At 55.4% G+C, this 56,641-nt stretch overlaps 15 protein-coding genes across 15 annotated transcripts; 6 read left to right on the top strand and 9 right to left on the bottom strand.

Annotated features, from left to right (window-relative positions):
* Window positions 1-1,857: 1,857 nt before the first annotated feature.
* INS49_013818 (uncharacterized protein) lies at window positions 1,858-3,626 on the bottom strand (the record flags this gene model as incomplete). Its single annotated transcript, XM_043174511.1, has 4 exons — window positions 1,858-2,217; window positions 2,278-2,967; window positions 3,025-3,271; window positions 3,529-3,626. The coding sequence occupies 4 exons, from the start codon at window positions 3,624-3,626 to the stop codon at window positions 1,858-1,860; spliced, it is 1,395 nt and encodes a 464-aa protein (XP_043021456.1).
* An 8,199-nt stretch (window positions 3,627-11,825) lies between these two features.
* On the top strand, window positions 11,826-17,688 carry INS49_013817 (uncharacterized protein; the record flags this gene model as incomplete). The annotated part of the gene is made up of 3 exons (XM_043174510.1): window positions 11,826-11,950; window positions 14,743-14,889; window positions 15,399-17,688. 3 exons carry the CDS (start codon window positions 11,826-11,828, stop codon window positions 17,686-17,688), a joined length of 2,562 nt encoding a protein of 853 aa, XP_043021455.1.
* Window positions 17,689-22,277: 4,589 nt separating this feature from the next.
* Window positions 22,278-22,961, bottom strand: INS49_013816 (uncharacterized protein; the record flags this gene model as incomplete). Its single annotated transcript, XM_043174509.1, has 3 exons — window positions 22,278-22,667; window positions 22,731-22,861; window positions 22,922-22,961. The coding sequence occupies 3 exons, from the start codon at window positions 22,959-22,961 to the stop codon at window positions 22,278-22,280; spliced, it is 561 nt and encodes a 186-aa protein (XP_043021454.1).
* A 293-nt stretch (window positions 22,962-23,254) lies between these two features.
* INS49_013815 (uncharacterized protein) lies at window positions 23,255-24,399 on the top strand (the record flags this gene model as incomplete). Its single annotated transcript, XM_043174508.1, has 3 exons — window positions 23,255-23,366; window positions 23,459-23,758; window positions 23,825-24,399. 3 exons carry the CDS (start codon window positions 23,255-23,257, stop codon window positions 24,397-24,399), a joined length of 987 nt encoding a protein of 328 aa, XP_043021453.1.
* A 57-nt stretch (window positions 24,400-24,456) lies between these two features.
* INS49_013814 (uncharacterized protein) lies at window positions 24,457-25,383 on the bottom strand (the record flags this gene model as incomplete). The annotated part of the gene is made up of 4 exons (XM_043174507.1): window positions 24,457-24,999; window positions 25,056-25,106; window positions 25,224-25,234; window positions 25,296-25,383. The coding sequence occupies 4 exons, from the start codon at window positions 25,381-25,383 to the stop codon at window positions 24,457-24,459; spliced, it is 693 nt and encodes a 230-aa protein (XP_043021452.1).
* A 1,007-nt stretch (window positions 25,384-26,390) lies between these two features.
* Window positions 26,391-28,685, bottom strand: INS49_013813 (uncharacterized protein; the record flags this gene model as incomplete). The annotated part of the gene is made up of 10 exons (XM_043174506.1): window positions 26,391-26,444; window positions 26,498-26,516; window positions 26,577-26,644; window positions 26,700-26,768; window positions 26,877-26,924; window positions 26,975-27,094; window positions 27,430-27,511; window positions 27,577-27,624; window positions 27,674-28,490; window positions 28,550-28,685. The coding sequence occupies 10 exons, from the start codon at window positions 28,683-28,685 to the stop codon at window positions 26,391-26,393; spliced, it is 1,461 nt and encodes a 486-aa protein (XP_043021451.1).
* Window positions 28,686-30,786: 2,101 nt separating this feature from the next.
* Window positions 30,787-31,381, bottom strand: INS49_013812 (uncharacterized protein; the record flags this gene model as incomplete). The annotated part of the gene is made up of 4 exons (XM_043174505.1): window positions 30,787-30,904; window positions 31,019-31,058; window positions 31,132-31,212; window positions 31,291-31,381. 4 exons carry the CDS (start codon window positions 31,379-31,381, stop codon window positions 30,787-30,789), a joined length of 330 nt encoding a protein of 109 aa, XP_043021450.1.
* Window positions 31,382-32,005: 624 nt separating this feature from the next.
* INS49_013811 (uncharacterized protein) lies at window positions 32,006-33,153 on the top strand (the record flags this gene model as incomplete). The annotated part of the gene is made up of 3 exons (XM_043174504.1): window positions 32,006-32,091; window positions 32,207-32,400; window positions 32,477-33,153. 3 exons carry the CDS (start codon window positions 32,006-32,008, stop codon window positions 33,151-33,153), a joined length of 957 nt encoding a protein of 318 aa, XP_043021449.1.
* A 264-nt stretch (window positions 33,154-33,417) lies between these two features.
* Window positions 33,418-34,372, bottom strand: INS49_013810 (uncharacterized protein; the record flags this gene model as incomplete). The annotated part of the gene is made up of 2 exons (XM_043174503.1): window positions 33,418-33,792; window positions 33,866-34,372. 2 exons carry the CDS (start codon window positions 34,370-34,372, stop codon window positions 33,418-33,420), a joined length of 882 nt encoding a protein of 293 aa, XP_043021448.1.
* Window positions 34,373-34,979: 607 nt separating this feature from the next.
* Window positions 34,980-35,684, top strand: INS49_013809 (uncharacterized protein; the record flags this gene model as incomplete). The annotated part of the gene is made up of 1 exon (XM_043174502.1): window positions 34,980-35,684. One exon carries the CDS (start codon window positions 34,980-34,982, stop codon window positions 35,682-35,684), a length of 705 nt encoding a protein of 234 aa, XP_043021447.1.
* A 325-nt stretch (window positions 35,685-36,009) lies between these two features.
* INS49_013808 (uncharacterized protein) lies at window positions 36,010-40,403 on the bottom strand (the record flags this gene model as incomplete). Its single annotated transcript, XM_043174501.1, has 2 exons — window positions 36,010-40,159; window positions 40,285-40,403. 2 exons carry the CDS (start codon window positions 40,401-40,403, stop codon window positions 36,010-36,012), a joined length of 4,269 nt encoding a protein of 1,422 aa, XP_043021446.1.
* A 660-nt stretch (window positions 40,404-41,063) lies between these two features.
* INS49_013807 (uncharacterized protein) lies at window positions 41,064-44,403 on the top strand (the record flags this gene model as incomplete). Its single annotated transcript, XM_043174500.1, has 3 exons — window positions 41,064-41,315; window positions 41,376-42,841; window positions 42,882-44,403. 3 exons carry the CDS (start codon window positions 41,064-41,066, stop codon window positions 44,401-44,403), a joined length of 3,240 nt encoding a protein of 1,079 aa, XP_043021445.1.
* Window positions 44,404-44,810: 407 nt separating this feature from the next.
* INS49_013806 (uncharacterized protein) lies at window positions 44,811-46,152 on the bottom strand (the record flags this gene model as incomplete). Its single annotated transcript, XM_043174499.1, has 4 exons — window positions 44,811-44,905; window positions 44,961-45,453; window positions 45,645-45,677; window positions 45,796-46,152. The coding sequence occupies 4 exons, from the start codon at window positions 46,150-46,152 to the stop codon at window positions 44,811-44,813; spliced, it is 978 nt and encodes a 325-aa protein (XP_043021444.1).
* Window positions 46,153-47,174: 1,022 nt separating this feature from the next.
* On the bottom strand, window positions 47,175-49,254 carry INS49_013805 (uncharacterized protein; the record flags this gene model as incomplete). Its single annotated transcript, XM_043174498.1, has 6 exons — window positions 47,175-47,394; window positions 47,489-47,576; window positions 47,772-48,014; window positions 48,104-48,341; window positions 48,534-48,749; window positions 48,994-49,254. The coding sequence occupies 6 exons, from the start codon at window positions 49,252-49,254 to the stop codon at window positions 47,175-47,177; spliced, it is 1,266 nt and encodes a 421-aa protein (XP_043021443.1).
* A 654-nt stretch (window positions 49,255-49,908) lies between these two features.
* Window positions 49,909-54,379, top strand: INS49_013804 (uncharacterized protein; the record flags this gene model as incomplete). The annotated part of the gene is made up of 9 exons (XM_043174497.1): window positions 49,909-50,276; window positions 50,339-50,927; window positions 50,998-51,062; window positions 52,591-52,716; window positions 52,797-52,900; window positions 52,970-53,559; window positions 53,653-53,993; window positions 54,055-54,127; window positions 54,191-54,379. The coding sequence occupies 9 exons, from the start codon at window positions 49,909-49,911 to the stop codon at window positions 54,377-54,379; spliced, it is 2,445 nt and encodes an 814-aa protein (XP_043021442.1).
* Between the last annotated feature and the right edge of the window lie 2,262 nt (window positions 54,380-56,641).

Genomic DNA, 56,641 nt, shown 5'->3' with positions numbered 1-56,641 from the left:
CTTTCGAAATGAAGAAAATCTGCTGCTTGGGAAGCACCCCATGGCACAATGTCATTTTGTAAGAATATCCCTTGACAAGGCATGCTCACTATCGAAATCTCCGTCTTTTCTGGTTGGCTTTCCCTGCCACTATGCAAAGTTCCGCTGCAAACGGTGTTCTATTTGGCTCATCTGTGGAAGTTATCACTTTTGGAGCTCCTGAGCCATAATCTTAAGCTCCTACCTTCTAGTATAGCCCGGGCTTTCGAAGTCCCAAAGTTCATGTTGCTGGAAGCGCTCTTTCATTTTCGTGGCTTCGCCCCAACCAAGTCGGACTATGAATACTTTACCCGGAGAGCAAGATGCTGCTTCCACTACCTAGCTACATATGTAGAAGAATCCACTGTGTCTTCTATGACCAAATTCAACTCGGACGCTTCCGCCTCCAAGACTTTGCTTCGCCTTCGAAAGAAAAGTGTGCTTACGAAAATGACCAGGGTTTAACACTCTTCTGCGTCCCGACATGCCCACGCGACTTAAAATAGTCGACCTTGGTACTCCTGTGACGCTGTTTGTTCGATTGAACGCAGAAAAGTCCCGTCGACCAGCAAGTAGCATAGTTGTGGCCATGGTGACTAGTTACCTACAAGAGAGCTTGATAAACACGAGTGCCCTCGGCTGTCCATAAATGCTGGGTTCGAGTGCCAGCCAAAGGCCCCTTCTCAAAGATCAGCCAAGCTGTGCGGCTGACGAGTTTCTGGCAAAAAAAAAAACATCGCGTGCTTCGAAAGTGCTGTGTGATAACCAAATACAAACGAAAGGCCAGAACATCTACTTCCCACATCTAGGGCCAAGCACACCGTTTCTGATCATCACTCCAGCAAAGCCACTATGTCCTAGCTCATCCACACGTTTACAGCAAATACGAAACGCGCTGTGCTGATCACTCGGGATCCCGGGATCCCTTAGCAAGAAGGGAACGCTCGCCATTGCAATATTATAGTCGACCAACACGTCTCCTTAGCCTGAAGCGTATCGGCCAACTTCATTCTGAATACACTTTCGAGTATAGCACTGGTTTGATACATCTTCAAAGCTCAACATGTGGCATGGTGATCTGAATATCTCGCTGTTCCTCACTTTGCAGTACACAACGCCGGCCAGGTGCGATGGCGTCACATTCGATCCAACCAGGTACAACCTCGCCTTGGGACATAAGACGACACACAATTTGGCAATGTAGGGTTCTCAAGGCGCGTCCAAGGTACAACCTACCTAACGCACAGTCTTCCGCACGACAATATCCTGCAGAATAACTCCCGACTTTAGATAGAATCAGTTTGTCTCTGTATGGTTTTCCGAAGCACACAGCGACGGTGGAAGCCCTTGGGATACCCGCGGGCCAAAGCACGCAACTGATACAATTATGCACCTACAAAATAGTCATGTAATTATATCACTGCTAAGACGAGAGCCGAAAGCTTGTTTGACATTGGAGATGCAGCCTGGTTCTATCCTGAACGCCCAATTCCAGATACCGAGCGGCGAATGCGCGCGCGTGTATAAGCTGTAAGTATATGTGTATGTGTGTGTGTATGTGTGTGTATGTGTGTGTATGTGTGGTCGCGCGTGTGTGTCTGTGCCTGACCTTGTATCGCCAGTTCTTGTGCGAAACATGAACCCGAGAAATGACGGGTGTACAAGAGAGCAACGCCGCCCCCGATCCAGAGAGCCATGCAACCTCAGATGAAGTGAGGGTTAGAGCCCCCGCTCACCTCCAGAACAGCCCGCGCTCAAGCGGCCGAGACCTGCCTTAAACGATTATAAAGAAGGAAGGAATAACCAGATTAAAAAAAGTCGTGTCGCACAGCTGCTCACTCACGGCACAACGCCATCCAGATCCCATTCCGCCTTCTGCGCTCGCCTCAGTACCTCCCGGCCCTTCTCAGTCAACTCGGGTTGTCCGCCGTTGCCTGTGACCTGTTTGAAGAAGACCGGCTTGAACTCCTCGCCCGACTTCTCCCTTTCCCTGGCCTTCTCGCGTTGCGCTTCCTCCAGGTCCTGCTTGATTGTTGTGGCCTTGGAGAACTGTTTGCTCACAATGGCATCTGTCACCCCGCTCCAGAGTTTCAACGACTCGTGAGGAAGCTGCTGATCCATGGGCGGGAGAGACTTGGGGGCCACACTGAGGGGTTCGATATCTATAATAGTTGTTCTCGCCTCTGGAGGGTGGGAATCCTGCAAGAAGGCGGTCAGCACGCACAGTTGACAAGCAGAGCGGAGCACCCCAAAACGTACAAATGGCTTGGGTCCTGTGGTAAATTGGATCTTTTCCTTCCATGCGCCGTGCAATCTTATCACAATGTCCTCCTCAGGAACGTCCTTGATCTTCGTCTTGTCGTCGTTGTCGGGGTCGTACTTGAAGACAACTCCGTCCATTTTGTTGGTCGAACCCCGCAGCCATCCCTCGTCGTAGTAGTTGAGGATTGCCTTCAGCTTCGTCTGCGGACAAGTGATATAGGCCATGTCCCCCACGCTCACGCTGAGGGCCCCACGGAGGAGACCGCCCAGATGAGCTGCCGGGTGCTTCAACTGGTAGGTCTCATTGTTCCTCCTTTCCAACGTGATGAAAATGCCCAAATTGTGCTCTCCTGGGCTGACCTTGATGGATGTGCCGGTGAACTTGGCGCTGATCTGATCGAACCCGCAGGCATGAAGGCCCTTGTCAGGGCAGTCGACATAAAAGGCACTAACCGGAGGATGGTGGGAGGTCTGCTCAGTCAGGTATGAGATGCGCACGACTGGGGCTGTCGGGTCCTTGGCCGTCTGCGGGACTGATACGGTAGAGGCTGCTCGCGAGCCACCGGAGCCCAGTCCAGCTAGCTTGCCAGACTTGAGGCTGGATGCACCACTGCCAGGGACACTGCCGCCGGCGGTGACGTCCTTGGTCTTGATCCTCGGGGCATTATCCTCGGCCTCCCAATTGCACTACACAACGTCATACAATCAGCGGCACGCCACGAAAGGCAAGCGAGCGGGACATACCCTGAAAAACTCGCCTAGGCAAGAATTGTATGGCTTGCATGGCTTTCCCTTTGCATATTTCAGATCCTTTGTGAACCAGAAGCGCAGAGCCTCCAGCATGCGGTCGACAGGGTCGTCGGAGGTCCCGATGGCTATGAACGCATTGGGCGCATCGAGATAGTTCCAGTACTCAAGGTTAGGCGTGGGCTCCAGGAGTTGGGAGGGCAGAGAGAAGCGGACAGAGGCGAGGTCGGCAACACCAATGAACCTGCGCAGTTGCATGTCAGCGTCGTCAACACCACTCCACCGCGTCCGCGCAGCAACGCAGCATCGCAGCGGCACCACAGCCAAGCATCGGACAGCGAGGGCTCGTCAAGGCAGCCCCAAGTCTGGCTGGGGTCGTGGACCTGGTCTGGTGTTTCGAGTTGTCGCAACCCATGCCAAACACGATATAGGCCAGGGTGGAACGGCGGCACCGAGCGAGATTGAACGGGAGGCGGTGGGCGGTTCGAGACAGACACTCACTTCTTGAGGATACCGATGAAGATGCGTAGCTTGGAGCTGTCGCTGTGGTTTTCCTCTGGGGGAGGGGCTATCGTCGGAGGGGCACCCGATGCTGACATCTTGGAGGGCAGGGGGGCGGCGAGACAGCGGGACAAAGGGGCAGAGGCCCGGCTTGCGAGGACGAAGCGTCTCCTATGATCACCGCTGCGTGTTCCCGAGGCGACAGACACGATCAGGTGAAGAGTGCGAGGGAAAAGGGGGCAAGAAGCACCTTCTGGCTTCGTGAAAGGTGTCTAGACCTTGGTAGGGGTTAGGGAATGGCGGTGATGCAGACAGATCCGCGAGTCGTCAGTCGGACCAGGAAGAATATGTGATGGAAGGGGGACTGCGCACGGCGAGGCGAGGCGAGGCCAGACCGCAGCGTAGCAGAATGCGCAATCGGGGGACCCCGATAAGATAAGCAGCTTGGGCCTGAATAGCATCCCGTCTCACCCACGCAGTCGGTAGGCCAGTCTACCTCGTCTCCTGAACATCTGACTACCTAGGTAGACTATTACCTAGGCCGGTAGGTAGGTGGCCTACTGCAATAGCAGACTAGATGGTCCAGGTGGTCCAGGTGCCTTCGCTGCGACAGTCTGAGGACCCAGGCTGGGAAAGATGGAGGGGCAGCTGAGCCTGCTGCGGCTCGCTATCGCAGCCTCGCCCGTTGCACATGACGGGCGAGACACAAGGAAACGTACAGGTGCACCGCGACCAATCATTCAGCCACGAGCATACTCTCCCCCGTCCTACCCGTCGACAACCTCACCTCACAGAACACCACTCACATCCGCCTCCCCTCCTTGTGTGATTGGGCAATTTCAAGGGTTCAAGTATGGGTGACGAATTCAGCCATCGCAATCTTGGACGGGCATGGCTCAGGGAGACATCGCAGGATGCAGCAGGATGTCCGCGGGGTTGCCTGTTATGTCAGCATGCCAATGCCAGGCCGCCCAGCAGCATGCCTCGGCACGTTGCCGTCGTCTCAGACTGTGAATCTCTCCACGGCCGGGATGAGGCCAGCAAATGGGCGGACCACAGCTCTTTGGGGCCTCGAGTCCGTCCCAGGGTCAGTTGGCCGGATCTGGAAGGCTGTCCACATGGAGATAACTATGTCCGTTTGGAGATGAGGATTCATCTACGCATCTCCCGATGGGACATGGACGGAGACGCTTTGTTCTTTTTAACCAACCCAACTGACAGACCATTGCACGCTTTCTGCGCGGTTTCAAGCGCATCGTGTTTGTACCCAATGTTGTACCCAATGTTTTCCCACCCGGCGTCATCGCCCGGCCCTGCGCCCATGGGATTTGGGGACCCTGAGTTTGGGAACCGTGACAGGAGGTTCCTGCTCACAAATGCAACCAAGTTGTTCGGTACGAACTCAAAAACTGACTCGGCCCCTGACGTCAAATCGCATACTCTGCTCTTTCCACGCCGCTGGGCTCGAGGGTGTGTGTATCATTCAAGACGCCCGCAGCGCTTTGATGACCATTTACCGTCAGATACGCGCGCAGACATGGCTGATGCGATTCAAGCCTGTCACAGAGTCATTGTGGCGATATCTCGTGAACCAGGGATGCCTTTCTCCAAGCGATCACCGCCGCCCAAGATGAAGCAATAGGGCAAGGATTCGTCTTTGAGGGGCTCGTGATCGCACAGGTAGGAGTGTAGATCTTGTGCACACAGACGATGTCACGAGACAAGCAGAGGTATAGACTACCTGCCTACAATTGTACCGAGCATGCTGCGATATTGGATGGACTTCTTTAGCCGACGGGAAAGCAAGACAGACACGCACACACTCACTCACACACACACAGTATAATTTTATTTCTTATTCCCATCCCACTCTTGGGGACCCCGGCCCACGAACGCCGAAGCCCCGGGACGGGCACCCACTGCCGAAGCTCCCCCGTCCCGAGACGTCGTATCCGGACAACACATTGTTGAACACGAGGTCTCTTCATCTGGCTCACCCACGTCCGTGGCAACCGGGGGCGGGCTCTGGGGCCGGAGAGAAGGTTTGCGCCAGCGGCCGGTCCCATACCTACCGACCGTTGCTCGACGAACCCCTGAGCATGTCATCCATCCCACTTTACACAGTTCACTGTACAGGCTGGCGGTACCATCTCGGTTGGTTAGTGCGCCCGAGGAGGACCCAACACGACCCAGAGATGACCGCCGTGATATTCAGGGTCCAACAAGCCGCAGGCTGGCTGGGTAGCCCGGAGGGCAAAGCTTGGACACAATGGGTACGTACAGCCGTCACCGATCGAGTTGACAGGTCAACTTGAGCCCAGAGAGCCCGATCGTCGTGCCAAAAATAAGTGATGCACTCATGGAAACATATCTATGGTTATCTGGGTACGAGGATGGGACGCAGGGCCCATGCGCGAGCCGTTGCATTATTGACGCCGCGGCCAAGTTTGCGTGTGCCGCGTCGAGAAATGATCGTCGACCCATCTCCGGCCACCAGCTCAAAATTGACAGCCCGCCCGCCAGCCCGCTTACACAGCCAGGACACATCCGGGACGGGAGCCGTGGGAACCACGGTCAAGGGTACCTGTCATCCCTCCCGTCATCGCCAACACAGGTTGCGCGGCCGACCCCATCTTGTGCGATCGGTGGTCCTTGCCGGAGTGGGACGCGGAGGAGAGCACACGAGCTCGTATCTCGGCATCCAAACATGTTGGGTATATGTGTGGGAGGAAATCGTTTGATGATCGGCATCCCCAAGGTGCTTCTAGAAAAAAATCCTGGCTCTAGCTCTTCGGCATTGTTGCATGGTTTCTTGGACCCTGGATCAGCACGTTGGGGCTGACGGGCTGACGGGCCCAGTTGGGGCGGCCAGCACTCGGTAGGTGTGTGTGTGTGTGTGTGTGTGTGTGTGTGTGCACACATGCGGGTGCACACACATGCGGGTGCACACACACTTTGGGCACACAGAACGCTTTGGTGAAACCTGCTCTGAGATACTGACCGCATCGCGTCCATCGAGACAGTATTTTACCGGGCACTGGTTGAGCCAGGCCGGTCGGGATATGGTGAGCGCCTTAGTTGTTTGAGCACATGCAATCCCAAAGCGTTCATCCAGTGAAGCCCAGACGATGTGTCGTGCACAGCCCAATCAGGCAGGACATGTCGGGCCAAGGGATGAGTACTTGGTCTTGGATATTCTTATTATAACCCAATTCTGCCGCCGACGAGGTGGTAGTCTAATAGGGTGGCGTTTGCGCACACAGGGGGAGGCCGGCCAGCGGTGGGATTTGCCTCTCGTTGCCATCATTGGTACCGCGTACCGAGCACAATGATGCTGACGGTGTGGAATCCGCCTTGGTTCGCAAACCCCTTTTGTAATCAGTGACAAAGCATGGTGGCCACATGGTCAGGACGCAAGACGCACGCCGAAAGACGAAAGAACCAAAAGGGCCCCGTCCTTGCATGCAGTCAGTCCCTGTCGGGGCGCCGCTCGGGAGGTTTCGATGACATCTCGCGTCGCTGGACGAAAAGAGGCTAGGGCGGAAGAAGCGAGCTGTCACGTCCCCACAATGACGACATTCTTATGATCTTGGGAACTCCGTTGCTGGGGTCCTTGTTTGCACGGTGTACTGCGACAGCCGATGGGCCGGGCGGACGTGCACAGGGCCCGTCTAACCGGACAGAGAGGGGCACGCACTTATTTTCCCTCTCGAGAGGAAAAAAGGACGGGATGCAGGGAGCAACAAGAGTGGTGTGCGCTCACACCACCCACCCTCGGCAGGTCCTCCCACGACACCTAGGTACGGTACAAGTATTTCGGTACGTACAGTAGGTCCCGGGGGGCCCTGATACGTCCGTACATGGACACATAGAATAAGACAGCGGCGTGCGGAAGGTTGCGGGCGGGGCCTGTCTCCGAGAGCGAGTCAACTTCCCTGAGCCGACTGCTTCGCCAGGAGGGACTCGCGCCGCAGATGTGCGTCGGCCGTGTGAATTGTGACGCAAGGGGGACGCAACGGGGTCCCCATCCTGCTGGTGAAAAGGAGGGTATTCCGAGGCCCTTCCACTGGACGGTAATTGTCAATTGCCATGGCAGGGGATGCAAGTATGGTTCGGTCGGTCACTGCTGTGGTGCAGCCGAGGCAAGTCGCGCTGGTGTGAGAAGACATCTATCTACATACGGCCCGGCACGGGCGCATTACACACAACTCTGGAATCTTGCCATGGGGACTTGCTCTCAGTTTTTGTGCCGTGCTGCACAGTGGACCGCGTAGTGGGCGCGGGTGAGCGGTCGTCTGCTGGGGCGCTGCCAGTCGGAGGTTTTGGGTTTTAGGCCTTCACCCTCATTGCGCCAGGTCGCGGTGACGTCACAGCGAAAGCCAATTCGCAAGTCAGGCAAGTCAGGCTCTGCAGGGGAGCAGGGGAGCAGGGGAGCAGGGGAGCACAGCCAGTGGGGGTTAGACAGTTCAGATTGCCGGGCAGGGAAGCTGGAGCTCGACGTTCGCTGCACAGGTGGAGGTCGGTGTGGCAGTTGTGGTGGGTTCTGGCTGGATTGGATGCCCAGGCGGTGGGGACTGGAGACTGGAGACGGCTTGATGGAAGCCAGCCTTTGACCCCTGATTGGACGGCTGGTCGATGGGGAATGGCATTCTGCATTTCCGTGCCAGACGAGACATGCTCCTCCCACCTGTCTGTCCATCTGCCCATCTGCCTGTGTGTGCTCCAGTCAGTCAATCATTCAGTCAGTCAGTCAGCCAGCCAGTCAGTCAGGTGTCTGATCAGGCTCAGGCTCAGGCTCAGGCTCAGGATCAGACCGCGTGGGTCGCCCTGTGGGCCTCGAGCTCCCCTCACACTCACGCCGAGCCTCCCCCGGGGGCCCAGCGTTGAATTTTGTCGATGGGGCCTGGCATGTCAAGCATGTCTGCATGCCCACCGTAACCTTCTGCCGTCCCACGGACGCCGGCTTGTGTGTCGGCTTGACTCGAGACCGGGTCTGCTGTGACGTCAATACCTCCGCGATCATGGTGAAGATTCATCCATCATGGCATTTTTCGATCCTCAGCACAGCCCAGGGTCCAGGGACTCCCGTTGCTGTTTGTTACCTGCATTCTGTATCATGCGCGACTTCTCTCTTTTACACTCAAGAGACTTTCCTCCACCTGCGACCATCGCAAACAGAATGTACCCAGTACCGGTATCCAGCACAGCAACCCCCCTCGCTCAGTGAGTGGTGTGCACCCAGTAAACGAAACCAATCCCAGACCCACGACCGTTGCTGTCCCTGCCGGCCTATAGCATACGCTGTGAGGAGATATTTCTCCCGGCGGCAAGTCGAGGTGGGCCCGACGAGACATCCCAGCCGTACGTGGAGGGCGGGCCGACCTGGGAGCCTTGACACCGGAGGCACAGCAGCCAGCATTCAACCTCGACGTCGGCTCCCTAGGTCCAACGGCGCACGATGTTGGGGTTGTGCTATTCTGGGTAATCAGCCCTACAGTACGCTGTGGCTATATCAGGTGCAGCCGATAATTGGGGTAACGGAAAGGCGTCTGTTGCACTAGAAGCGTGTTTCCACATCGTCAACAAAGAAAGCATCGGACCAGACTTTGGGACCCTGCCGTGCATTGTCTAACCCCTTCCGCTAGTCTCAACGTCTTCGCAGGGCCGTAATACGCCCGACCAGGCTCCCAGGGATGGCGATGCCTATAGCAGTCGACCCTGGCATCTGGGCGTTTGTTGTAGACCAGATGGGAATGCCCGACACGCGCTCTGCTGTGGAAGTCTGGTTCGCCGAGATTGGCAAGCATCAATGTCAATGCATCCGAGACAGGAGCATTATGTTTGTGGGTGTGGTCGTGTACGCTTGCCAATGCCCAGGATGATATTTCTAGAAGGTCCGTGGAAGCCATCCTCGCGTGCTTGCTCCACACACGGGCTTGGGATGGAAAACGGGCTTTCGCGAGCGTCTTGGTAAACCAATCCGCCTGTGCCGTGTCCAAACAGGCACGGGGACTGGGGCCGACAGACACACAAGGGCAGTTAGTGATGCCGTCTGCTTTGCTTAGGGCCTAGTGTGCCTATTTGGAAACCTTACAGAAGTACCTACCTAGGTACCTGTGCATGGTGCAACGCGCCAAGGGGGGTCACCTGAGTCCCAAAGCAAGGTACGTTCTTTAGGAAATACGCCGGCGGCCATTGCCAGTCAAATCTCGGGCCGCAGTGGTGGTACAGCCTTTGGAGGGCCTGGGAGTGAGAAAGTCACCTGCTCTGGCATTATCGGTTCTGCGCTGTAGGGGCGAGGGGGCCTCGGCTAAGCTTATCTGCCTGTGCATGCGGGCGGCGGGCGGGCGTTCATACTCTGTGAAGGGTAGGCACATCTACGTCTGGCATGTGTGCCCCCCATGGGATCCTACACGGCACGCCGCGTAGGCGAGGCAGCAAGTGCAATCCGAGCCCAAGATGACAATAGGCCCTGAGCATACCACTGTGGCGACGTCTACGCAGCACCAGCCACGCAAGCCACAGGCCTCCAACCTTTTAATTCGATGAGGACATTCAAAGTCGGGTTAGCGATCTGTTTAAGTTTATCTGCACGGCGATCTGCTAACTTGGCAGGGTAAGGTGCTGTCGATCAAGCCTTGTGGGCTCTGTCATTCCGCATGTGTCCTCTGCCCTTGCCGAAACCTAATAGTGTAAACCGCGCGCAGGTAGCTAAAGGTTGGTTTCTCAGCAAAAGTATATGCAGACTATGACTATGTGCGAAGCAGTCTAGTCCACAGCGACCCGCCAGCTCGGGGGAAGGGGGCGCACTCACCCACGGGCCGTACGCACCACTGGGACATCCAAACCTCATGAACACAGCAGATGCTCTGCCACGTGCTCCCTTGTCACACCCACCCACAGCGCACAGCCCAGACAGCCCTGATGCTGTGGTGTAGCGCAAATGCTCGGCTTTTGCCCCCAGCCTGCGACCGACGGAGGATGGACACCAGCGAATGGCCTACTGCCACCCAGACCGCTCTGAGACAAAGTTCAGCAGCAGCCGCCTACAGCCAAACGGAGGGTGGAGGGGGGGGGTGCCCAATCGCGCATAGTAGCACACTACGTAAGCTGTCAGTCGGCACGCACTACTGCATTTGGCAGTCCGCAGTCCTGATTCGTCCTTTTATCGCTCGCTCACTGCCGGGGACATGGCAGCAATTCTGGCGCCCGTCGCCTGGCTAATTAGCGAAGAGCAGATTCAGGGGAGCGGCGTACCGCGGTGACACAAGGGCCTGTGGCGAAAGCGGCAGCTGCACCGCCTCACGGCGCCCCTATTAGGCAAGGGTCCTCTGGCTTGGGCGAAGATGCAATCGGGATTCTCCAAAGATTTAGACGACGCGATGTAACGGCGCAGGTCGTGCCCAGGGGTCAGACTGTCGTCTCTCTTCTCTGCAATGTTACGGCCTCGTCTTCGCCGAGATGAACCCGGACGAACAGAGCCAAGGCATTGCGTGGCAGGGGCTGGCAGGGAACGGGATTTTGGGCTGGGAGATGGGGGATGGGGAAAAGGGAGAGGGGAAACGTTGATGGGCAGCAAGAGCTGAGGCGCCTGTCTTATCTTCAGTGGCGTGCATGTCGATATCAGACCCGGTGATATTGTACGATGCTGTGTGGTAGTAATGCGGCCTGGGATAGCGCAGGCTGGGAGACCCTGCATGAGGGAAGGAAAAGCACAATATGGGACGGGCTCGGCCAGGAGAGGCAAGGAGGTCCTGCACCCAGCCAGTCCCCGAGAATTGGCCTGGGGCCTGGATAGGCAGTGTTCCCGGCGTGAGCGTGGTATAACGCTCCGAATGAAGGTTTTAGCCTCTGCATAGTTGGGACTCTAAACCATATATTGACACTTCGTGGGGTTCACGTGCGTCCTTCCTTGGCAGCAGACCTTGTCGACATGGCCAAGAGAGCGACCGAGTATGCTTGCAATGTAAACAACAAAATCCGGTGCAGGCCCACCACAGCACAGCATCAAGTCAACCAGCCCAACCAGCCTCCGCGCAGCAACACCTTGAGAGGATGGGGGCGGGTCTGGATAGTCTGGTGCAAAGTCCCACATTGCCAAGGGCCGGCACGGTGGGCTCCCACAGGCACACAGGACCCCACCATGTCTCGAAGCGAGGGCAGCGATCTTGATGCACAATATCTGCTCAGCCACATGAAAAGCCGGAAGTGCTCAAGCCTCGGGGTGTCCTTTCGCACCCCAAGCTGCACCTTGTGGCCAGGCCCTCTCTTCAGACAGGAAGGATGATGTGGAGTGGATGTTTCTGTTGCCGTTGCTGCCGTCGCCGCCGCCGACTCCTCAGCGGATTGAGGATATCGCTGCCGCTGCCGCCGCCGCTGGTGCTGGTGCTGGTGCTGGTGCTGGTGCTGGCGCCTCCGCCTGGTCGCCACCAGGAAATGACTGATCGAAGAGGGAGTGAGTGATGAGTGATGATGAGTCGGGAAGCCTGCCGCGCCCCGAAGCTGTGGTACAGGACGCCGGTGGGGCCCTGGTCCATGTGTCGACATGGACCGTGGACCGTTGGCTGTGCACAGTACCATCCGCCGGATCAGATACTTGGTACTTGGCCGCGGTAGACTGGCATCAGACGGGTGTGGGTGGCAGGGCGAGTGGGTTGGATGGATGGATGCATGGATGGGTCAGGCTGGAGGAGCCCTGCAAAGCAGATTATGATTGCGGTGACATGGTGGGTTTGTACCCCCCGTCCACCCCCTTCTGGTGTCTGTCTCCGAGTGTCTGTCTGGCCACTATTGACGCTCGCTTGGTCAACACACCGCGCCTGTCTCCTGGCTGCTGTCCTCGACGTTCCGTCATCCAGCCGTGCGGGAGAGTGCAGTGCGAGCGTGGTGTGGTGCATGTGGGCCCGGCGTACCTGTGACCGGCCCGATAGCCCCACCCCCTCACCTCGCCGGGCGACAGATGCTGCACACAATACCCGCACACCCCCTCCCCGCTGACCTCTGCCTCCGTACCGAGTACCTGCCTGGTAGTCGGTACCCACGCAGCCAGCAGGTGGACCCAGGACAGCCGTTGCCCTTTTACTGTTACTGCGTGCTGGCTCCTCCTACTGCTGCTCCCTCCCTCCTCCTTGGTTCCCCTGCCTCTGGGTAACTGGTACTCTGCGACCGCTTGCCGCTCCCGCGCTCAAGGGTCAAGGAAGGACCAGAGGTCAGGTTCAAGTCCCAAGGCCTATGTCGATGTCGATCGCTGCGCACACTGTTCTTTTTATGTCTGTTCTGCTGTCACCTCTTCAGGATTGAATACAACAAACAGACCGCTCCCGGACAACGTCAGTCTGGATAAGTTCGTGCCTCCTTCTCTCGAACATCGCCCGCAGTCACTCGTGCAGCACCAGTCGAGGCAGTAGCCGGTCGTCAAAGCCGTCAACACCGCACACCTGTGCTGCTTACACCTGCCTCGCCTTCTCTTCTCTACTTCTACCTCTCTTCGCCCGCCCTGCCTGGGCCCCGACTCGTCCTGTCTATCTGTGTCTGGCACTCTGTCTACCTGGCCACCTATATCCGAGGAAGCACGGCTCCACCTCCCGCCTGTCGGCATTGGCCAGCCATTCTATCCTATATTTCGCGCCACGCCTCGTCCACCTTGCGATTCCACTTGGACCCGACTTGGCTCGACCTGCCTGGCTGGGCCTATATACCTACCACTCACCTACACGCGCACACACACACACACACACACACACACACACACACAAGCGCGCGTGCAGTACATATGGTGCCTTGCTTCCCGCCGCCCGCCCTCACCGTTCTGGCTCCCACTCTGACTTATACTTATTCGTCTTGACCTTCTCGGGCCTTTTTGTTTAAGAGCCTGCTCGACTTCTTCTCCTGATCTGCCTACCCTTGCCCGGCCTGCGCGCAACCCGAAGCCCTACCCTGCTCTGCCCCGGCCCTGACCTTGATCGTCTGGCGCATATTTTCTCTCCGCGCCTCTCTGCCTCCTCTACCTCTTCTACCTCTGCACCTCCACCTGCACCTATCTGCCTTTGCATTTGCCTCTGCGTCCGCATTTACGGCTACATCTACGCGCATCCGTGTGCTGTCGTTTGCGACCCAACCTTGCGACTACTTTGTTTCCTGGACTGAGGACTTCGAACTCGGGGCTCTATTTGCCTCTCACCACTCGCTCGCTCGTTCAATCACCAATTCGCTCGCTCACTTGCTCATCCACCCACCCTAAGCTTACGGGCGCTGTCTCTCGTTTTTCGCACCCCCGCGACCCTCAGGCAAAGACAAACTCAAGGAAGGAACGCATCCAAGAAAGAATCTCCCACGGAAGAAAAAAGAGAAGGAAAAAAAATCATCTGACAGGGTTCACGATCGCCAACCGCTTCATTCGCTCCCAACGCCACGCGGTTGTTTCTAGATTTATTTCGGCCCAGTGCAGAGTGGATTGTGACATCAGGCACACCCGCAGCTCAGGTCTTAAAGAGGCGGGAAAATAAGGTCATTAACTAAAGACGCAGCACCGCGCACTCCCATCACTGCACCACACCACCGAGGGTGTCTCACTGGAGGTTGACCCACTGCGATCAAGCCAATCCGGCCAGGCTCGAATGCGACTCGGCTCGACTCGTCCCAACCTGGGAGGCGCATGACCATTCATCATACCTCACACTTCACTCGAACCTGCTTAACGCGCGATCCCGCGTGCTCTATGAAGTCGCAGCCTCGCCATTTCTCCAGGCATCCTTCCCCACACGAATCCGAGACACTGCCGTCACCGCCACCACGACCGCCTGGCCGCCATCCTCCCAGCCTCCTTGGTCTGACTCTGCAGCCCGTCTAGCGGTCCCGCTGGTGCTGCCATCACAATTCTTACCCTACGATCCAAATCCGAGATAGCCTGTCTACGCTTTAGCTGGGAATTCTTCCCCGGGCAACGCGCCGACCGTGGTCACAAGCCAAATGTTCCGTCAACGGTGAGTACTAAACATCCCTTTGGCCCGGTTCACCTCGCTCCCCGTCCCCATGTGCCCGCTCCTCGCACGATTTAGGTGTGCTGGGCAAAAGTGCCTAGCGCGAACAAGCACTCCCTCGTGCCCGATGGGTCAGTGCTTGTGCGAGCCGAGGACGAGGCTGGATGCGAGCTGGCGTTGCCCGTTGAGATCAGTCCAGGGCGTGGACGCTAACGATTGCTCTCCGCACCCACAGGACAAGCTCGCAAAAGCCGGGCGACGACCTGATCGCCAACTTCAGGCAACACTTCCCTGAGGTCGCAGCAGGCTCGTCTGCCGCCCCCTCATCGTCCCAGACGACTACCGCCGGAGTTCCAGGAGCCGCACATAATGCGCAAGACAGGTACGTGTGTTGTTCTGGTGCCTGCGTGTTTTGTGCGCTTTGTGCGCTACATGCGCCGTATGTGGTTGCGCGTGCGCCCGAGGAAGAGAAAGAGAGAGCGTTCGCGTCGTGTCAGGCTGTGTGAAATACTCGTTGCCGGCCCACAAGGCAGGAGCATTTGATTCCTGGCTCCTCAGCGATCATCTCATGTCGCGCCGGGCCCGGCTTGGCAAGATTTCTCCAAATCTCCTACTGCTGCCGCGAGACTGGGAAGCAGAACGCGGGGTACAGGCAGGCGCAGCGCCCTTCACCCTTCCAGCCTCCTGTGGCTCTTGGGGATTTTGGGGGAATGGGGAGCTCCAGTCTTGCCCTGAGGGGCAGTTTTGGGGCACCCACGCCCAGCCTTTTTTGGCTTTTGTCACGGGCTCAGCCTTGTGTTCCTTTTCTACTGTCTGGAGGGCCGCGAACACATCCGCGAGCAGCTCCACGAAGCCAATGTCCAATTACTGACTGCCACTTTTACTACACAGAGCCCACGGCTTAGGTCATGATGCCTTCCATGACCAGGATCCCACTCCCAGGGCTTCAAATGAGCCCTGGAGGTTCACTCCGTCCCTGATGGATCCCAACTCCTTCTCCTTCACCAACTTCGCCAATGCCCCGCCCGGCTACTATACTCCAACGCCTGGCGGCACGAACACTTTGTATCATCCCCAAGCTGGCGACCTGCACACCCCTGGCCTGTTTGGCATGGGCCTGGGCACGCCGCTGTCGATGCCCACGACAGAAGCTGCCATGCAGTCTGGCCCCGGCTCCGGCCCGGGCACAGTCCCAGGTCCTACCCCAGGCCCTGCTATGATGGATCTCGCTGGCTTCCACCACGGGCCCACGAACCTGCATCCCGCCCAGTTCCATCAGCAGCCGCAATTCAACCCATTCGTCCAGCCCCATCCGCAGCAGCAGTCTTTCGCCCCCTCCACCTTTGTCCACCAGGATACCGGCTACGAGACCATGGATCAGGATGGCTCTCCGATGGGTTCTGACCAGGGCGACGAGCGCATGGGTTCCATTGATAGCGCCTTCCATGGCCAGTCTCCCATGATGGGCTTCCAGCCCAGGCAGCAGTATGGGATGGCCATGCCGCTCCCGATGCATCCCTCAGCCGAGAAGTACCGTTTCCATGTTACACTCAACGCTCCGACTGCTATGATCAAGCACGCAGATGAGATCCCAGTCACATACCTCAACAAGGGCCAGGCTTATTCGCTGTCCATAGTGGACACGCGGCCCGCCATCCCTATTGCGCCAGGAACTCGCCTTAGGACATTCGTCCGCGTCTCGTTCGAGGATGAACAGCAACGCCAGAAGCCTGGTGTCTGCTGGAGCCTGTGGAAGGAGGGCCGGGGTACGAACGAGGCACACCAGCGGGGTGGCAAACTACAGGCCGTGGAATACGTCGAGGCGGGCCAGCCCGCGGAGGGAGACGACAAGCGGACGAGGGTGGAGCTGGAAAGCGCTTCGTTCGATGGTTTCTCTGTCATATGGACCCCCGGCGTCAACGGTGCCGTCGAGTGTAACGTCGCCGTCCGCTTCAACTTCCTCTCTACGGACTTCAGCCACTCGAAGGGCGTCAAGGGAATCCCTGTGCGTCTTTGCGCCAAGACGAGTGCTCTGGACTCCGAGGGGCCTTCTGCCACAGACACCACGCCCGAGATATGCTACTGCAAGGTCAAACTCTTCCGCGACCATGGCGCCGAACGGAAACTGTCCAACGATGTCGCACACGTCAAGAAGACGATCGACAAGCTCAAGCAACAAATCGCGCAAGCCGAGAGCGGCCTGAAGGATTTTGGCAAGCGCAAGCGGGCCGGTGGGTCACAAATGAAAGGTACCGACGGCAGCCAGAGGCCTGGTAAGGTCCAGAAACACAAGCGCACGTGGTCCATGTCGTCTGCCAGCTCGGCAGGTGGCGGGAGCGGCGGCGCCCGAAACGCACTCGAGGACGATCTTCATTTCAAGCTGCAGACCCTACAGGACATGTTCACCAGCACCCGGCCAGTCAGCGTACTTTACCTGAAGGGTGACGACCTCGACGACCCAGACGCGCACCCGGTCTCACTGCCCGGCGATTCGTCTCTCGACCTGGTCAAGGTCGAGTCCCGGGACAGCACCGCCTGGAGAGACCGCAGCACGCACAGCTCTGTGACTGGGTCGCTCGTGTCTCCGTCTCCCAGCTCGCTGTCGCTGCACTCAGCCGCATCTGTCGCCGTACCGGGCGTGCCGTGGCAGGAACGTGCGGCTGTAGGGTCAGACCCGTCGTCGCGACAAGGCTCCCTACAGCCAACTCGCGTCCAGAAGGCCTCGGACGCAGGTGGACTCAGCGGCTGGATCGAGGCATTGGGTGTTGATCCGTCCTACCGGCCACCGCCCGAGCGATCTGCGAAGCCGATCGCGTGCTTCTACGTGCTCAAGAAGAACGGGGCAGAGAAGGAGGCGCGCGAGTACCACAGGGCCATCTATCTCATGCAGCGCACATTGCCCGAGTTTGTTGCACGCATCGCGTCAAAATGGAACATCGACGTCAAGCGAGTGTCCCGGGTTTTGCATACCTTGCAGAGCGGGCTGGAGGTCGAAATGGATGACGACGTAATCAAAGAGCTCTCCGAGGGGCAGGATATGGTCCTGGACATTATCGAGCAAAAGCAGCCAGTGAAGCGTGAGTGGGAAATGTCACTGGATGACGCACCCGGCGAAGAGGACGACGCTTCAGGGACGCAAACGCTACAACAAAGTAATTACGAGCTCCGGCTTGCCTTCTGAAGCACAACATCTGGAAGAGAAGAGCAGGGGGGGACCGGGGGTTTTCTTTGTGGTGTTCATCGGACCAAGAGCTACCTAAACTCTTGGGCCTTGTAATCATTAGCAGGTCGGCTCCTCAAAAAGAGTTCATCAGCAAACACGAACACGGCCACAACTAACTATACACGGGTTGGGTGAATATGTGTTTTTACGGCGTTGGCAAAAACACTTCTCGAGATACCAAGTCCCTCGTCGGGGGGGCAGTTTTTTGTTGTTCTTTTTGGGATACGCCTTCCCTGGCCCAGTGATCTGGCGCGAACATTTACTACATCATTTACGTCGAAGGAGACGTGCGGCTCGGAAGACGCACGCGGCATACCAGAGTTGCAGCTTGTGAGTGGGAGCCATCTAGGGGGTTAAGGGGCGCCGGGGCAAGGACAGAAGGCATGCGTGGGCCGGGCTTCGATGTGCATTGTGCGTGGTGGACCACGAGGACACATAGGTTGACAAGGTTCTGGACAAGCAGGACCAGACAATACCAGAGCGACGATGTTGGTGTCAAGATTCGAGCCGAGTTCATCCAGGGCGGTAAAATGTGTCCATCCAGTGTTGCGCGCATACTGAGTGCTGAATACAGGCGCATCAAGCTCTCCTCTTCTTCTCTACCTCTCTCTACTTACCTTTTCCCTCTTCCACCAATGCACCGGGACTTGCTCGGGGTGGGGGGGCGCGGGGGGATGAGACGTGACGATGCTCAGCTATTCATGTTGATTGTGAGACAAGGGGAGAAATAATGACGCCCGAAGAATATGCTCATCTCCGAGCAATGTCCTCTCGTCACCTGCAACTGTCGTCCCTGGCTACACAAGTCGACCGGCACTTCAAGGGGTGGTGGGTGCGCCCAGTTTTCCCTGTGCTGTAGACTTACTTGTAACTAAGTTCAAGCACCACCGGGGGTAGGTCTGGCATGCAGTCCATCCAGCTCGGTTGCAGCAGGCTTGGTGCTGACCGCGTGCTGATTCAACGGCCCCAGCTGCCCACTTCACAACCGCCAGTAGACCAGCGCGGAGACAGGGCACGCCATCTTAGTACTACCACTCTGCCCTCGCTGTCATCACTACCCGGGCACATGCACTACTGCCGCGTTGGGTGGCGCCCTCAACGGCCACCATGGCCCAAAGAAGGGATGGACCGCGAAATGGAGAAGGACAGACTCTTCTGGGTCCGACGTCACCGTGCAAGGTGGCAGGCTGTGTGCAGAGCAAGAGTGATAACACACACACACACACACACACACACATAGAGAGAGAGAGAGAGAGAGAGAGAGAGAGAGAGCGAGCTCAGAGTTTCCCGGGCGGGGCTGCCGTTCTGGCTCGGAGATTCCACGCCGGACGGACTATTTGAAGTTTGATGAGACTCGGCGAACCAGCCTAGCCAAGATGCCTGCTCTGGGCCGTGGGCGAGCGGTGATTGGGAGGGAAGCCACGAGGCGCTAGGCACGGGTAATTTCGCCTGTCACTCTCCTTATTTCAATTTAGTGTGGTGTTTAGCGGCTCAGGGAACTGACTGACTGACTGACTAACTGACTGACTGATGTCATCGGCGCGCGGCATGAAACAAAATACGCTTAGCTCGGGCGGGTACCGCACGCACAACAACAGAGCAGCAGCATGACGGTGTCATGACCCTTGTACCGAGTAGTCTATACCGTATGGTCAGTCGACAGCAACCGTGGGTTACTTTGCAGCACGGGCGTGTTCCACACAAGATAACCTAAGCCGTCCACGGCCAAGTCGAGCGTCACTTAACTGACTGTGGGTTGACGATATTCGTGCTCGGTGTTGGCTCGAAAACCGTCCTATAGAATAAGCTCAGATACATTGCGCGTTACTGCAGAACAGCCTGTACAAGGAGACGCTTTTGGACAAAGTCCCGCGCCAAGAGAGGTTACGCCAGCTGAAGGTTTTGCCATACTGTGAGGTACCTGCGCTGGCTCATCTTGGGGATCCTTGCGAACGGTTTTGGTTTATTAGCGATGGCCGACCGACCACCCAGCCAACCCGGCCGTTGAGGCTCACTCAACCGCCATTCGCCTATTCTCCCGGGACGTGATGCCGTGTCGCAGCTGTTGGTTGAGATGCACGCAGCGGTGTGGTGTCTCTCGGTTCGTCGGCACAGAGTAGCATTGGGGACCAGGACAGCGGTACAGTACCGACTGCTATGTACCCTGGTGCATCTGCCCGGAAGCCGCCCATGGGTGACAAAACATCATCGGTTCTGCCCACAATCTGAGGCCGCCGGTCGTCCTCCATCGGTACAGCACACAGCACACGGCACTACGGATGCAAAAGCGAGCACCGGCGTCTCTGGTCTGGACGAATCGTGAGGAGGAACCTCGACGAACGACCCAAGATAGGCTCGAGTGCCTGCAGTATGACGGCCCATGACGGGGGTGACGTCGGATGGCCGGTCAAGCCACAGTGATCGACACTCTGTCCCCCCCCCCCTCCCCGAAAAGCCACACCTCAGCTGTGGCGAAGGTTGCGCGTCAGAAGATGTTCTGGCCGGGTTGTTTATCTGCGTGCATATGCTCGGGTGATGGATGGATGGATGGCCTTGTGCTGTTGCTGGCCGGGCGAATCACCGTGGGCGGGCCGCTTCGTACGAGCGAGGCGCATAACCAATTGCACTTGGGCGCCAGGCCCGCGACGAGGTGGTCAAAGTGAGACAGAAATCGACACGGGGACGACGCCATTTCGACGGCAGGACCCCGTGTGATGGCCAGACACGGTCGTGACTTTGGGGGGGGGGCCTCGCATCGCGAGGGAGAGCGCGCTGCGGTGCGACAATGCTTCGGATTAATAAGGCGACGAGTACAGTACATGCTCTGCTGCTGTACAGACTGACTACCTAGGTACAGTGGTTCGTGGTCCAAGGCCGCAAGGGACGGCTGCAGGCCGAGGGCCTGGGTCGTTCAGCACTCGCCACACTTGCTCTGGACCACCAGTGGCTTTCACCCCCTCCACGAGAGATTGGAAGGGGTGGAGGGGGCGTGTTGGGCAGGGGGGTTGCCGAGAGGTGCGAACGCAGTGAATCGACAGGATCGCTCTCGAACCACACACTGAGAAGCTACGGTAGCAGATTGGCGGCTGCTCGGGTAGATGGCACGCTGGCTGGCACGCTTGTCTCTCTCTGGCTCCCGTCAAGTCCGGGGTGGTCATGTTCTAGATGATGCCCTCCAGATGCGGATAGCCGTCTGCCGATCACATGTGCGGCCTGTGGTGGTCTCGACGATCCCCATCGAAGGGGCTGGCCCGCGTTTTTCGCTGCAGGACAGACGGGGGAGACGCCACGATCCCGCAGGACCTGTGTCTGGCGGATGTTGCTTTATCCTACCCCATGGGCTCACACGCGGAATATTGCTGGCTGCGTGTGATGGATCGATCCGATGGAGGGGGCAGCACCGAGGCCGCCGCCACACCGAGAACGCCCCAGCCGCCAGGGAGATGTATGGAACTGCCTTTGATGCCTGCTGAGCCACAGGTGAGGTACTTGAATCCCTTGTACCGGCCCCCAGCCCTGCCCGAACGGTACAGTACAGCAGCTTGTGCACCGGGAGACCGGGCACACTGGAGACAGCTTCGATGTGGGACGACGTCTTGGCGTCACTAGCCACAGTCCTGTCTCCTCAGGATCGTCCGTACTAGACTGTCCAGTCTAGCCAGCCCTGGCTGTGACGGACCCTGACGAGGCTGCTGTTGCATGTGCGACTGCCAGCCGTGCAGCCAGAGCCGCCATGCTGCATGTTTCAGCTGTCCATGCCGCCCATGCGCACTCAGGATGGGCTTTCGACGTGCCACGGCACGCCGGGTTTTGGGAGGGCTTGCGTTCCGGTCGCACGGATACGCGTTGCCACGCAAGAGCTTCTTCTTCCCTCTTCGCCACATGCCAGGATGCTGACCAACGGCAGTCCGGGGCGTACAAACACGGCGCTGTCAAGCCACAGGACGGGAACTGTTTCGCGCCAAGCAGGCGTCAAAGGGCCAATGGCGGCGTCTCGTCGAGCTCAGGCATCTCCTCATCGGGCAATCGTTTCAAGTGCGGTGAACTATGTTTCCTCTTCGCCACAGTTGGGGCTGGAGGCCGCCCTTTAATCACTTTGGGCCTAGCCGGTCTAGTCTCCATCTCGCAGATGTCCCAAAACTTTGTTTGCACAGCTTAACCATTCTCCATTGCACAACTCTCCTGTTGGACAGGCACAGTGGGATCAACTCTAGTGGGATAACCTCTAGCGGGACAGGTAAGATCTAGTGGCGTGGCCCATCATCGAACAACCTTGGGATAACCTTGTGAACCCCCCTGTATTGTAGAATAGCCTGTGAAACATTTTTTTCTTCCTTTCTTTTTTTGCGGGAACAAGATGATATGAATGAAATTGATGATTTAATACAGCTAGTCTCGCTGAATGGGCAATGGGAACTAAATGAGCAACAGTATTATAGGACAGCTATGAGACAGACAACTCATGCTCGAACCAAAGAACGTGACTGGACAGCCATCTAAACTTGACCAAGTTAGTTTGCGCAAGAAGGAGAGCCTGCCATCGCCTATCACGTAATCAGGATCAGTCCGACAACGAGTCCGATCAATCCGGCCTGTACGGTGTTCCGGGACGCTCCCGCAGTGAGATACGTTGGCGAGGCAGACGGCGGAGGCAACGGGATGTTTCCTGACGGGGCCGAGACAGCGACAGGGCCGGAAGCACCATCGCCCGCCACCTCGCCCAGGGAAGACCCTCCCACCAGAGACATCGTCTCGAGCTCGTGGTTCTCCAGGGTCATGCTGGCAACGGGGTCATCTGTGCCCGAGGGCTGGCAGCCGTAGCACCGCGCGCCCGGGGTGAATCCGAGAACCGAAGTCTTGAACACGGACGTCTCGCAGGTCGAACATGCCTGAACAGTAACGGCAGGTGTCGGGTCTGGGGACGCCGTGTTGGACGTCTGTCTTCGTGTCAGCATATGTGTTGTCCGTGGCATCGGTCCGGTTGCCAGGTGCTTGCTTACCGTGGAGACGGTCATCAGGTGCACGCCGGTCGGCAGCCCAAACTCGCACACATAGCAGGGCAGGCTCGGCATGGATGTGTGGCAGATGGATCGAGTCATAACCTCGTACGTCTCTGTGGACGTCGTCGTCGCTGTGCGTGTGCTGTTAGCGTGTGTATGCCACCATCATGTAGGATGCTTGCGTCACTCACAGGTCTGTCCGTCAGGGCAGATCTCCACAAGGTCAACCATGACGATGACCTCGACACCGACCCATTTGCCGCAACCGTCTGTGGGCGCCGGGCCGCCAGGAACAGACGGAACCAAGGTGTTGGACGTCGGTGCTGTGAGGGACCCTGGCCAACTGTACCCACCAGGCAGAGACTCTGTGCCCGCCGCCACAGAGATTGTGCTTGTGGATACCGTACTTACAGAGACAGTCTCGCTAGTCACCGTTGAATAGGATGCAGAGGGCGTCAGGCTCGACGGTTCGGCGCTAGCTGGAGCCGATGAAGTCTGGATCGACAGGGTGCTTGAGCTTGCTGATGGCGACGGAACACCAGATGACCCTGGGCTCGTGGCAGCCCAGGAGAGCAGAGTGCTACCAGACGGGCTCGTTGACCCCGGAGGCAAGGGGCTGCTCGGTGGAGGAGCGCCGTAGGTGGGGAATATCACAGATGATGGTGCTGCTGGTGTCGATGCCGACAAGCTGCTTTCTCCGGTGCCTGAAGGTACACTAAAGCTTTCAGTCGCGGGTACTGATGGCGTCCCCGTGGAGCCGCTCGAGACCGGCCCAGAAGGTGAGGTTGTGCTCGGCCCTGGGGTGTCACTCGAGGCCGGGCTCGACACCTCTACTGAGCTACTTGGGCCTTCTCCAGCTGACGTGACAGAGCTAGAGGCCGGTGGGTTCGTCGCGCTGCTCTGCGGCTCCGGGCTAATTGAACTTGCCACGGAAGAGCCGGCTAGTTGCGATGAAGTATCCAGTGATGAACTAGGAAGACTTGTGCCTGAAGATAGCAGGGGATTCGTATTGGTTGGCTGTGCCTTGGGTCAGTCTTAAACAAGAGATTACCGATCTTCGCTCAGGGTACTTACAGATATTGAGGTCAATTCAGAGAAGGGAGCCGACGCTGTGTTTGACGTGCTCGGTGCTCCAGTTGAAAGCCCAGGCCCGGTCAGTGTACCGGACAATGGTGGCGATGAAGGACCAGGACGACCAGCAGATGGCGACGAAGCACTCTCGGACAAGTTCTCCGAGGAAGTGGAGGCGGGGACGGAACTCGAAGGCCCCTCACTCTCTCCGCTCGACACGGAGCTTGTTGGCAGACTGGAGATGACACTGTTTGATGCCGAGCTCGGCGGTTCCGTCATGGAGACGCTCAGACTTTCGCTGCTACTCGGGCTGGGAACTCCGAGGGACTCGGACGGAGTAGAAGCTCCAGGTGATGAAGCAGACACGGCCCCACTGGTTGAAGTCGGCAAGCCCGGGGTAGCAGTGCCAGAACTTGAACTTCCAGATGAGGTAATCGACGATTCGGTGCTCTGCCCTGTGCTTAGACTTGTGCTTAGACTCGCGGAGGTCGATAAAGTCTCAGTGGTGGAAGATGGAGACAAAGTATTACTCTCCCGACTCGTAGGGCTTGTCTCGACGGCAGAGCTGGCGATACTGCTCGCCGATCCTGAGGGCTGAGAGGATATGCCAGCGGATGTTGGGCTCGAAGTTGAAGATGAGAGCGGTGCAGAAACATCAGTCTGGGTCGATAAAGAGGGCCCTGCGCTTGAAGATGAAGGGCCTGACACTATAGCACTCGAAATTGTACCGCTTGGAGACGAAGACTCTGTGTATGGCCCTCCAGTCGACGATGTTTCGGCTGAAGATGGATTGCCACTTGGTGCAGTACCTGTGCTTGATATACCCAACACTGTGGACGATGAACTGATTGTCCAGGTCTCGACCCTGGTGGTGGTAAGATCCGTGATCTGGGAGGTTGACAGATTTGTGGCTATTGTGGTGACAAGGCTCGTGGTGATTGTCAGAGGCAGGCTCGGGGTGAGACTTGCTGTGCTCGAGCTTGGACCAGAGGATGGGGGCAGGGCCGAGCTCGGGCTCAGAGACGAAAGCGACACTGAGCTCGCAAGAGTCGAGGGAGTCAGCTCTGATGACGACGTCTGCGCTGGTGGCACTTCCGAACCCGGTGTAGTAGGCGGGCTTGACGGTGCCCCCGACGACGGGCCGCTTGACAATGCGGTTCCTGAAGACGGTACCGCCGAGGTGGAAGCCCCGTTCGAACTATGGCAAGTAGTGTCAGCACCATCCTATGTGAAAGGGCTAGCATTCACTCTGACCTGAGACTTGACACTGAAGTGGTCAGTGATGTAGATGGCGGTGGGAACGTCCTTGGCAAGTCAGCGCCGTGTCTTTGCATTTATCATTGATCATGGCCGCTCAAATAGATGGCAAAGAGGCCGGCTCCGGTGTCAAAACACCACCCATTTACTTCTGGCTATACATACAAAGTCGTAGACTCAGTGGTGACTAAGTCAGTAATTTTGTGAGGTGGAAGAGTTCGTAGCGATAGTAGTGACAAAGCTGCTCGTTATTGTCGTCGAGATCACTGGCGCTGATACGGAAGCCGATGGCGCCGTTGTGGAGACCGAGGAAGACCTTGGGCATCATTAATTCTTCTTCTCTCTTAAAAGAAATCGAGTCCCAGGGACCTACTCAAGGCTAGCACTCGATGTTGGCGGTGCTCCTGTGCTTGGCACGCTGGAAGGCGTCGTGGACCCAGTCCTGTACAATCTTTCAGCCTTTGTTTTCAGAGCTAGGGCCCTCTCGAATATTTACCCAAGGCTGCTTGGCGGGAGCAAAGATGAAGGAACAGACGAGGCCGGTACAGTCACCGACTCAGTAGCACCGCTTTGAACTCTCAGTTCCAGCTCCAAGAAAACATACGGGACTGAGGGAATTTCCTACCTAGAGCTCACGGACGATGGAGGTGGAGCGACAGAAGAGACTTCAGTGGAAACACCATTGCTTGGTACGGCTGGTCCGGAGCTGTGATAGGAATGTTGAGCATCAGGTCGGTGAACTGCTCATAGAAAGGCTTACCTGGAAGGCAACGTCGATGGGATTGCCGTGGCTGACGACTCCTGGGGTGCTGGGTGTAGGAGAAGAACTTGGCACGGAGGATACGTTCAATGAGGACGAGGGAGCAATCAACGGTGGGTTACTGCTTGAGCTACCGATTGGAGAAGATCCCGGGAAAGTAGAAGCCGACGAGACAGGGGCAGAGCTAATTGGATCGACGGTCAACAGGATGTCACACGGGAAGACGGCTGATCTACGAACCTCGAGCCTTCGGAAGGAATACCAGTGGAAATGGTCGACACTGCAACAGAACTTGAGATTAGTATAGGGGATGATAGTGTTGTTACTGCCGTGGTAGCGCCTGTTCCGGTGGATGTTGACGAGCTCAGTCCTAGTGAGGTCGTTCCTGTAGGCACTGAGACGGTAGGGAATCCTGGTGGGAGTTCCGATGTGGTGGCAACGGTGCTAGGTCTTGCATGAGCATCTGGGTCGATACACTTGTTTCCCACACTCTCTCTTACCTCGGCGTGTCTAGAGACGACAACCCCACACTTGATGGAAGATCGGTTCCGCTGGTCACAGTGCCGCTGCTTTCAACCGTACTCGGCAAGGGCGTTGACGATGGTGGGCTGAGAGTTTCTGTGGAACTGCTCTAGGATCAGCACGAAGTCCTTTATTTCAAAGTCCGAGTTGCACCCACCTGGAATTTGTGAACGGAACTGACGAGGATGTCGGCGGTTCCAGGGAAGAGGTGCCGTTTATCGATGAACTAATGCTACCAGACGCCCCAGCAGACGAACTGGAGAGCGGCGGCGCAGGTGGTGTCGATGTCGTCGGACGGACCAAACTTTCACCAAGATCAGCCGGAAAACCATCGAGCCAATTTGTATCTTGCAACGTACCCTGAGCTTGCCGCGGACGAAGAGACGACCAAGGGAGGAGTCGGGCTGGAAACGGTGCTCCCCTCGGTGCTAGAAGAAGTCAAACCATTCGAGGAAGAGACAAGTGGTGTTCCGGGGGTGGGAAGACTATAATTGAGTTAGCAGTAGGCAAAATAAGTAGCCAGTTGACCTTGTCACCTCGGGCTTGCTGGTGTTGACGGAACTGTTCCGGTAGGCGGCACGCTGCTGTCGCAATTAGTACAAGGACATTAATCCAGGGCACCCAAGAAGCTTACGTCGAGTTGCTCGGCGCGGAGGAAGAGGACAGCCCGGATGGCCTCGTGCTGCTCGAAAGAGCAGGTGATGAGCTGTTCAGGCCTGGCGCAATCGGCGTCGATGACAATGCCGGTGGAACGCTACGCCGGTGGTCAGCCCGTGAGCCACGAACGTGTGCAGGACGGACACTCACCTCGTGCTGCCCGGCACTGTGGGAGCAGAGCCTGTCGGGACGGGGACGACAGGGCTGCACCTGTGTCAAATTTGTACCGCAGAACCGAACAGAGGACGGAGTGGCTCTTACGTTTCATTCGTCACGGCTGTTGAAGACAGAGATGAAGCCTCGCTGGAAAGGACAGCTGAGGATAGAGCAGCGCTTGAAAGCGATGGAAGCACTGCAGTGGTGGAAATTGGTGCAGAGCTGCCATTGTATCAGCCAAAGAGCCGAGCATATCCCGGGGGAGGAGACACAAACCTCGAGTTCGTGAATGAACCTGAGGGCGAAATAGGCGCCGAGGACGAGACGGTCCCCGTGGATAGTGAGCTGGTGGCCGATGCTGGCACACTTGAATTCGACTCGTCAGTTCTCCCTGGTGAATGCACTTCTGGTGGCAAGTCTCACCTAGAGTTCGCAGATATGGGTGAGAAGGTTGACGACGGCACCACCGAACTGCTTCTTGTTAGTCGGGACGCCGCGCGTTGCGCATCTTGTGGCATACCTTGAATTTGTGAGGGCAGGCAGTGATGTAGAGGACGGAGTGGGCAGAGACGAGCTGGAGGTCGAATTTGAGCCCGGTGGCCGACACACACCCGGAACAACGGCCCCGTTGAGGCATTTGCAGGACGACGAGCAGGAGCTCGCAGGCGTTCCGTTCAAGGGTCCGGCATCACACTCCTCCTCCAGAGTGGGGTCCCAGACACCATCGCCACAGCCATCCGGAGTGGCCCCTTTGACAATGATGTAGGGAATTCCGGTTGACCCATCCGCGAAGTCCTTCTGTCCATCCCCAATGGCATCCTGTGCAATAGCAAGTGGCACAAACCCATACTGACCCGTGGTGGGGTAGGACGAGAAGACTTCATGGACACTACAGGACCAGTCACTCAGGGCGGCATCATCGAGGGTGCCCAGAGCCGTCGAGTCGGCGACCAGGTGCGCGTCATTGTAGCATGCCAAATTCCCGCGAACGGTGATGGTGCCAAAGTAGGACAGGGAATCGACGGCCGCCGAGTCGACAGAGCCATAGTAGCAGGACAGCGCAAAGTACAAGCCAGTTCCGTTGCCAGAGGCAGAAAACCCAAGAGCGTTGTTGATGAGAGTCAGCGCGCCAGGCTGACTCGAAGAGTGGAAAGTAGGATCAGTGCCGATGAGGATAATGTTCCCTTGCACGGCAGGGCCCCAGGTCGCCTTTGTCGAGTCGAAGAAATCGATCGTGTCGACAGTACCACACATGGGATCCGGGATCACGATGGCCTTGTACTTCTCGAAATCAGCTGTGGTATAGCTGGCCCACTCTTCAGGGGTTGCAACATGGGCTGGGGTGGCCGAGTCGTCAGCATGGAACACAAAATAGCTCGCCCCGGTGCTGCCATACCTGTCAGGCCAAGAACAGTCGTTGCTTGTATGTACTCCTGGGTGTCAGCCATGGTGCTGTAGAAGAGGAGGTCCTCGGCCGCGACAATGCTTGCCAGCCCGGCCGAAGCCAGCCTGGCCACCGAGCTGAATCGCATGACCGCTAATGATATCTGCGAAATTAGGCAGTTGGAGACGATAATATCGCAGTAATCCAGAGGTAGAGACAGGTCAAGAGAAAGAGAGACACAAGTTGGATGATATTCAGAACAAGTGATATTACTGGGAGGGTCACTAAGAGACGAACAAACTTACTTTATATTAAGCAAACCACGACGAGGCGGGATGGCAACATCACATGTCTCGGGCAACACGAGTCTGGCTCCCAGTGTTCGCTGCGCCATAAACAGCACCGCTCGCCGAACAGCGTTGCGTGGCGTCGAGGACACCCCGCCATGAGCAGAGAGGACTCAGGTTTTGATTGCGAAGAATCAAGTTAACGGGAGACAAGAGTCATACTGAGTGAATCAGCGCAATGAGCGTTCCAGAGGCTGAGGCAGCCTGGTCTCGCGCGCGTCTTGGGACTGTAGAGACGCGGAGAGCCAGCATCGAGCGTCCGAGAGCACCGTTCAGCCAGAGCAAGACCGTCTGGGTTGCGGGCCCCAGATGAATGGTCCGGATACCGAAATAGTATGTGACAGCAGAGCTGCAGCTATGGGTTGTCCGGATCTCGTTCAAAGTCCAGACGGAAGTGCTTCGCTCTCGGACACCACCGTGGAGGTGGCCATGCACGGCGCACCGCGCTGACGGACCGACATCCACGGGCCCGACCCGGAGGTGGCTTTTTCTGACAACTGCAAGCATACTAGCGCCTGGACATGGAGAACGTGCCGAGACGGAGGGTTCATGGCATAACACGAGCCATCAACGGGCTGTCAAAACGGGCAGACAGGTGCCACGACGTTGAAGCCACGCGGCAGTTGTATGCAGACGGCAAGACCAGGTCCAGGGGACGGTGGTACAGAGCGAGGGCGAAATTACGGCCCAAGACAGAGAGCGGCGACATGTCTTGCGACAATGGCATGAGCAGGTACCCGGAAGTTGCACCATTACGATGGAGTAACGCTAGACGGCGTATGAGTGCTCATGTTCGAGGCCGAACCGAGCAGTCTGGGCAGCTCCAGCTCTGGATCAGCGCGAGCAATGCCTCCCGTAATCGCCGGGCGGGTAGGCTTGGTCGGAGCTCTCGAGCTGAGGTTTCGTGCCTGCACGTGTCTCGGTGTTGATCCAAGCCGTGTGGAGGCAATTGCATGACCGACCCAGACCACAAGCGACGCTCTGTTGACTGCGCGTCCAGTGCCTCGCGTCTCGAAGATAGGGCCGAAATGTCGGATTGTCTCTAGGCAGGCATATCAAGTCGTTGTTACACAGCATCGGAAGACATGACTGAGTGGTCACTGGCAAGGACCACGATCTGAGTGCGCTGCATATCAGCTCCAGGCCCGACAGAAAAGGTATAGAACTGGACTTAGCTGGCGCGTATTAACATCATTGGGGTGTACTGTGATGAATCATTTGGCCACACAGGTCCGCTCAAAGTCCACGGTGTGCAAATCCAGGCTCGATCTGATCTGCCGTCTCGAAGACAAGGCATGGTGCATTCGTCGTGGGCCGCCTATATCAGAGGCGAGGACGGCGGTCAACCCAGCCACAGCTGCTCAGGGCGACGCACCGCGGGGAGAGCAACGGACTCACTGAGACCAAATGCAATCAAGTCTAGTTACATAAAGGACAAATGCTCAAAAATGCCTGTAAGGGGTCTCCTCATGACACATGCAACACACCACGATGCCCTTGGCCAGACGGCTCAAGCCCGCCCATGTGGCAGTCCCTGTCGTCCTCCATCACACTGCGCTACACAGCAGAGCCAATGCTGCCATTAATACCACCGGAGACTTGGCGAACTTGCCGCCGCAAATCGTGTAATGTCTAGACATCACCCCAGACATCCTCCCACGTGATTGCCCCAGCTGTTTGTGGGCTTGGCGGCCGGAGTGGGCTCTTCGCAGCACGGTTGCACATTGCTTGTGCTGAAATGGCCAGCAGGCCCGAGTGCCTAGGGGGGCCTGAGCCGCGATCCCACGTGCTCTGTTGCCCTGGCTGCCTTGGAAAGCATGCGACGCGGGAGGAAAGCGACCGGATCTGGGAGTGAGCCGCGTCCTCAAGGCGGCCGGCTCAAGTGCTAGAGAAAGGTGGTTCTCAGGCAGTACTGCCCTGAACTTTACCATCCACAGTACCGTCAAGGCGGGGCGCATCGTCACCAGTGGCAGCCTTTGCCTTTTGCCACTCCTCGGGTGTCTGGCATTTTGCAGTCCATCTGTCGGTCATGACGAGTCAATAGTGGATTACGACGACCAAACCAAAGCACCGGGGCAGAGATGAGGATAGCGGTGATGTGCTCCCGGGCCGGACCGGACAGGATTCTACTTACGCATGGATGGCGGCAATCTCCTCCTTCAGGGCGGAATTGACTGTAATCGCCACGTGTTAGCGAGTACGGGACGTGTACGGGACGTGCGAGGGCGTGAACAGGCGGTCACCAACCTAGGCGGTGTCTCTTGAGCGAGTTCTTCCCGGCGAAGTCGGGCGAGACAATCAAGGTTGAGAAGGCCTGGCCACAGCCGCCTACAAGAGTGTTAGCATCAGTGCATGTGGGAGACCGGGGGGGGGGGCGGGGCGGGTCTATGTTGTTGGGGGACGAACCAGACATGTCGGTGATGTCGACATGGATGGCGTTGAGCCGCTCTATGATGGAGGCCTTGAGCGCGGCCTCTGACACTGCAGTGTTCTCCATGGCTGGTGATAGGTGATTCGATTTGGAAGGAGTGTTTGTCGGTGAGTGGGCAAATCTGGGTCGTCGACGTTATGTGCCTGTGTGTGTATAGGGGCCTCGACTTGATTGCTCTGATAACTCTAGGTATGGGGTCCGTCTATGAATGACAAAAGATGCGAGGGTGGAGAAGGGCTGTCGGCAACTTATCGTAGTGTTGGTACGCAAGCGTGGCAGGTACACATACGCTATGTCATGAACGGGGCGGAGATCAAGGTACCAACGGCCGCTACCGGTGGGTCAAACTTGATAGGTACCTACCAAGGTACCTACCTAGGTAGGCAGGAGTTGTGTCTATAAGCTCTGCCTGAGCTGTCGACGTCAGTGTTTACTGTCCATGCCGAAGCAATGACTTCTCTCACGACACGGCTCCGCCTTGCCATACACCCCTCTCCTCGCCTCCGTCTCGCAACTGCAGGCCCAGCCTCGTCGTCGCCAAGCAGCCGCTCTCCTGCCGTCGCCGTTCGCACCTGGCCAAGGACCAAGGGCGCCCCCACCTCCGCCAGAGCTTGTTCCTCGACGCCATCTCCCGTTGCTGTTTCTGCTCCAGCCCCACTGTCACCAGGACCACTGTCACCGGCAAGAAGGATGGCATCACTCGCTGCACAACCACTGCCACCACCGCCTCAGAACACCCCCTTCACCCGGGCGGTGGTGCAAGCTCTGAGATCTCTGTACATGCCACCGACCCCAACCCCAACTTAACCCCAGCTTCAGCCTCAACCTCAACCCCCCACCGCCCTCGCTGCTTGCCATCCGGACGTGTCGAGCTGACACCCCCCACTCCAGGTACCCGGAAGAGGTCGCCGACAGGGCTTGGGACAATGTCGGCCTGCTCCTGGGCAACTTCGACGCTCCCAGCCAACAACGTCTCGGTCTGGAGTCCACCCCGGAGCACAAGACCGTCCTCCTCACCAACGACCTGAGCCCATCCGTCGCGCAGGAGGCTGTCGACAAGAAGGCTTCCCTGGTCGTGAGCTACCGTACGTCCGCATCTCCACACTTTCACGCTCCTTGCCTCGTGCCTCCTTCACTGACCAGTTGCACCCGGCTGCTAAGATCCCTTTATCTTCAGAGGGCTCAAGTCGGTCGACCTCGCCGACCCTCAGCAGAGGATCCTGCTCCAGTTGGCTCAGAAGAACATCGCCGTTTACTGCCCCCACACCGCCGTCGACGCCGTCCCTGGTGGCCTGAATGATTGGCTCGTCGATGTCATCTGCGGCTCGCAACAGCCCCAGAGCCGTTCCGCTGTCCAGCCCACCTCGGCACCTCCCCCGGCCGGCTTTGAAGGCGCCGGCTATGGCAGAAAGGTCGAGTTTGCCCATCCGGTCGTGGTGGGCGACCTGGTCCGTCGCCTCGCCGCCGGCATGGGCGGCCTGAAGCATGTCATGGTGGCAGCGCCCAGGCATTTTGACGCCGCCGCAACAACGGTCCAGTCCGCCGCCGTATGTGCGGGCTCGGGCTGGGACGTCCTCAAGAGCTGTCCCGTCGACGTCTTGGTGACGGGCGAGATGAGTCACCACAACGCACTCAGGGCCACGATGGAGGGCAAGCTGGTCATCACGGTGTTTCACAGCAACTCTGAGAGGGCATATCTCCGGCAAAGGATGCAGCCGGCCCTGGAGGCGGAGCTCCGCAGGATCGGTGCCGAGGCACAGATCTTGGTGAGCGAGGCGGACAGGGATCCATTTGAGGTCTGGGACGTGGAGCGCCTCGGTGCCGGGCCCGCGTCATGACTGGCCACTGGAACAGATCAGGAGCGAGATGGCACACACTTTCGCCCGACCAGCTCATCTAGCATACGGCGCGTTGAGGGTGCGTCTTGGGACATGTACGCGTAAACGCACAAGGGCTAGTCCGGGAGCGCAACCGCTGAGTCGGGCGCCGGCAGGACTCGGTGGATGAGTGAGTGGGTTTTCCATGAACCTCGGGAAGATCTAGACTATCGGGCGGGCTGAGGCCCGGGGTATCATTTCAAAAGCATCATCCAACCTACGCTCTTACGACGGCGAATCCGCGCCCTTGACGGCTGCATCCCCCTCCGCCAGACATTCATCAACATCAGCACCCCCGATCCCCTTCTGCTTCCAGGCGAGGAGCAGCTGCCTGGGCTGCGTCCACGCCTCCCTGGCTTCTTCGACCCTGCCCTCTTGCGCCAGTACCCGTAACCTGTCCGGCGTGTCCAACACCCCCGCGACGAGCTCCCTGGCCCTCTTCTTCCTCGCCTGCGCCTCCTGTTGGCCCTTGGTGTCTTTCGGCTTCGGGGCGGACTCCCTCAGCGCGTCCCTGATGGAGGATGCCTGTGAGTAGATGTGGGCGATGGCTGGGTCGAGGGTGGCGGCCATGGGGTTCAGAGGGTCCATGTTGGAGCGCATCTGGCAGGAAGAGACGGTCAGTTACACGGTTCCAGAGAGCCCCGGATTGCTTCGAGACCTGGTGACTTAGTACCTTGCGTATTGTCTCGGTGGCGGTGATGAGCTTGCTGTAGTTGTCGTAGACCAGTGCTTTCTTCTCAGCGTCGAGCGCCCGTATCTCGCCCAGGACCCGCGTGTAGGTCTTGAGCAGCTCCTCGAGGCTGCTGTCCCTGAGCTTGGACTTGACGTAGGCGTCGGCGTCGAAGCCATCGGCATCGACCTCGGATGTTGGGACGTCTGAGTGGAGGAAGTCGGCGGCGTCGGCCAGGGAGGCGGAGTCGGTGTCGGTGACCTCGAGCAGTGGAGGCGTGGCGGCAGCGGGTGTCTTCTTGAGGTTGTAGTACTCGCGGAGGGCGGCACGGTTGTTACGCTTGCTGGGCGCGGGCGCAGAGGCGGGTGCGGACGGGTTGGGAGAGCTGGTTGCGGACCGGGGGATGTCGAGGCTGGGGCGTGTGGACGAGGTGGGAGTGACAACGGCCTGGGAGGAGGGTGTTCGCCGAAAGGTGGAATGGGGGTCTCTGGGCGAAGCTATGGTGGACATGTCGGCGGCAGCACGTACGCTCCTGTGTCCAGGTGGTTGAGGGCGGAGGCTGGTGCTGGCGTGGGCTGGCTAATGAATGGATGATGATGCACCTGCAGTACCCAGGAATTAATACCTAGGTAGAGACGAGGTCCACGACGGCGGAGTTGTCAACACATGTGTGTAGATGACGGGGGTTCTCCAACTACTGCCCTCGGTACGTACCCACGCAGGTACCTCCCTGCAAGGGAGCAGAGGTACCTCAGGGTGGGGCTCTAGCCGCCTCGTCTGGACCTAGACCCCCGGGACGTCAATAATCATCAACTCACCTGCTCGTGAAATGCTCCTCGGTCCACCACAGTCTCGATACTCTATTTAGTCGTCCTGACAGGCTGAGAAAGTCGACAGTGCGGTCGTGAGTAGCCCGGAGTGTTGTTGTTGTCTGTGCGTGGTCTTGGTGGTCTTGATGCTCGTCAATGTGAACGTCTAGATGCACACACATATGCGGACAACACACATACACCCGTACACACCCACACGGCTTACGATGACCAAAGGTCACGTCGCAAATACCGCGTGGATCTCAGCCTCCCGAGTACGATGAGGAGCAGTCGCAGCTACCCATCTCATGATGAGCCTCTCAGCCCAGATCAACACCCAGCTGCAGAGTCTCAACCTCCCCCCGCCCTCGCAACCATGGCTGCAGGCTCTCATCTCCGCCCGCGACCCGCCTCCTCCTCTCCCCTCGCTGGTCATGACGGCCAAGACACGCCTGTTGGCCTCGGATCTCACCACCCCCGGCCTGCTGGACCCTGACTCGGTCCCAATCATATCGCTGCCGAGCGACATCACCAACCCAGCCGTCAAGGAGACCCGGCTGAGTCGCCATGTCTACGTGCAGGTCGTCGACATTGAAGACCTGGCCAAGAGCAGGTGGGAGCAGGTCGAGGAGCTCGAGGCCATCGAGAGAGGCGAGCAGACCCGCGGCCGGGAGATCATTCGCCTCCCCACCAGTGGCGCTGATGCGGAAGAAGCCCAGAATGGAACCGGCGACGGACCAGAGCCACGAGCGACAGGGCCAAGAGGGGGAGCCGCCCAGTCTGGCCCTGCAACTGCCGCCTCCAACAAGGCCACCCATCGCCTGGTCTTGCAGGACTGCAAGGGCCAGACGGTGTATGGTATCGAACTGACACGTATCCCCAGGATAGCTATCGGGACACTCAACATCGGCGAGAAGATCATGCTCAAAAAGGGAACCGTTGTCGCCAGAGGAGCCGTTCTACTAGAGACCACGACTTGCCATGTCTTGGGCGGCAAGATCGATGCGTGGTAAGTACTCTCGTAACGTTTCCTTCCCACTAGCAATCGAGATGAGACACCCACGCCATCACTTCACTCGTAAGGAGCACCCAAGCATCGACTAACATCGTCCAAGGCAGAAGGCTTGGGTGAGCACTCGGCTCACCAGGTTGAGGGATACGATTAGACTGGTTCAGCAAGGCTGAGGAGAGGGCTGATCAAACCCATGTCAAATGTCACGACATTGTCGTCCGCTGATGACGGACAAGCACCAGAGTCTACAAATGCACGACGCGCTCTTAGCTAGTGCATTTCCACTTGTTCGCTCCCATGAGGAACAATTGTCTCTGTAAATTACTTTACTGCTTGCGCAAGACACCGACAAGATCTTGCCACCCCTCCTTCATCCACGGCGCCAGCACAATCGAGACCTGCGAGTTGAGGGCTTTTCCAGTCGAGCCGTACGTCTTGGCCAGATCCTCTGCGCCAAGCTCGCCTTTGGGCGGAATGCCCTGTGACGCCACCCGGACCGCCATCTCTCTTGGGAACACCTCACCATTGCCTGCCAGGTCCCCGAGACTCGACCAGCCGTGTGGCAGCTGAGGGTAGAGAAGAACGTCCGTCTGCGCTTGGGCCAGCAGTCCCTGTCCCGTGCCCGCGTCCGCCACGGCTGCAGCCGCCTGTAGAACCTCTCCTATGTCAAACTGTTCCGCCGACGTCGTGTTGTCGCTTGTTCGGAGTCTCTCCAACTCAATGCGTACCGCATCAAGACTCTCTTCGTCGTCATCTAGAATTGCCACGATGCCCAGCAGGACGACTGACTGCACATGGTCGGGTCTGTCGCCGATGACATCGAACAGCGAGCTGCGGGCCTTCTCCTGGGCAGACTCGGACCCCGTTGCCCACAGTACCTGGGCAAGCAGACAAACGGCGTCAGGATTGTTATCCGATTCCTGCAGGGCAGAATCAAAGTATGAGACGGCCTCGGTTAGGTTGTTTTGGTGGTAATGGGCGAGGCCTACTGTCAGGTGTGCAGACAGCCTCGCCTTCTTTCGCTCTTCTGCAGTCAGCTCGTTGTCCGACTCGTCACTGCTGAGCTGCAGCGCCGTCTCGCAGCAGTCAACAGCCTGGTCGTAGGACCCAATAGCGAGATAAGCCCTGGCGAGATCTGTTTTTGCGAGTGCAAATCTCTTGAGGGACTGTGCAGACTCGGTCACCTCGTAGTCTGCTTCTAGTACCGAGCACATCTCTTCTAGGACATTTGCCGACAACCGATGCTCATGGGTTCGCTCTTGCAGCAAGGCGCGCAAATGCCCCAGAGCATGATTCTGTGGCCGCAGCCCCCGAAGCTGGCCGAGTGCAAAGATGGACTGGATGAGAGATGTCATAGTAGTATCCGCCGTAGTCGTCAAGGTCTGGTCAAATACTGATGTAGAGAACTGCTGCCTTGAAATGGACGAGGCCTCGGCGATTTCCATGGCATGAGCAAATAGACTGCGCGCCTCCTTAACATCGCCATAGATCAAGGCAACGATGCCTTGGCCGAGCCATGCATGGGCGTAGTCGGGATCGGTGGATTGTGCTCTTGTGAATGCCTCGTTCGCTAGCTCCAGGTCGTTTTGCAGAAGCCCAAGAGTACCCAGATTTGTCCATGCCTGAACGTTTCGCTCATTCAAGTACAAGCTGCGGACAAAGGCATGTTGCGAAACAGCCGCATTGACCTGGCTTGTCACCACACCGAGTGCGTTCCAGAACTCCGGGTTGCCAGCTTCCAACTCTATGGCCCGTTTGAAGCATTTGATGGCGGCTTTCAAGTATCGACTAGACCTCCTCTTGAAATCTTCAGGGAGGTTGACGTGCGCGCGTTGCTCTGCCCAGCCGAGATTGTAGTATGCTACGCTCTGTGCATGTGTATCGTGGGCTGAAGCGTGGATGGCACGCTTGTGGGCAAGGATCGTAGCGTGGAGGGCACGGGTGAGGTCGACGCCAAGTTTCTCATCGTCGGGGAAAATGCCTTTGGCGAAGACGACACTGATTCCGACCCCGTCAACGTCTTTCAAGGCCTCGAGTTCCGGACTGTCATCATCATCCCCGAGCAGGCTCCGGATGACCTCAATGGGGAGTTCTTGAACATGTCCCTGGATACCGGTAAAGATCGAGCAAGAGTCTGCCACGGTCTTCCAGAAGTTGAATGTATCCTTGATGCCCTCCGGAGCCTTAGTGGCGAATTCCAGGGCACTCTTTGCCATTACAACAGATTTTCCAAAGAGGCCCTTTCCAAGACAGTCCGCCGCGTTGTCAGTAAGTGTCTGCATCAGGGCGATGGCCACGCCCTCTTCACTCGGCCTGTGCAGCATAACATGCCGATACAGCTCGATAGACTCGTCAAAATCACCAAGTTGGCGCTTGATATTAGCAAGCATGAACTTGGTGAACCAAGTCTCCGCAGAACTGGTGTCATTCGACGTTTCCTCTAACCTCCGTGCATTCTGGATGGCCTTGGTGGCCGAAACGTAGCGGCCGGAGCTGTAATAGCTTTCCCCAAGGCCCACCCAGGAATGATAACCGTCGGGAGATATTCGCAGAGCGGCTTGAAAGGATACAATTGCTCTGTGAAAATCTTGCTTGTGTAGTTCTGCGACACCAAGGGCGGCAAAAGGCCAGCTGATCCCCTTTCGTTTGGAGCCCGGAGGCGGCTTGACATTGCCCGAGTCGACAATCCGCCGAGCAACAAGTTCGACTCGATCCCAATCAGCCTCATCTGCGAAAGAGCGTGCGAGTCTCTCTGCCGAGACGATCTCGGATGGTGACAGCTCGACTGCCTTCTGAAAGCACTTTCTGGCCCTCTTCTTGTCCTTGGCATAGTCGGCATAGTACACCCCCAGACTAGTGTACGCCGGCGCGAAATTCAGATTACTCTTCAGGGAGCTCAGGAAACACGAGTAAGCGCTGCCAGGTCCGCGATTTTTTCTGGCAGCCTTTGAGGGGTCCAATGCCCATATGCAGCTACCCAGTCGGTGTAACGTCTGCGCCAAGAGATCATGAGCAGCGTCACCCTTGGCTGCAATCAAAGGTATGCACTTCTCAAGCTCTGCTGCGCTGGTCGAGTAGTCGCCCTTGAGGGCCTTCACCCAGGCTGCCTCGGATTTGACACGGAGGTTTTCGGGATCCCTCTGCAGGGCTCGGTCCAGGAAGTCAACGGCTTCGCTGTATTCTTCCTCCTCCTCAAAGATTAAGCCCACTCCGATCAGGGCGGGTGTTGAAACAGGATCTCGGCTTAAGACGTCATCGAATAATGCCTTGGCTTCTTCGTGATGGCGTGGGGATTGGTAGAAGACCAGCGCCGTAGCGAGGTGTAAGTTGAACATGTCACTGGTGTCCTGAAACGCCATGCCTATCTTTTCTCGTTCGTCTCTTAGCAGACGCAGAGCTTTGCGCGTCAGCTCAACATTGCTCTCGTGCTCCTGCAGTGATTCATAGTATTCGGCCACCAAACGGTGGGCGAAGAGGGATTTAGTTGTCAAAATCGCTTCCGACATCATAAGCAAACGGTCCTCGTCAGTCAATGGGATGATGGTTGTGGGCGCGCCACCATCGTCGTCGTCCTCGCTCTCATCACCGGAATGTCCACCACCGTCGGGAGTTTCAGACTGCGGCTCAAGCTTGGGGAATGGCGAGATATCGCTGCTGAGGTAGCCCGTTACGACTCTGCACAGGTCGCTGTCCGGGAAAAAGGTGCAGTAGTCACGAAGAACGGCGTGGTCCCAAGCTCCTGTCTCTTTGGCGTCCTTCCAGTCGATACTTATCTCCCAGGCGAGTCTGTATTGATGTTTGATGATGACCATGTCATTGGCCAGCTTGAGGACAACCTGCAGCTCCTGGGCCTTCTCTTGGCCATGGGGGAAAGCGAGGAGGCGGTCATGGCAGTGTTGCAGCAGCTTCTCCTCATAATGGCGACGAACTTCATCATCGTTGGACCAATTGACGAGTTCGCGATAAATGTGGCCCAGGCGGCTGCGGCCGAGAACCTCCCGCTTGACCTCGATGGTGACTTCGCTGACCTTTGCGCCCAGCCTGGTCCTCCGCTCGCCGATCAGAGTGTTAATCTGCTTCTTCTCATCTGCCTCGAGGAGCTTGGCAATGGTCTCGTACGTCTCGGCAGGACGGGTGCGGCCCTCGACTGCCGAGTAGATAGGGCTGTCGGGGAGGTTGAGGCCCATGGCGGCGACCTGCTGTTGAACTGTCCCATGAGCACGAGCAAAGTCAATGAAATCGTCGACAGTCTTGTGGCACTTGTAGGTTTGCTCAGAGGCCTGGAAGATTTCAGCCAGGTGGACAGTGGCCGTCTGGAAGGCAGACAGTTTCTTTGGGCCCTGCTTTTCATAGAGCTTGACGAGACCCTGCCACGCCTGAGCATCGTTGGGCTTCAGCCTTGTAGCCGCGTCGTACGTTGTCTCTGCCTCATCCAACCTGTTGGTCTTATCCAGGGCGAGGGCCAGCAGAACGAGACTAGAGCGTTGTCAGTGAGTGAGGTGTAAAAGTAAGCATGAGCGTGAGCGTGAGCAGCCACGCAGGGCGGCGTGACGTGACGCGATGCTGCGGGATGGCGGGTATAGGGTGTGGTTTGGACTTACGCTTGGTAGTTTCTAGGCTCTCTCTGTGTAAAATCCCGAGCCTGTTGGAGGGCATCGTCGTACTTCTGCTGCTTGACGGCATCAGCGATGGCCTTCAGGGCCGCCTTGGAAGACGACATGGCCGGAGATGCGAGGGAGGCGCCGGGCTGACGTCTCGCGGTGAGACAGTGGCAGTGAGTGACGGCGAAATGACAGGGGCAGAGTCAAGGTCGAATTCGGTTTCATTATCTCCAGATGCAACACACCTGCGTCACCTGGCCCGGGGGTCAAAGGTCGAGATGACAGTGTAGAAAGCCAAGGGCTTGCAATTTTGGTGTTGCGCAACTTCAATGTCTGAAATTGCTGCATGTCATGCCAGCTACAGCATGCCACACGTACCAAGCACACGCTGCTCAAAAGGGCCACCAATTCAATGACGTTGGACTCAAGCGGCCCTGTGGTTTACTTGGCAAACGGTGCCGCCCAGCATGTGGGGTCTGCTTGACTGCTAGCCTGTCCAGGTGCCTGGGTATTCTCAGTAGATACCTAAGTGCCTGCGAACCTGGACGGGGTGGTACATCCACCACACGCGCGCTAACCTAGACTACCACTGTCTAATCGATAAGGAATAAATTTCCAAGCAGTACTATTCGCAACTTGACTCGTCTTGTCTTGCCTTGCCTCGACTTATCCAGCATTGCCACGCCGAACGCGAATTTCTCTGCGCAGTTCCTCCTCGAGGCTTCCAAGCTGCGTGGGCGAGCGGCTACGAAAAGACCACCAGGTCCTCCATAATCAATATGGACACAAATCCTGCGAAACGAAGAAAAGTAGACCACCACGAGTCCCGCGGTCCTGTCGCAAATGGCAACGCCGCTCTGGATGCCGTCGCCCAGGCTGGCACTGCCCGATCAAGCACCTTCGTTCTGCAGACACAAGAGCTCCTGCGCGAAGTTCGATTGGACTACAAAAAGACTTTTTCCGGTGCCGACGAGCTCTTGCATCGCATCAAGTCCACCCTAGAAGCTACCAAGCCTCATGACCTTACTCCTGTGAGTCCCCCCGGCCGTCCAGCCTCATGGCCTGCGACTGACCACCTTCTTTCTTTGCAGATACACCAGGCATCCAAGAGCCTCGAAACGAAACATGGTCTGGTCGTGCCCTTTCCCGAGCCTCGGCCGCCCCAAGACTCGCATTACAAGGTCTCGTTCGCAGCTCCGACCCAGTTCAATGTTGTCGGGAGCTACGTCTCCAAGACAATGGTCAAGTCGCAAAGCAGTCATGCTATCGACATGATTGTCGAGATGCCCAAAGAAATCTTCCAGGACAAGGACTACCTCGACCTCAGATACTTCTACAAGAGGGCCTATTACCTGGCCGTCCTGACTGCCTCCATCCGGAACGAGCTTGGCTCCTCGGTTGTGTTTGCCTACGAGCACTGCAACGGAAACCGCCTACTTCCTGTTCTCAACCTGACTCCTCAGGGCTCGCCCAGCAGATACAGCATACGAATCATCCCGTGTGCACCAACGGGTTGGTGTCCCATCCGGAAGCTGTTGCCCACGGCTTGTTGCATTCGGACCGCCCCAGTCGCCGAGGAAAGCCCCAGAACCCCAACGCCTTACTACAACTCCACCTTGAAGGCCGAGAGCTGCTATTCTTCCCATCTCAAGGTCCTCCGCCAGGCAGAGAAGGCGTGTCCGGCATTCAAGGATGCCTGTATTCTGGGGCGTGTCTGGCTACTTCAACGCGGTTTTGGGGGCTCGCTTTCCAGGGGCGGGTTCGGTCACTTCGAATGGGCCATCCTGACTGCCCTCCTCTTAAAAAGTGGAGGCCGGAAAGGGGCTGCGGCACTGTCTGCCTCGTTCAGCTCTACTCAGATTTTCAAGGCCGTAGTGCAGTATCTCGCCGCTGTTGACCTTTGTCGCAAGCCTCCTGTCCTCGGCTCCTCTAGCGACGGTCGGGATGCTTTGAATGACCCTGGACCGGTCATTCTTGATGCAGCTCGGCAGCTCAATCTGGCTTATAAGATGAGTGCTTGCTCTGCATTCACTTTGCAGCAACATGCCAGGTGGACGCAAGCATCGCTGGCTGATCAAGATGCTGACCAGTTTAACCCAACCTTTATCATCAAGGCTGATCTTCCTCTTCACAGCTATGACGCTGTCGTCCAGATTGCGCAACCAACAGGCACAGATGCACGCAATACTGGCGATTATGGAAGTGCCGCTGCCCAATTTGGGGAACAGGCTGTGGCCATCCTGAGGAGAGCGTTGGGCGACAGGGTGGAACTCATACATGTGAAGAGTGCCGACAGTTCAGATGAAGCTGCCTGGGAACTCACCTCCTCGCCTTTTCTGGGTCCCTCAACCTTGCTAGTGGGGGTGCTGTTCAACACGGCCAACATGGCGCGCCAAGTCGACCAAGGTCCATCAGTCGAAGAAAAACAGGCCGCCAAGGAATTCCGTAAATTCTGGGGTCAAAAGGCCGAACTTAGACGTTTCAAGGACGGCAGTATCCTGGAGAGCTTGATCTGGACGCAGGCTACCCCACTTGGCCTCTGGGAAGAGATCACCCGGTATGCTCTCGAAATTGCACCTGAAGATACAGGATGATAGTCTCGAGTTCTACGGGGCCGGCTTCCCAGTAATCATTCCCATCAAAGCATCAGACACGCCCGCGTTCCAGGCTGCTACGGAGGCCTTCGCCGTTTTCGAGGCAGATCTGCGCGAACTTAGCCACCTTCCCCTCCAGATCAGACAGGTTCGCGCGGCGGCGCCCGAGATGCGGTCTGCGTCGGTGCGGCCGCCATCTCTGAGCACCTCGAAGGCCGCAACGCTGCCAATGGACGCTGTGGTCTACTTTGAGGCCTCGGGCAAGTGGCCTGATAATCTCGCCGCTATACAGCGCACAAAAATTGCCTTTCTTCTTAAGATCGGCGAGCTCCTGACCGAGTCCAAGCCCGAAGTGGCATGCCGCGTCGGGCTGGAGGAAGCAGAAACAGAAACAGAGAACCTGGCCTTCTTAGACGTAACGTATGAGGGGGCCGCCTCATTCCGTCTGAGGATACACAGTGATCTTGAAGAGAGCCTGTTAGAGAGACGAACCATGGATAAAACTCTTGACCAGCGTGTGCGTACCCAAGGCGCCCAGCTGCATGCCTCCTTCAAGCGCCTGTATACACATCTCCCCCGCCACACGCAGACCATGTCGATACTCTGCACTCGGTTCCCTGCCTTGTCCCCCACGATCAGGCTGGTCAAACACTGGTTCAACTCCCACAAGCTCTCGTGCCACTTCCTGGAGGAATTGGTGGAGCTGCTCGCCTTGCGCGTCTTTCTGGAGCCCTACCCGTGGCAAGCGCCATCGAGCGCGATGACGGGGTTTCTGCGGACGCTGCAATTCTTGTCCAGGTGGGACTGGCGGTTGGAACCGCTGGTTCTGGACTCGACCGGGGAGCTGATGGGCTCTGAGCGGGCCGCTGTCGCTACTCGGCTCGAGGCCTGGCGCAAGATCGATCCAGGTATGAGTCACACGACGTTGGTTGTAGCCACGTCCAACGAGACCTCTGGCACCGCCTATACCATCCACGATGGGCGTCCCATGCCTTCAAGAGTCGTTGCCTCCCGTTTAACCACTCTAGCCAGAGCAGCGTGCAAGCTTGTCAAAGACAAGAGCATCGAATTGGACCCAAGAACACTCTTCCAGCCCTCTCTCAAGGACTATGATGTCCTGATTCGCTTGCACAGCAAGGCCGTCAAAAGAGCCGCTGACCCCGACGATACCGTGAAACAATCTCAGTTCAAAAACTTGGATGGCCGGACAGGGCGGACAATACAGCCTGCGTTGTCGCATCCCGCCAGAACTCTTCTGACGCAGTTGAACAGCCTTTTCTCTGGGCCGCTCCTCTTTTTCCACGGGGCACCGGAAGACACGGTCGTGGCTGCAATCTGGAACCCTCAGGTACAACGGCGCACATTCAGGGTCAACCTGCCTTGCTCATACAAACCCGCGGCACGCGAAGACGAGGGGGGGGCTGGTACAAGTGGCGAGCATGTTGATGTCAACCGTGAGGCAATTCTTGCTGAAGTCGCCAGAATAGGCGGGGATCTCATTGAGGCAATCGAACGTGTGAAGTAGTTTTGATCTATTGAGTTCTTTGTCAGTGGCATGATGTCACTCGAACAAACAACCGCAACGCATTCAACCTCGAGCACTGCCTGTGACAGTTTTGTGCCTTTGGTTCGAGTCGCTAAACCCAAGCCAAGCGCTTCGATGGGCATGACGGCAGATGAGAGCCTGTGGTACACACAAGAACAGATAGACATGTTGTTCAACGAGTGTATTGTTTCAAACTATGGCACCTAAACAATCTTCCAGTTGGTCACAATGAGCATTTGCACAATTTGTCGAGCATGTTATTTATGTCGATTCCACACATCCTTGACGTATTGTTTAACCGAACGGCCTGCCGAGTGAGAAAGAATGACACGCAGGTGGATGTGCTACTCCTCGGGTGACCGAATCTCACCAGAAGTGTCCGCGGCTTACTTCGCGCTCTCAGCCTTCCTCAGCTCGAAGACCTTGAGTGCTTCTTCGGCCGCCTTGACACCACTGAGGGCCATGGCGCCAAACGTAGGTCCTGTTCAAGGTCAGCTTCTTTGCCATGGCCAAATCCCGATCTAGAGGTAGCTCACCCATGCGGTTAGCACCGTCAACTTCAGAGAGCTCCATCCCTCCCACGATAAGTCCAGGGACGATCTCCCTGGTGCCTTTGACGATTGCATCCTCCGCCGTCTGCATGTCAAGGCCACGCATGCCCCCGAGTTGCTCAAGCTGCTTCATGCTGACCAGTCGCTTGACAGAGAAGGCGCCGAAGGGGCCGTCGTGTCCAGTGGTGCTGATTATGAGCGGCGCGTTGATGGTGTTGGGGTCCATGCAGGACTGGTCGTCGTGGTGCATCGACACCAGGGTCCAGTTGGTGACCACACCTGCGATGCGCACATCGGCAGATCCAGCAACGTCACGACGAGTGATGAGATCCTCGACGGTGGTGGCGTTGAAGAGCTTGATGTTGGGAAACTCCAGCACTTTGGACAGGACCGTGGAGGTGAACAGGGCAGCGTGCTTGACGACGACAAAGTTGCCTTCGTCCTCAAAGGGGACGCCGATCTCAGTGAGGAAGGCATCCTAGAACCCAGTCAGCAGTGAGAAGGCACGCAAGGAGCCATTGAAAGGACATGACGCGAGACAACGGCGCATAAGGCCTGGTCTCCTGTGCTGTCGCGCAGGACAGAGCAGGGGCCCCGGTGAGATGAAATGTTTGGATGCCTCAAGCGATGGTAACGATTGAGACGCTGGACTTTTGGGGATATACTTACGGCCGGCTTACGCATGACCATTGCCGAGAAGAGCTGTATAATGACTCTGGTTAGCGGGGCATACCAAATGAAAGAGGACGACCTCGACACAGTCACTCGTCACCTCAAGAGACTTGGTGTGAATGCTCGCGATCCTGAAATGATAACTCACCTGGCCACCCAGCCAGGCACCCCCACCGGGCGCAACGCCGGCTTCGATGATTGCGATCTTGAGGTCAGGGCGCATCTTTCCGAGCGTGTAGGCGGCCGACAAGCCGCAGGAGCCCGCGCCGATGATGACAATGTCAGACTCGGCATACGTGTCAAGGTCCGAGAAGTACCGGCTGGTCATGGCACGGGACACCTGACTCTCGCGGATCGGCGAGAAGGTAAACGAGTCCCACTGGCCCATCATACCGTCGATGGCCTTGGAATCAATGCCAGCCTTGGCAGTGGGCTTGTTGATGCCCCTGACGGCCAGGCTGTCTGTGCCAGAGTCGGGCATGGTCACGATGGCAGAGGGGGCCATTGTATATCTATGTACCGTTTGTCAGCGTCACCTGTCCTCGCAGGAGTAGGGGGGGGGGGGCAACGCATGATCCTTTCGCTGGTATTATCCAAGATCAAGTTCCTAAGCCGTATAATCTCAGCCGCTCCACCCACGCGCCAGTGTTACTTGAGGACTGCAGCAGCAGGAATCTCAAGCCTGGCACGGGGGGATTGGCACCGGCTCATGCGTGTTAACTTTACCTGGATACTGATCATCCATCTTGGATGATGTGACCAATGAAAGACCTCATGGCTTTTGACTGAGGGACGGTAGTACCGAACAGTGCGTGTGCCTTTCGCCAGTGTCAGTCAACCATATATGAGTCATCACACCATGTTCAGCTGGGTGAGGTACTTTGTTGTGTCTAAGCGACCGAGAGTTGTTTTGTGCGGGGCGGGGATGGCAGAGTCGGGTAGCAAGATGAGGATGAATGCTCAAGTCAAGACTACATTCTTTGAAAAAAAAAAAAAAAAAAAAAGAAAGAAAGAGGGGGAGCGGTTTAACCTTTTATAATGGAATGACGACTGGATTGTCCTCCGTGAGCGGGACTGATAAGATATCGTTTACTTTCGGGTTTTCCAAAACATGACGACACGATGCAGCTAAAGAGGGGAAGCGTGACACATGTGCTAGAGATTATCACAAACGCAGCTACGTTGAGATAATTCAAAACAATTCTCTTGATGGCGGAACTACTGATGTTTCTTTCTGTGGGTGGACGGGGACGACACCGTTTCCCTACGGATTGACCAATTCTATTGTGCTTTCAGCTACCTCCGTGCTCATTGGCCTTCTCTCTCGTCTTGTCGTCGAAGAAGGATGAGTCACTTGTGAGCTCAGTGAGGCATTTGTTTGAAAACATGTCCCACATTCAACAGCATCAAGCCATCCATCCACCTCAAGTACCCTCCCCTGACCTGTCACCGGCCCTCCATTTTCCTCGCAAGCGACACTGCACAGAACATGTCTGGGACGGTGAGTCAACTCCAGCGCGTAGCACTTTACGGCCTCTTGATCTCTTCAATATGCTCGTTTCGCTCTTTCCCAATCACCTCGGTCGCCATCGCCTGCGTTGCTGCACAAATGAAACCCCTGAACTTCTTGGACGGGACTCCTTGCTCGAACATTTCATGGATCTCTTCCAGGGTGCGGCCCCGTGTTTCCGGCATGAAGAAGTATATGAACAAGAACACAATAGCGTTTGATGCGAACCAAATATAGCTGTAGTCAAATATGTTAGTTGGTGTTGGGACGTGCAAGATATTCAATGTGCATTGGGTTTGGAGGGGGGGGGCAGGGGCGGGAGGGTGCACACCCATATTTTGCACTCCATCCCAGGCTTGCAGGGTTGATGAAGTAGGGAGCAGTGAAGATGCCGACCCAGTTACCCAGGAAGTTCAGAGCTGTGGCGAGCCCAAAGGTATGGGCACGGAGGTGGTTGTTGGGATACTCTGCGCCCACCATCCACGCGTACGGGCCTAGCAGTAGCAACAACAGGTTAGAAACTCACCACCTAGGGTGTGCAAATACCGAATCAAACCTACCGAAGGCAGTGTAAAAGAAAGTAAAGACTGCGATGAGACCGACTACCACCTTACCAGCGGTCTCGGTTCCAGGAGCCGCAGTCCAAGCCACAGCAAAACCCAGCTGCGCGAGCCCGCAGACAGCAACCCCGATCATGAAGATAGCTCGCCGGTCTAGCTTGTCTGCCCAAAAGAAGCTGGAGAGGATCCCGAGGAGGCCCATGCAGGTAATCATGGTTGAGAACTCGAAGGAGCGGTCTGCTGGAATGCCGGCCGTTGTGAGGAAATAAGTCGTGTATATCGTCAGGTAGGAGGATCCTGTCCAACAATGAGCCAGGGTTCTGGGACGCATGATGGAGAAAAGCAAGGAGAGAGGAGAGAGTATTGAAGTCTGAATGGGCACCCACCTGCAGCACAGTGGAAGCACACCACCGCGATAGAGAGCAGCGTCCTTCTCCGATTGCCCTTGTTCCAGATCTCGAGCCACAGCTGCTTCTTCTTCCGCTTGCTGTGCTCGACCTGTTGCCTCGTAGAGATGCGTATCTCGTTCAACTCTGCCTGAAAGGCCGCCTCCTCAATGGTACGACCGCGCAATTTCCTCAAGGCCAACTCGGCGCTGTCTTCCCTGCCGTGGGCCATGAGCCACTATTACAGCAAAAGGAGTCAGCTATCAAAGAACTAAGGAAGAAGTTTCATCTGGATATAGGGAGCAACGGGCCACAGTACGGCCATGGCTTGTTTCAAAACCTGCAGCTTAACAATACCTTTGAGGTACATGCTACAGATAGGAAATCGATTCTCCAGAGAGGGTAAAAATTGTATCCGGAAGCTGCTTACCCGGGGGCTTTCGGGGAAGAAAATGAGCGAGATGGACTGGACCGTCGGTGCAATGAAGAAGAGTGCCAGGGGGATCCGGTACGCCTTCTTGGTCTCGATATTGTGTGTCCCATAGTCCACTGCTGCACCTATGACGGATCCGATGCTGAGCTGCGTCTGGTAGACGGCGAAGACGATGCCACGCAGATGTGCCGGTGCTGCCTCGTTGATGTAGACCTGGCCAAAGGTGAGGAACCAGCCCACGGATATGCCTTTCCAACTCACGACCGTCAGACGAGCCAAGTCGACGACAAGTGGGAAGTGAACTCTCACCAAGTAAGAACCGCGCAAAGTAGAGCGGCCCCACAGTCGTGGTACCCATCATGATCCCCGTCGAGATTGCATTCAGAGCCGAGGCGGTCCAGAGACCATTCCTCCGCCCGAAACGAGAGCTAAACGGCCCAATGGCGAGCGAACCTACAAAGGTGCCGACGGTCATGAGCGACGATATAAGCTGCTGGACGGTGGTGTCGATGGCCCACTTCTGGGCTGATTCATCGAAGTACCCAAAGACCCGGAGGAAGCCCGGCATGGCCATGAAGCCGCCGACAAGTGCGTAGTCCAGGCCATATTGGAAGCTCGAGACGGTAATGACGGCGCAAATCGCGAGGCACTTGCTGTGGCTTCGGTAATCGAGCTTGAGCGGATTGCTCGAGATGACTGCGCCCGCGCCCGCAACCATGGTGAATTTCTGGTTGCTATGGCTCAAATGAGCCGAGTCAAATGCAGATTCGAGTGTTGAACACGGAGCATGCAGCTGTTCGTTCGCTATTCAACTCATCCGGGATGGCCACAGCCATTGGGGTCCGTCTTCTCTCTCGGGGCAAAGGGGGCCACAAGATTGTTTTGCCTTGTGGGAGAACATGCTGAACCCGGCGGGGACACTAGGTTTCTCCATATGTTTCCCTTTCTGCTGAGCTTCAAATGCTGACGACTGCCGGTAGATGGGTCACATTGATCGACTGCATTCCCTGCGTTAACAAGATTCCCCGCACACGATAGGCCGACGGCGTTGCTGACTGCGTGATGGTCCTAGTTTTCCAACACACGAGGGCCAAAGATGGCCCGAATTGCAGCGAGCCAGGTGGCTGTCCGGTCAACTGATTGATGGACTGGTCTTGATACAGCTCCTCTTCGCTGTAGATCACCCAAGATAATGCGGTGCATGTCTAGTATATGAACAAGCCTGTCTCGGCCGCCTGACACGAGGTCTCCGTTCCCCAACTTGGCGACACCAAGGCACGGATTGGCTTGTAGGGATTCCACTTCGCTGAGAGTGCCGACGCAGGCTTTCTGGGCACCTTTTACCCCAAGGCTCCTCTGAAAACAACACGCGATGGGGTCGGTGCGACCTGAGAATTTGAGGCGTGCGCCCTTGACCAAAGGGTCATCGATTGACTATCTCGAATATGTCGACGTGACTCCAGTCATCGGCCGCGAGTATCCCACCGCCAGGATCAAAGACATGCTCGCGGCAGATAACGCTGAAGAACAACTTCGCGACCTGGCCATCACCATATGCGAGCGGGGCGTGGTCTTCTTCCGAGCTCCCCAGGATGATCTGTCTATCGACGAGCAAAAAAATGTCACCGATCTTCTTGGCAAACTAACGGGACGGCCGGACGAGAATGGCCTCCATGTCCATCCTCTGTACAACGACCCAAACAATGTGCCCATGGCTGATGGCACCACGGACAAGAACATGTGAGTCTCCTCGGCCAGAAGGGAGAGGGACTATACGAGCAGCCGATGACAACTCTTCAAAGCTACGTGATCAACTCCGAGGCCCAAAAGAAGCTGTACGCAACCATGAAAAAGCGTCCTGGCACCTCCCCTGATGAGCCCAGAGACCTCGGACGCGAGTGGCACAGCGACAGTCTTTTCGAGACCTGCCCCTCTGATTTCTCGTTTTTGCGGATGCAGGCCACTCCGGCCGCCGGGGGCGACACGCTCTGGGTGTCGGGCTATGAGCTGTACGACCGGCTCTCGCCGCCCTTCCAATGCTTCCTCGAGACCCTGACGGCCGAGTGTGCGCAGCCCGTCTTCAAGTCGGCGTGCGAGGCCGGCGGGTACCAAGTCATGTCGCCGCGTGGCTCACCTCTCAACGTCGACTTCGCATTCGCGCCCCACCACCCAGTGGTCCGCACCCACCCGGTGACGGGCTGGAAGAGTGTGTTCGCAGGCGTGGGCTTGCACGTGTCGAGGATCGATGGAGTGTGGGCGCATGAGGACCAGATCATCAGGGACTACTTGATGCGGCTCATCACGCGAAATCACGACTGCGTCGCCAGGATGCACTGGACCAAGGGGGCTTGTGCTATATGGAGCAATGCTTGCACCCTACATGCGGCCACGGTGAGTCCTCGGTCTTAGCACGACGCTCGTAGAAGGTCGATGGCATCAGGATACTAATCAGAATCTCCAGCCTGACACGCACCTCACTGATGGAGTCAGATTGGGCGTCCGGGCATCCGGTATTGGAGAAGTACCGTATGTGGACCCTGCAAGTACAGGACGGCGAGAGGCTCTGGGCATGCCTCGCTTCTAGATCGCCATGGGCGATACTCTGCAAGCAAGATCCGTAATCTGCATGGGATCTTGTGCGATGTGGGTACGCAAGCGGGTTAATGTACAGCGAAACCTGACAAAGAAGCCTAATAATTTGTGACTTCTGTGGCGTTGGCGAAGGGTCCCTTACCTCTCCTTTCTTATCTATGCGTCACCACAAAAAAAAATACCAGCTTTTTAAGGTAAAAATAAGGGAGAAAAAGGTAGCTTATTTATAGCATTACATTTTGAATGTGCTATAATAATATAGGTTTAATCAAGGAAAGGATAAATCATAAGCTGTTATTAGTTGGAGATTGTTACGTTCTTTGTGGGGCGTTGTAGCGACATGGATGATCTTTTCCGGGTCGCCCTGTACTACACTTGCTGCTGTATGCGGTGGGACGCACTCAGACTGCAACTGCCGGCCTCCTATGTTCCATCAACAGAACTCAAAGTACTTGTCAGCGTTGTGAGGAAGGTTGTTGCAGTGGCCGGTACTGGATTCGGCGGCGAGCGTGATCGTCGTAATGCGATGAACTTTCCATGCGCCAAGTCCAAGGTCAGAATGTCAATGGCATTTGTCACACAAAGGGGGGAGGGAGAGCGGGCCGAGAACCTAACATAAGCTTTTCGCATTCGCGACGCGAAACAAGGTGAATAAGTGCTTCGAACAGGCGAGCAAAGCGGCGGCACATGGGAAAGCCTAGGCTCCAGCCTCCCCCTTTTCTTTGCATACCAGGGGTGAATAAACATTCAGTCTGGTTTGAAATATTCCAAGACAGAGCATTGATTCCTTTGAGCGCACTTCCTTTGCTACTGCAATGCACTGCACCCTCGGGGAAGATTAAGGTTCGTCGCATGTCAGAGAGAGTTCAAGGAGATCAGCAGACCCGGCGGCGTTACCCGCGCGCGCTCATCCCCGTCCCCATGGTCTCCCCCCCCCGGGTCTCCCCCCCATGGGTATGCAACCGTGGACACATATGAAGACGCCAATGTGACACGTCTGTTGAGTATTTGACTTGATCAATCGCCGCCTGGAAATACCCCTTTGTATTGTGAGAGAGCAAAGGGCAAGTTCTATTCAGAAGAGATTGATATCACCCAGTACTTCCAGGACCACTCCGTTCAACGTTATTTGTTTTTCCCCGCTGCTGCAACTTATAGATTGATTGCGTCTAGAGATGGTCCAAATCGCCCTCGGCCGTGGAGCCAAGCATACACAGGCAGAAGCTGCCCTGGCTGAAGCTCCTGAATTCGAGCCGGTAGTATGGTGGAAGGACCGTGGGCTCCGAAGGTTATACTTCTGGTGCGGTATTCTGATGTGGATGTCAGCGTCGACAGGTTTTGACGCGTAAGTCGGTTCTGCTCACGAATGCCAAGAGAAGCACTTCAAATTGAGTCAGATCATTGCTGTATTATGACCAATCGCGACTTGTGCGTTGAATACACTGACATGATGATCCTCCAGGAAGCTCATGAACACGTCCCAGGTCATGGACCAATGGCAGGTCCATTTCGACAGGCCCACTGGCGGTAGACTTGGCATCATAGTAGCAATTCTCGATATTGGATCTCTGTGTAGCTTCTGGATGGTGTAAGTAGACCCCGTGGAGAGGATGCTAGCAGCAATACGATTGAGTGGTCGCTCACTGGCTATATGTCAAACCCGCACAGGCCCTTCTTCGCGGACAACTACGGGCGGAAGACGCCCATCATCATTGGCTGTGTCGTCGAGGCGATTGGTGCCTTCATCGGCGCCTTCTCCAATGGCTACGGGAGTATGGCTCTTCTTCTCCGAGTTGGGCAAGGCTGAAGGCGAGAAAGGCTAACGCGAGGCGGTGTCGCAGTGTATATGGCCGGCCGATTCATTCTTGGTTTCGGAAGCTCCTTCAACGGCGGAATGGCTGGCCTGCTTATTACCGAGGTAGCCCACCCTCAGCACCGGGCAAAGGCCTCGGCCATTGTGAACTGCATGTATGGTGTCGGGTCCACCTCGTGCGCCTGGCTGGCGCTGGCCACCATCCGCATCGCGGGAGACTGGTCCTGGCGCTCGCTCACCCTCCTACAGGCCTTCCCTGCGGTACTTGTGCTCGCCTTTATCCACTGGATACCCGAGTCGCCGCGCTGGCTGGTCGCCAAGGAAAGATACGAACAGGCCGAGGAGATGTTGGCTCGGTACCACGGCAACAATGACAGGGCCAACGAGACGGTCGCGTTTGAGTTCCAAGAGATGAAGCAGACGCTGGCGCTCGAGTTCCAGACTAAGAAGTCAAGCAGCTTCCTTGACTTTGCGAGAACCGCAGGGAACAGGTATCGCGTTCTTTTGCTCGTCTCGCTGGCGATGGTATCGCAGTACAGCGGCAGTAATCTATTCTCAAACTACGCCAACAAGATATACGAGGGTGCTGGTATTCATGAGCAGACGAACAAGATCCTCGTAAGACGGCGCGATGACCATCGTCCCTCCTGCTCCCCTTGGCCCCATCTTTCGCCTGGCACGGGGACGAAAGCTAATAGATGAGTCCTACAGCTTAGCGGAGGCCAGACTATACTGTCTCTGGTCGTCTCGGTCACCTTCTCCCTTTTCATTGATCGTCTCGGGCGCCGTCCCCTCTTCCTCGCGTCGACCGCCGGTATCGTGCTCGCATACATGGGCTGGACCATTATTAGTTCGCAGTATGAGCGGACCCAGGATCTGGCGAGATTCGGTTATCCTCAGATCGCGTTTATCTGGTTGTTCACAGTCGCCTACCAGATTGCCTGGACGGGCGTCATGGCGGCCTATGCGCTAGAAATCATGCCGTATAGCCTGCGAGCAAAGGCCGGTGTGATCCAGACCATCTTTGTAAAGGGGCTCATTGTCCTAGGAAGGTAGATCGGCCCAGCGTATTCCTTTCCATACATGCACTTGTGGCTGATCCGTAATTGTCAGTTACACCAACCCAATCGCTTGGGATAGCTTCACCGCTGCTGGACATGCATGGACGCTTGCGATGTTCTATACTGTGAGTTGATGAAACACTGGCTGATTGCTGTCCTACTGGATACACATCTAACTCCTCATCCAGATACTGGACTTCTGCTATCTCGTCTTTGTGTACTTCTTCTACCCTGAGACAAAGGGTCTGACGTTGGAGGAGGTCGCAAAAGTGTTCGATGGCGACGACGCCAAGGTCGCTAGGATGAACGTCGGGGATGTCAAGATGGAGCTCGAGACAGAGAAGGATGCAGCCATTTCCACCGTCAAGGCTCTGTGAGCCTCGGCGCAAACGAGCTGCTTTGGAAACATGATAAAGCTATAAAGGGAGTGAAAGATGATGGGAGGGAGAGAAAAAAAACATCCTATTCCAAAGATGATACTGTATGTGCACGATGGGGTGTGTAGGGCTTCTCTTTGTAGTGCAGATAAATTGAGTTACTTCTGTTGTTTACAAACTCCTTACCTGCTAGTTGAATGCATGTTCTTGAGAGTGTAAAACTGAGTAAGGTAGCAGCGTTTATAAGGTAAGGTATAAAGTGTATTAGAAATTAAATATGTTTAAATAAAGGGCCCTTAAAAATTATTATAAGAATAATTATTATATTATAATTATTTTATAATTTTTAAAAGGGTATAAAATTTTTAAAAAAGCTTATTTAAAATTTAAAATAATTTATATAATTATAAAATACTTTTTTTAAATATTTAAATAATTAAAAACTTAAAATTATATTTTTTTAAATTTATATTTATTAAATTATATATATTTTATTAAATTATATTTTAATTAATTTATTTAAGGTTTTTAAAAGTTAAAATATATTAAATTTAATTATATAAAAAGTTATAAAATAATAAATAATGTAATGGGCTTGGGCTGGAAGCCCAAGCCTTATAGTGGCTGGCTAGGTAATCCAAGGGAGCTTGGATTATTATATACCTTTTGGCTTAATTAAAAGGTTGCTGCTTTGCAGCTTATAGGAGAAGGCGCTAGCCAGCCTATAGCCCCTTTAGGGCCAGCTTATAATAAATAATTTAAGCTTTAGGGTTAAAGGTTTAAGTTATGTTTATTGTAATATATAGGTATCCCTTTTATAAAGAAGAACCTTAGCTTAAAAAGGTAATATTGTGAATAAGCCTTAGGGGTAATTATGCGCCATTAATAGTTAGGGAAGGGGGCTATGTAATGGGCTTAGGCTAAAAGCCCAAGCTTTATAGTGGTTAGCTAGGTAATCCAAGGGAGCTTGGATTATTACGTACCTTTTGGCTTAGTTAAAAGGTTGCTGCTTTGCAGCTTATGGGAGAAGGCGCTAGCTAGCTTGCAGCCCCTCTGGGGCCAGCCCATAATAAATAATTATTTTTATTTTATATTAATAAAATAATATAATTTATTAATAAATAATAAATATTAATAAAAAATAAATTTTTATAACTTTATTTAATTTTAATTAATTAATATTAATATTACTTTAAAGTTAATAAATAAATAAAAAGTTAATATTAATTAATATTAATTACTTTTAATTCTTTATTTTTATTTTAATTAATTTAAAATAATTAATATAAATATAATATAAGTTTAAAATAAATAATCTTTAATAAAAAATTAATATTAATTATATTATTAAAAATATAATTTATTATAAATTATTAAAAAGAATACTTATATTATTTAATGTTAATTAAGCTAAATTTATTATAATATAATTAAAATTTAATTAATTAAACCCTTTTTTATCTTTTTTATAAGTTTTTATATTATGCTTAATCTTATTATAATTATTATATTGTTATTTAATTAATTTATTATAAATTACCTTTTTAATATTATTATTTATTTTATTAATTAATTATTTCCCTTTTTATTTTTTTTCAATAAAAGCTTAAAATTCCTTAATAATAAGTATTTTTTTAAGCTATACTTAAGTTTTTTTAGCCCTTTAATATTTAGCAAATATTATATTAATATCCTTAAAAATATAAATATAATTTTTTAAAATAATAAGTTTATATATTATTATTTATATATTTTTTATTATTTAATTAATAGCGTTTATAATTAATATAAAAAAGCTTTCTTAATAAATAAAAATCTTGCCTTTAATAAAATTTAATTACTTAATAATTTATTAAGCATTAAATAATATTTAAGATTTTTAATATTAAGGAAAGATAGGAAGGGATTTTATAAGAATTTATAAGCATATATTAAGCTTTAAAATTAATAAAATTTAAGTTTTAAAGCAAGATTTTAATTCCTTTAAATATTAATTTAATATTATTTTTATAAAGATTTTATTATAAGTTATTATAAATATAAAAAAGAACTTAAATTTAATAATATAATTAATAAATACTTAAATAAAAAAGTTAATTTAATTATTATATATATATTTTAAAAATAAATATAATATAATATTTAATAATTAAAGTAAAAAAAAATATTAATATATTAATAAAGATAATAATATTATTCTTATAATATTAATTAAACTTAATTAATATATATAACTTTTATAATTATTTAATATTAATATTT

The sequence above is a fragment of the Diaporthe citri genome (genome assembly GCF_014595645.1).
Source record: "Diaporthe citri strain NFHF-8-4 chromosome Unknown scaffold_7, whole genome shotgun sequence".
Lineage (NCBI taxonomy): Eukaryota > Fungi > Ascomycota > Sordariomycetes > Diaporthales > Diaporthaceae > Diaporthe > Diaporthe citri.
The sequence above is the reverse complement of the archived record's forward strand: the minus strand, read 5'-3'. Positions and strand labels throughout refer to the sequence as shown.